This window comes from Carcharhinus amblyrhynchos, unplaced genomic scaffold, assembly GCF_965287045.1.
Source record: "Carcharhinus amblyrhynchos unplaced genomic scaffold, sCarAmb.v2.hapA scaffold_56, whole genome shotgun sequence".
In the NCBI taxonomy this organism is placed as follows: domain Eukaryota; kingdom Metazoa; phylum Chordata; class Chondrichthyes; order Carcharhiniformes; family Carcharhinidae; genus Carcharhinus; species Carcharhinus amblyrhynchos.
Genome location: NW_027649797.1, coordinates 1,422,712 through 1,479,763, shown reverse-complemented (window position 1 = coordinate 1,479,763; position 57,052 = coordinate 1,422,712). Strand labels below are relative to the sequence as shown.

Below are 57,052 nucleotides of genomic sequence, written 5' to 3'. Positions count from 1 at the left end.
AGGGGAGGGGGGAAGGGGAGGGGGGAAGGGGAGGAGGGGGAAGGGGAGGGGGGAAGGGGAGGGGGGAGGGAGCGTAAGGAGGGGAGGGGGGAGGGGGAGGGAGCGTAAGGAGGGGAGGGGGAAGGGGAGGGGGGAGGGAGCGTAAGGAGGGGAGGGGGGAAGGGGAGGAGGGGGAGGGGAGGGAGCGTAAGGAGGGGAGGGGGGAAGGGGAGGGGGGAGGGAGCGTAAGGAGGGGAGGGGGAAGGGGAGGAAGGGGAGGGGGGAGGGAGCGTAAGGAGGGGAGGGGGGAAGGGGAGGAGGGGGAAGGGGAGGAGGGAGGAGGGGGAAGGGGAGCGGGGAGGGAGCGTAAGGAGGGAAGGGGAGGGAGCGTGGGGAGGGGGGAGGGAGCGTAAGGAGGGGAGGGGGGAAGGGGAGGAGGGGGAAGGGGAGGGAGCGTGGGGAGGGGGGAGGGGGAGGGAGCGTAAGGAGCGGAGGGGGGAGGGAGCGGAGGGGGGAGGGAGCGTAGGGGGGAGGGGGGAGGGAGCGTAGGGGAGAGGGGGGCGCGGGGGGAAGGGGGAGGTGGAGGGGTGGGGAGGGGGAGGTGAAGGGGTGCGGGGGTAGTGGGGAGGGGGAGGGGGGCGGGAGGGGGAGGTGGAGGGGTGCGTGGGGAGGGGGAGGGGGAGGTGGAGGGTTGCGGGGGGGGTGGGAAGGGGGAGGGGGGGCGGGAGGTGGAGGGGTGCAGGGGGGTGGGGGTGGGGAGGGGGAGGGGTGCGGGGGGGTGGGGGTGGGGAGGGGGAGGGGGAGGGGTGCGGGGGGGTGGGGGTGGGGAGGGGGAGGGGGGCGGGAGGGGGAGGTGGAGGGGTGCGGGGGGGTGGGGGTGGGGAGGGGGGCGGGAGGGGGAGGGGTGCGGGGGGTGGGGAGGTGGAGGGGGCGGGAGGGGGAGGTGCGGGGGGATGGGGAGGGGTGCGGGGGGGGTGGGGAGGGGGGCCGGGAGGTGGAGGGGTGCGGGGGGGGGGGTGGGGAGGGGAGGGGGAGGGGTGCGGGGGGGGGTGGGGAGGGGGGCCGGGAGGTGGAGGGGTGCGGGGGTGGTGGGGAGGGGGCGCGGGAGGTGGAGGGGTGCGGGGGGGGTTGGGGAGGGGGAGGGTGGGCAGGAGGGGGAGGTGGAGGGGTGCGTGGGGAGGGGGAGGTGGAGGGTTGCGGGGGGGTGGGGAGGGGGAGGTGTGCGGGGAGGTGGGGAGGGGCCTGGGAGGTGGAGGGGTGGGGAGGGGGAGGGGAGGTGGGCGGGGCGAGTGGGGGTGAGGGGTGGGTGCGGAGGGGAGGAGTGGGGTTGGGGGTGGGGGCGGAGGGGAGGATTGGGGGTGGGGGCGACGGGAGGAGTGGGGGCGGGGGGGGCAGTTGAGAATGTGGGGCATTGGGGGCGGGGGGGAAGTTGAGAATGTGGGGCATAGGGGTCTCTTGGTGGCTGGGCACAACTTGAGGGGCTTGTTTGGCCACTTTAGAAATCAACATTGGAGTCATGTACTGTTCAGACGGGCAAGGAAGGTTTCCTTCGCTTTGAATTTTGACAATTCAATAATCTCACTTGCTGATGCCAGGATTTTTACTTCCAGATTTTTCACAACTGGGATTGTGGGATTTGGAATTGTGCTGATGTATTACTAGTCTAGTCACATAACTTGTCTTGTCATGTCACTAGTAATCCAGAGACCCAGGGTAATGCTCTGGGGACCTGGGTTTGAATCCCATTGTGATAGTTGGTGAAATTTGGATTCAATAAAAATCTGGATTGAAAAGTCTAATGATGACCACAAAACCATTGTCAATTGTTGTAAAAACCCATCTGGTTCACTAATCATCCTTTAGGGAAAGAAATCTGCTGCTCTTATCCAATCCACTTAACTTCCCTCAAAGGGCAACTAGGGATGGACAATAAATCGTGGCTCAGCATTGCCCACATCCCATGAACAAATAAAAATTCATATGCATTGCAACAATTTGAACAACCATGCAAACTTGTAAATCTATCTCAATAGCGAATTACAGTCAGCAGCAGCAGAATCTATGTTTCTTTACCTGTAAACATCTGATTATATTTATTCAAATCTATATTAATTTATCTATCTAGTCTATACAGATTTTCTCTTTATCACAAACAATACACAAAATTTCTAAAATGTAAAACCAGACACCAAATTTTGGACAAAAGGAAGGGCTGCTCTCCTCACTGTCGGTCAGAGACAGGCTGCTTTCACCTGCTATCTATAATGCTTCAATGTCTGTCTGCCATAGATTTGAAATAAGCTGGCCTATTATTTCATGTTTTTTTATTCCTGCTCTGGCAGCTACTGTGAAGATTTTTTTTTAAACAGAGGAATTGTAGCCAGGCTTCTGACAAGGAATCAGTATTGGCCTCTGACAGCTCAAAGAAAAGATGATGTTAAATGCTCTTTGAATTATTAATTGTTGTGTTTATGTGCTTGTTTCAGTGTGGTCTGCGCCTTTTCACTTCTATCCTAACCACAGTATTTGATTTCAGAGAGTGACTCTTAGCCAGAGCCTAACGGAGAGATTAGGAAATGTAAATACCAGCTTTTGTACCAGCTGCTCGTGCGTAGTTGGGGATTTCTAACATGTTTGTGACAGTTGGCTGCAAAGTTGGTCAGACTTTTCTGAGGAACCCCTTGGGTCTACTTGCCATTTAGTTAAATCATGGTTGATCTGTACCTCAAGGCCCATTTACCTGCCTTTACTTCATACCACTTACATTGAAACGTACATAGAAAATAGAAGCAGGAGTAGGCATCAGTCCTTTGAGCCTGCTCCACCATTCATTATGATCAGGGCTGATCATCAAATTTAATATCCTGATCCCACCCCCGCCCCCTCATCCCTTGATCCTTTTAGTCCCAAGAGCTATATCTAATTCCTTCTTGAAATCACATAACATTTTAGCCTCAACTACTTCCTGTGGGAGTGAATTCCACACATTCACCACCCTCTGGGTGAAGAAATGTCTCTTCACCTCAGTCATAAAAGGTTTATCCTTCATCCTCAAACTATGACCCCTAGTTCTGGATTCCCCCACCATCGATATTTTAGGTCTTTCTGAATCGGTCTATATCTGTCTTTCTGAATCCACCTTGTTTAGTCCTGTTAGAATTTAATAAGTTTCCACTCTCACTCTTCTAAACTCCAATGAATATAATCCTAACCAACTTAATCTTTTCTTATATGACGGTCCTGCCATTCCAGGAATCAGCCTGGTAAACTTTTGCTGCACTCCGTCTATAGCAAGGACATCCTTCCTTCAATAAAGACACCAGAACTGCACACAGTACTCCAGGTGTGGCCTCATCGATGCCCTATACAATTGCAGTAAAGCATTCCAGTTGCTAAGCTCAAATCCTCTTGCTACTAAGGCCAACATGCCATTTTCCTTCTTTACTGCCTGCTGTACCTGCGCACTTGCTTTCAGTGACTGATGCATGAGAACACCAAAGCCTTGCTGAGTATCCACCTCTCTCAATTTACACCCATTCAAATCATAATTTGCCTTCCTATTTTTGTTATCAAAGTGGATAATTTCACATTTATCCACATTACACTGCATCTGCCATGCATATGCCCATACATTCAGCCAGTCCAAATCATGCTGACCGCCCAAATCTCTGCATTCTGCTCACACTCGCACCCAACTTTGTATCATCTGCAAGGTTGTAGATAATACATTTTGTTCCCTCGTCCAAAACATTAATATATTATGTGAACAGTAATAGCACGGATCCCTGCAATAGCACATTACTCACTGCTTGCCAAACAGAAAAAGACCCAGTTATTTAAACACTTGCTTCCTGTCTGCTAACCATCTTTCTATCTATCTTGAGACGCCAATCCCAATCCCATGCGCTTTAGCTTTACATAATAATCTACTATGTGAGACCTTGTCGAAAGCCTTCTGAATTCTAAATAAACCACATCCACATCCATCCACCACATCCTCCCCGGTCAACTCTACTAGTTATATCCTCAAAGAATTCCAATAGATTTTTCAAGCATTATTTCCCCTTCATAAATCCATGCTGACTTTGTCTGTTAATATCACTGCTTTCCAAATGCTGTGCTATGAAATCCTTGATAACAGACTCTAGCAACTTCCCCAGTACTGATGTTAGGTTCACTGGTCTACAGTTTCCTCTTTTCTCTCTACCTCTTTTTTTAAAAGTAGTAATCATACATTAGCTCCCCTGTAAGAACCATTCCAGAGTCCAAAGAATTTTGGAAAATGTCAGTCAATGGATCTACTACTTCTGGGGCACTTCCTTAGATAATCCGGGATGAAGATTATCAGGCTCGAGATTTATCCACCTTCAATCTCATTAATTTCCCCAAAACTATTTCTTCACTTATATTGATTTCCTTCAGACCCTCACTAAAATTTTCATTTCTCAGAACTTCTGGTACATTTTTCATGTCTTCCTTTGTGAAGATAGAAGCACAGTATGAACTTAGTTCCTCAGCCATTTCTTTGTTCCCTCTTACCTGTTACCTGTTTTTGACTGTAAGGGGCCTACATTCTTTTGTGTCACTCTTTTTCTCTTTACGTACCTGTAGAAACATTTACAATCAGTTTTTATGTTCTCTGCTAGCTTATTTTCAAACTCTATTTTCCCTTCTTAATCAATACCTTGGTCTGTCTTTGCTGAATTTTAAACTGCTCCCAATTCTCAGGTCTGTTGCTTTTCCTTGCCAATTTGTATGCTTCTTCTCATCATCTAATACTACCTCCAATTTCCCTTGTAAGCCATGGTCTGGCTACAGTTCCTTTTCCACTCTTGCGCCAAATAGGAATAAATAACATTTGGAGTTCACGCATTCATTCGTTGAATGCCTGCCATTGCTTGTCCATTGCCCTTCCTTTCAATAATGTTTGCCAGTCTATCATAGTCAACTCATGCCTCATAAAGTTACCTTTATTGAGATTTGGGAACCTGGTCTCAGAATCAACTACCTCACTATCCACCTTGATAAAGAATTCTATCATATTATGGTCACTCATCCTCAAGGGTTCTCTCACAACTAGATTGCCAACTAATCCTTTCTCATTGTTCAATTTTCAGTCCGAGATGGCCTTGTTGGTTCCACGACATATTGGCCCAGTAAACCATCCCGGGGACACTCCAGAAATTCCTCCATTGTAATGTGACTAATTTGACTCACCCAATCTATATGCAGATTAAAGTCACCCATACGCATCTATCACAAGCATCTCTGATTTCCTGTCTAATGCTATCGGTCACTCTCACTCTTGAATCTTCCCATTGTCCCAGCTTTTTATGGGAGGCAGTTCTAGATTTTACTTTTTTTTGTGAAAAAGCTCTATACTTGTATCCCCTCATTTCTGATTATCCCACCAGAGGAGCTAGTTTCTCTGTTTCTACTTTGTTGGATCTGTTCAATATCTTTAAATAGCTTGATCATCTGTTGCTCCTTTGCACTCAAGAAAATGCGAGGCAAATTATGTAACCAGTCCTCGTAATTCAATCCAGCAGGCAAACTGGAGGTCACCAAAGCATTGGTTCAAACTCTGTATCACAATAAAACTTCAGTTTAAACGTGATTTTATTCTGTAAATCATTGTTATTTTTAAATTTATTCATTCACAGGATGTGGCCATTGTTGGTAAGACCAACATTTATTGTTCATCCTTTGTTCTCCTTAAGGAGCTGGTGGTGAGCTGCCTCCTTGAGTTTGTGTGGTGAAGGTGCTTCCACAGTTCTGTTAGGTAGGGAGCTCCAGAATTTTGAATAGGCAATGATGAAGGAACGTTGATACATTTCCAAGTCAGGAAGGTGTTTGACTTGGAGGAGGACTTGCATGCAGGAAATCGTACCTGTTGTCTTTATCCTAATAGATAGTGGATGTCACAGGTTTGGGAGTAGAAGAAATCTTGTTGCCTCTGACCAACTCACAGCTATGCTGAAAAGACACCCAAGCTTTTTACTTGTCTTGGCACAATTTCTCACCATAAACATTCTCTCTTCTTCTAGCCAGGGACCATTGAACGTGCTGTTTCTGATATTCGAACCATTGCTATGCCAACAGAGGATGGCAGTGTGCAAAGTGTGTGGCTGCTAACTGAGTAAGTGACCTTTTTACAAGTGATATTGTTATCCATGGTTGTTGGATAGTACTGTTAGCAGGATTGTAACATTAAATAGTTCATTCCAACTTCCACTTCTATTTCATCAGGAAATTGGCATTAGATTCAGGTGTTAAACAAGCTTTTACATGATGCATCTTGCAGTTCAAGTGATACCCAGGATCGAACAAGTGAGATGGCCCCATCTAGTGGAAAAATTACAGTACTATTTTCAAATATATACCCACAGACGGTCTCATTTGATTTATTTCTGTTGTATTGAAATCCAATGAGTATTGCATATTTACACATTCAGTTAGACCTAATGTTGTTTTGCTGGATTTCTCAAGGAGTTGCAATGCAGTGACTTAATGCCAAATGTCAGCATGTTCAGCGGAGGAAGAAACTCTTATCGAGTAAGCAAAAGCTTGTTTGTGAGCTTCACATTATTGCCATCTCTTAGCTAAGATGATAACCAAAGATCCTGGCTGTCTGTTACACTGGTTCAGCATGATATAAAATCCCTGATTTGAATAGGGGGTATCCCCCCAACCAACTTAACTTATTGCTATTTGTAGGACATTGCTGATTTTAAAAATCATTCTTAATATGTTAACAATGCTGGCAAACCCAGCATTTATTACCTTATATCTGTCAGTTGCAGTGAATTTGTGAATCAGCACATGATGATTGTCTTCGGTCTTTGCCACAAACACTGTTTCCTAGTCATCCACTCCATCCCTCTCCTTGACAACTGTCTGAAGCTGAGACGGACTGCCTGCAACCTTTCTATCTTCCGTTCCTCTTTTCAAATGCTCCTTTGACCAAGCCCTTAGTTAACTGCTCTGATAGTCTCTAATGTAGCTCAGTGTTTGATCAGACTCCCCTGAAGATCCTTGGGATGTTTTATTACATTAAAGATGCTATACAAGCACAAGCTGTTAATGTACTCTAGTTGTATTTATTAGTTGTGAACAAAGAAGAAACAATGCTGCATGCTGTGAACAGATAAAATACCACCTCCATCCTTTGGTCATGCAGTTTCTCACTAGTTCATTGTCATAAGATATTAGCCAATTGACATGGTAACTAAAGAGAGCAAATTGTGATTTCTATGGTGTGAAGAATAGTTTAGATGAATAATATTGTAAACCTGAATTTTTCCCAGAATTGACCATTGGAACAACGAAAAGGAACGTCTAGTACTGATCACTGAGCGATCCCTGCTCCTCTGTAAATATGACTTCATCAGCCTCATCTGCCGGCAGGTTATTCGAATTTCACTCAATGCAGTAGATACCATTTCAATTGGAGAGTTTCTGTTTCCTCCAAAGTCTCTGAATAAGTGAGTACTATTGTGAAATCTTTGTTTTTGCACAGGTCCCACACTACATTCAAGACTAATGTAGTGGAAGTTGTAATAAAGCTGGGGGCCATAAGTAGAAAATTGTCACTAATAAATCCAGTAAGGAATGCAGGAGAAGCATATTTTTCCAAAGAGTGGAGTGCATGTGGCACTGGCTACCATGTGGATTGGTTAAGGCAAGAATAGATGAATTTAAGGAGAAGCTAGATAACTACGTGAGGGAAAAAGGCATAGAAGGGTATGCTGATAGGCTGAGAAGAAATAGGATGGCAGGAGACTCATTGGGCAGATGGCTGTTTCTATGATGTAAATTCCATGCAAATGTTTTTACATAAACTTGCTGATTTCATAATCCTGGAGCGTCAACACAGAAAAATCTGTAATAAACACAAAAAATGCTCTGAAATACACAAGAAGTCCAAAAAATGTGTGCTGTAGTTTACTGTTGATGGAACTGGGTGAGCATTCCAGGCAGCTGCGTTCAAATTCCACAATGCCTCACTCAATAAATCTGGTTATTTGTGAATTGGCAAATAAACCATTAAAGCTACCAGGTGGTGATAAAGCCAAGTGGAGCTGCCACCCACCTGCAGTGGCCATGGCTCATTGGTGTAATTCTGAATCACAACCTTCTGGGTTCAATCCCAGTCCAGAGCTTGAGTACAAAAATCTAAGCTGCTGCTCTAATGTAGTACTGAGGAATGCTGCATTGTCAGAAGTGCCATTTGTTGGATGGGACATGAAATCATTGTTCCATCTGTTCCTTCAGGTGGATGCTAAAGGTCCACTGCCAGAATTTAAGAAGAGCAGGGGAATTATCCCTGGTGCCCTGGCCAATTTTTATTCTTCAAGCACTATAAGTAAAAACAGGTTATCTGATCATTATCAACTGCTAATTTGTGGAAACTTGCTATGTACAAATTAGCTGCTAGATTTCTAACAGCAGTGACTCAACAGCTGTAAAGCACTTTGAGATATCAGATGGTCTATATAAATATAAGTCTTCCTTTAACGTATGACTCCAGTTCCACACCATGTGGTTGACCCTTAATGGCAAGTAGATTATAAGTCATCAAGTTTCATTTCTGATATGTGCAATAAGACTTGCATTCCAATCATTATCTTGTAAATTGAGTTTGTGTCTATATATGTCCTGTTTGTGATCTCAACTTCTTACTCACCTGATGAAGGAATGAGACTCCAAAAGCTTGTGGTAACCTGGTGGACTGTAACCTGGTGTTATGAGACTTCTTAACGTGCAATAAATGCAACCTTGCCAACTGTAACTGCTTCAAGATCGAATAGTTTATTACTGCTTGTGATAAGATGTGAGGAAAGTACTGAATTTGGAATGATAACCTCTTTCCTCTTCATAGATGCCAGCTAAGTTGCTGTTTCTTTCTCACTGATTTATTTCTCTGCCTATACCCACTGGCTTGTTTAGCATTGTCCAAAACAGTGTCTCATTTTCAACAACAAACAAACGTCTATTATTTAGTATTAAGTCACAACTATTGCTCCCAAGAGACACATTGTACTAAGTTTTGGTTCATCTAGTTTGTTTTCACAGGAGAGAGGGACATGGGATTCGTGTTCAGTGGGACAAGCGGGATAGACCTTCCTTTATTAACCGCTGGAATCCATGGTCAACTGACATGCCATATGCCACCTTCACTGAACACCCCATGGCAAACGTAGATGAGAAAATTGCAACCCTATGTCAGGTAAGCAGCATTCAGCCTGGTAATAAGTAAGCCAAGTGATTTGGTGTGACGAGGCATCGTCTGACACAATAATACTTTCTATATTAGCATGTGTTATGGCCTACGGCTTGAACACTGACTGGACATAAAGGTCGATAGCTCAGCTGGCTATCACATCATTGGTGGAGCGCTTACATAGAATTTCATAGAGAAATATTACAATGGGCTTTTTGGCCCAATTGGTCCATGCCAGTAATTATGCTGCACTGAGATTCGTCCACTCCTCTCCATCTCACTCTATCAATATCTCCTTCTGATCCTTTCATCCCTTTGTGCTTATCTGACTTCCTCTTGCCATTGTTATCTGCTTCACAACCAAATGCATCCAAGTGGGATCAGTCCAAACAAAATGTTCAATTGTATATTGTTCATATGTGCACATAGTGTACCATTATGTAATCATAAGGATACTTCCTCTTTCGATGCAAGATGAAGCTTTAGTTAACAAATTTCAGTTGTTGACTTTTAGTGAGTTGCTGAATTGCTTTTAATTTTCATTGCACACTACCTCATCAGTGGCTATTTGTAAAACAAGTTGACTTTTGTTGGTTTTTCTACACTGACAGTCTTGTTATTAAATTCCAGTTGGAGAATTTTAAGACCCAATTAATCCAAGCTGTGAAGAAGGCTCACAAAGAAGCACCACTGCCTGGCCGGGCTAATGGAGTGCTGATCCTGGAGCGGCCCCTTCTCATCCAGACTTATATTGGTCTAATGTCTTTCATTAACAATGAAGCCAAACTGGGCTATTCAATGTCAAGGGGAACAATTGGATTTTAAACCAGAGATTTTAAGCTTTGTGCCCAGTCAGTAGGATCTTCCTCCACCTATATGGTATTTTACATTGCCTCTTCTGCACCTTTTCAATTTTTATTAATCCAGCCCTCAGAAGGAACTGGGCAGCTTTGAATACAAATTGTCATGGAGTTGGATGTATCAGGCAAGTTTGCATTCTATCCTAAAGCACATTTAATATATACTGCAGCATGTGGTACAGTGTCATTTTTAAAAACAAATTGCTTCAGAATTATTGCATATTATTCACAAGAAAATATAGCATTGCAATCTGGAAAATGATGAGCACTGTGTCCTGCTTGGGTCTGTTATCATTTTTGATGACCTGCTTACTGTGCTTAAGCATTTGTGCTTTTGAAAGCTAAAGGAAACAGGGCAGATCAGATGGAAGGCTACTGTGTCCATTAGGACTCTGAGGAAATGAAGTCCTGCGCTTTAATGGAGAGAAAAAGCGTATTGTAGTGAGTTGCTACACTACCTGTTCACCTTAGCCCAACAGTAGTTTCTCCCTTTGAGAAAAGGTGAATGCCATAATTCAAATGCAATCCAGATTGTGGGAATATCTTTTCTGATAGTTGTCCCATAATGAGCAAAATTTGAACAGGCATAGTGTGCAGCAGCTGTGAACCAGAGAAAGACTTCAAGGGAATGTAATTACTGAAGCTGCCCTAAGGTTTTGGCCTCGGATCAGATATGATGGCCAAATGCTCTACTACAACAGCACATTTGGGAGAGTGGGGTGATGATAATGGTATTGGACTTAAGGTCAGTAATGTTCAGAATTGCAGACAATTTTGTACTTGTTGAATGAGAATTCTCATGATGCTATAAAAGGTCAATTTAAATGCCTTGCCTAATTTGACAGGCCCAGTATTGACTCGCTTAGCTGTGCCTTTTAGTAGTTATATTAGTTATCATTTGTAAATCTCTGCTTTGATTTATTTTCAAATTGGCAGACTGTAGTACAATTCTATTAAGTCGTGTGCAAAAACTGAAAACCCTTTTAAGTATTGAATAACGGGAGTTACAGATTTCCAAAATTCTTGGATTGTGACCATTCAATCCTTTTGAGATTTGAAATATAATTCAAAGTTAAAATCACCTGCTGAACACAAGGTGTAACAGTGCTAGAGTCTGTTTTTTTTAACCAGTAATTTTAATTTATAACAGTGCCTCACTGAGGTAGAATAATCACAATGAAACATAGTTGATGTGCCAGTATCACAAGGTAAGCTAGAAATGATGTATAATTCATTATAAAGGGTGCTGGAGTTGTATGATACTTAGCACTATTAAGAGGTTGGGATTTCTCATTCATTCTAAATACTGACCAGTAGTGATTATGCTACTAGACTAGCAACTTAAGATGCCATAAGTTCCAATTCCACCGCAAGAAGTTATGAAGTTAAATTCAAAAATCTGGAAGTGGTGGAGTGGCAGAATAATAAGTGACCACAAAAGCTGTTGATTTAAAAAAAAATGGAGGTTCACTACCACCCTTCAGGGAAGGAAGCCGGACAGCCTTACCCAGTCTGGTGTCTGGTCCTGGACCAGTGCTTCCTGAATGTTTTCCTATTGTGACCCTGTTTTGAGGCTTCAAAATTGCTATAACCCCAGGGGAGGCTCATTTAAACTGGGTTTATTTTGAATAGAAGAAATCGCCAACCTTTCCACTGGCATCTTAGGATCAGTTAGGCTATGCCCACCATTGGAAAAATAAGTGCTGGGATTTAAAGAGGCCTTACAGTTGTAGGCACTCAGTCCAAGTTCCACAGTGACCTTTGCTGCCCTGGTCCCAAAATATGATGCACAGTTGGGGAAGCCATGTACAGTTGCTCTAAAGTGTCCCAGCAAGTCATGCAGTTGTAGACAATCATTATAAAGCAAACTTCCACCCCTTCAGACTAATTAGCAAAGCAACAACATTTCAAACAACAAATAAATAGCGTCTCACTATTGCTTAATATTTATCAGTCACCCATATCTGATAGCAAGATTCCAACCTCCACTGCAAATTCAATTAAGCAAGTAAATGCATCTGGCTCTCTCAAAGCTGAGTCTCTGCCTTTTGTTGTTAACCTTACCCAGAGAAACACTACTCCCTCAATAGTGACTTAAATAAGCGGCAATTTGAGGGTGGCAGATCAAGGTGCATCACTCTCCACCATAAGAATTCAACAATTTTTAGTCTTGGCACTTTTGCAAAGCACACACAGGCAGCAGCTCTGGTGTCAATAGTTGAATGCTCAGCAGTGTATGACAACTTCAGTCAATTAAAAAAAATTAGCATGCACATTAAATCCAGAAACTGGGGATGATTGAGAAAAGATGCTTTGGCTGCATTAAAGTGTAGTGATAATTATAATCCAATCTTTTGTAAGCGTTTTTCTGTATTTTATTTAATTTAAAGCCATCACGGTTGCTAATAAAACTGAATTAAATATGCAACATTTTGGTCTATGGTTATTTTCTATATTTGAAGACTTAGTGGCCTGTGAGAATCAAATTGAAGTCAGAAAACTCAGAGCTTGCTCAGTCTTATGGTCATGGTAACGCATTCCATTGACATTGGACCTTGGGTGGAAATGAAATCTATGACCTTCCGTCCTATTTGACAAATTTTGAAACTTCAAATGTTAATTGATTCCTAATTCCCCCTCATTATTTTTGGAGGGAAATTTTAGCTGACTTTATTTGAAGCTCATTAACTTTCTACTTGTATTCCTTCCTATACTTATTGTCCAGGATTATTTAATTCAACTTTATCTATACCTTTCATTGTTTTGAAGAACTATTTCATCTTTTCATAATGCAGTTTTTGAGGTACAGAACATTCTACTCCACTCTTTGAACCTTTTCTAATCCATCCACGTCTTTAAGGCTGGGTGATTAAAACCATGTCCTGAAATTGGCCATTAACCTGTATAAATGTTGGTAAAACGTGTTCAGACTTGTAATCCAACACCCAAAACAAATCCATAATAATGACATTATTCAGATTGGGTTCTTTCAATGATTTCCAACAGCCTAGGGTTTTAGGTTAGCTCTCACTGAGGACAGCAGGTGACCAAGTATACTGCAGACAATTTTTCATCTTGTTTCCAGCTATTCATTATTTATTCAATTTGATTTTCCTGTTTAATAAGTTCCAATTATAATTTTTAATCAAATATGGAAAACTAAAAGAGAGCTAATATTTGATGCAAACCTGGAGTTTACAACATTTTGTACTTCAACAGCTAACCTCAGTAGTCCAGCAGTGAGGAGAAAGCTTACCACAGAGTCTAAGAATAAAGTGAGGGCAAAAGAAAAAGATGCTGTAAGAGATAGAGATGAACTTAGCATTTTACTTGCTCACCTTTACCTTGCACTAAGGGAGAAATGAAACATAACAGGCAAACTATGGTCAAATACACTGCACAATAAATGGCAAATGTGATCTTGTAAGACAGATCACAGATTTCTCAGCATTCACGCACAGTGTTAATAACACAAGTTAACTAATTTTGTTGAAACTCTCTTGCATGAGGGATTCGAGTCTTCACCTGTAAAGACCTAGCCTCGGAATTCTCTCAAAAATCACTGAGGCAGTGAGTCAACAATGACTCACTTTGCAGGGTTTCAATCTCATCTCGCAATACTCCATTCCCTTGGATTCCCAAGTCTGCACTCCACCACTGACTTACAAAACACAACTTCAGCTCTTCAAACATGTTGAGCAGAACACTAATACTGCTCTGAAGGGTTACCTTTGCCCCATCAACCGCCAGCATGGAATCACCCACCTTCTGTTGCCTTCTCAGAACTCCAGGGCTTTGCCAGAGTCCTCACTAGTTCAAGCTGATCAACTGCAGCCTCTTGCTTTGCTCCTCTACCCAGTGATTTCTACAGGTGGCTCCTTCTGCTGTTTGCTTTCTTTGTTTGGGATTTTGCCCTGTTCTCTTTCAGGATTCTTGGAGTAGGGTGCTTCCTCCCATAAACACATGATCCAGGGTTTTCATACAATTTTCTTTTTTCACATGTGCACTGGACCCTTGTCATCAGCCTGAAGACTTCAAACACTGGGTTACACATACACAGCCTGCTCCCCTTCCATGCATGGGTGGAAACTCCAGAAGCCTGCTGGAACTTGGGAGTGCCCACCAACAAGGCAAATTTGGATCTCAACACTAATATTTACATACAGCATACAAAGAATATACAAGTAGATTTTGGTGCAAATTTTATTAGAAAAATATGATAAATTATAAATTCAATGCTACAAATACCTAAAATTTCAATGATGTCACATTTCAGTAATATACCATTTTGCCTATATAAAAGAAAATATTTTCTGCACTTAGTAGAGCAAAAGCTTTTTCATTACAAAGGTATGCAGTAAAGGCTTAATCTTAAAACTTTTTGAATCAGTTTAAAAAATCTATGATCCACACTATCCATATTTTGTGCAGTAGTGTACAGTGTGTTAATTGTGCAACTTAAATTATGGAATAAAAGATTCATAGCAAGTCAATCTTTTGCAATGCCCGGGTTCAGTGATATTTCATGAACAGAATGCTCTATCGCATCATGAAAGTTATTCATGTACAGTTATGAGCAGATACCATTTGATGGAACAGCCCAGAACTTCAAACAAGTGGTGAATCTTTGAGAAACTGTGCTTGATACATCATAAATAAATTTGCATTTTGTACAGTGCCTTTCACATCCTTGGTGTGATGTTCCAAAGTACTCTACAACCAATTAAGTACTTACTTTAAGTTATGTTCATTGACTTTTAAAGGCAGGGTTTCCAAATTTTAATTTTGCTGAGTATGTTTAGGTTGAGAAGACAACAATGGTTAATTCCAGAGACAACTGTACAACTTGCGATGATGTTTTGGTCAACAGCCTTAGATTCTGTCCCTCCAGCTTGTCAAGGATTAGTGACCAAGAATAACCTAGCAGCTCTGACTCAGATGTAGGATGTGATCAGATACAAGGATAGAAAATGCAATTCCCAAAACAATAAGAGACAGCAATAAAGATCCTGTAGAATACAAATGCCATATACATTTTTAAAAATACTTTGCTATTGAAACATTCCACACAATGATTGTAAAGGCAAATTTTTCACATTTCAAAAACAAATTTCCATTGCAAGATGAAAAGACAACCATATTCTATTATTATTTGGCAGTCAGTCTACATCTCACGTTTGTAACAGGGACATATTGCAATATGGCAGACACAACTGGAGCCAGACACTATGCTTCACTTGCACCCTCCAGCTTTGAGGTAATATGTTTAGTTTTCACCTGCACTTTCTAAATAGCACACACACATTTGATCTTTACTCAGCAGCATTATAGAATCTCCATTGGGATGCCAGTGCAATGATAAAATCTGGAAACTACCTGCAGAGAGGACATCAGAATTCAGATGTTAGAATCATAAAATAACTAGAATGCAGAAATAGAAAACAGAAAGCAAACTTGTAATATTAGTTAAGAAAATATCAGATGCAGTCCCCAGTTTCCCTCCCCTTACCTTCAGCTGGAACTTGGACTGATAGGCATCCTGCAGGAGACCAAAGGTACACCTTGTTGCTGCCAGTACAGATGGCCAGGCGGGCCCTGCATGGGTCCCACTGGAAGGATTTGACTGCAGACAATTGCTCTAAAACCACATACTGCTTCAGCTTCTGCGCATCCCATATCCACAGAGTTTTTGGCATGTTATCTGGAAAAGGAGAAACAAATGTGCCTTTTATTTACCAAGTAAGGAAGACCATTCTGTGGATCAGGATCATGGAAATACTTTCCATTCTCTGGATTGCATCAGCACAGAACCCTGTAACAAAGTACCAAAAATATCTAATGTACAATTCACTAAATGGCTGTAAACAAGAAGAAATTATTAAATGTTCAGAAATGGCAGTAGTGGCAGGGGCTTGAGTGTAAGCACCATTGGAATTGTTATTTGCATTTATTTAATTTCCCATTAAACAAAAATAGAAATAGTCTACATTTTGCAAATAGACATTCTAAAGTTTTATGACCCAAGAGAATAAATTTTACATCAGTAAGTCACTGTATTGATGCAGCTGAGATCAACATGGAAAGGAGCAGCTTTCTAGGGGAGGTTGTGGCTAGTGGTATTATCACTAAACTATTAATCCAGAAACTCAGCTGAAGTTCTTGGGATCCAGGTTTGAATCTCACCACGACAGATGATGGAATATGAATTAAATTTTAAAAATCTGGAATTAAGAATCTACTGATAACCATGAAGCCATTCTTGTTTGTCAAAAAAACCCATCTGGTTCACCAATGTCCTTTAGGGAAGGAAATCTGCTTTCCTTGTCTTTTCTAGCCTACATGTGGTTGACTCAATTACCCTCAGGTAACTAGGGGTGGGCAATAAATGCTGGCCAGCCAGCCAGCGATGCCCATGTCCCACAAATGAATTTAAAAATAGCTGAAAATTACTACATTTCGTAGAATTGAGGGTTATGAGCAATTCATAAAATGTTGAGAAATCAAATGAGAATTATATTGCAGATGAAATGCATCTCCTCTTTTGGATATGGTATAAATATAAAAAAGGAGAAACAGATATTTTGCATTAGAACGTTTAGCATGAATCTTTGTTCACAGGGAATGAGACACTTGCAGTGACCCAACTTTATAACTACAAGATGAGGACAGCAGCAGAGAAACAAGTCACTGGTCCAAAAATACACCTGACAAAAGTTGTAGACGACAAAATCTCCACACATAAAGCATTTGTTACTCTATCCAGCACAGTAACAAATAAGCACTGAAATGAGAAGGCATAGAACAGCCTGCTGATGATTCTGCTTCAGTCTGTCCCTCCTTCCATAGAGGTGGTGTCAGGTCCCCACCTGGATCCTTCACCTGATGCCGCTGAATCCACCATATTGCCATTCCGTGATATGCAAGATCAGGATTAATTCCAAACCTCATTTGCAAACGGGACCAACACATCTATTCTAACCCAATAGCCTGAACTGTGGATTAAGATCCAAAAATCACTGACCTACCAACCCACCACAGTGGTCTTATTAACATACCATTTCTAGTTGCTAAGAAACGGTTATCTGGACTGAAGGCCAACATCCCGACACCCAATTTGGGATTTGCTCGATCTGGATCGGGTTTCACCACAGGGACCTCAAATGGAGGCTTGCAAATCTCATCTGAAAAGAAGAAAATTCAATAAGATAAAGATGGAAGATTCTAACTACAGTGGTCCCAGCAAAGACTGCGCAGGAAATCCCATCTTTTGTGCTCTGATCTTTAAATGAATGTATTAGAATGGTAAAATTCCTTTAATCCTTCAGTCAACTTGATGTCCTCATAGTGAAATGTGTCAATAACCTTCGCTGTCTAAGCTTGCATGAAAAAGACAACTTTGAGGTACTGCAGGGCAGCTGGTTGCTGTGGAACAGCAGCTTTTTTGAACGTGGGGAAGGGAATCTCAGAATGACAACATAAACTACACTGTCCCAAATGTTTAATGGATAACATTGGCCTAGCTTAAAGGACAAGCCTATGAAGACCATAAACTAGTTATTACACCCCTCTTCCCCCCAATGCTTACATTTACTCTCAGAGTTGAACAAGGAACTTTTTTCAGTTGAAATTGGAGGAAATGACAGGCCATCTCCACCCAGACGTGGGCAGCTTTCAACCTCCTTATAGATAACCTGTAGGCAGAAAGGGAATGCTTAGTGGTTTGGTCACATTTGTTCATTTCTTATGATGGCTTTCTTTAATCAGTCATTGCCTGAAGTTGAATATAAGCAAGATAAAATGCAAATGCACATGGAGGCGATCCAAGCAACTGGGCATGAAAAGCAAGGGCTATTGTACCTGTTTGTTTCGGTATGTGCGGTTAAGGTGTTGAACCAGTTACTTCCCAAGATTCTAACTGATCTTTTAGACTGAGGATTTAAATGATCTTATAGCTTCTACTTCTATACCACTCTGATTCTGTTACAAACTTTGCCTCATTCACTCACCCTGGATTGCATACTAGAGAAAAAGGATCCTAGCTAGAGGACAAACCTTACTTACACAACAGAAATATAACTAACATTAGGTACAATCAGGTTTTAAAGCTTGTTTTGGACCTTAAAATATATTAAATATTCATCATAAAATTAGAACATAATTGGGCTGACATTTTATAGCATGTAATGTCAGAATATCTTGAAGTATTCCATATAAATAATTACTTGTGGTTCACTAACTTGTGTATCCAAAATGTTACCATCAACATTATGAACATCAACAAGATTAAATGTCATTACTTGGCTAGGGAATGAATCTTAAGTCAAAGTAACAGAAGACATCTCTACTCTTTAGATTGTGCCATGGAAATTTCTCAAATCAATCCCACCTATAACCATACAGGCCTTCCCACAGAACTTCATTGGAGTGTCTACCTTAGAATGTGCACTCAGGTCTTCATGCACAGTTCAAATCTGCAACTTTTGAACCCAAAAGAAGGTGCATTACCCCCTCATTTCAATGACAGCACACACAGGAATTACTCCAACTTACACTTTTAAGGTTTTTGATGGTTGGGAGATGTTCCAACTCCACAAGCTTCCTCCAGGTCACGTGGTTTATGATTCTTACCTAGTAAGTGGTTAGATTATTTCAATTAAAATCCAAAAATACTTCACCCAAAATATTCCACAATAATTAGTGCCAAAACTTCTCCAAAGAGGAGTTCACCTCTTTGGAAAAAAGGCAGACGAGGGCAGAATTTAACACAGGGCTATAGATCATTAGGAGTCACAGCAGATAACTTATTAACCAGTGTCTGACAGACCTGAGGGCTCTTTACTCTGGAGAGAACAGTTAACTTGAAGAAAGAATAGAAAAAGTTAGTGAATACCTGAAAACTTCAGTGTGAAAATTCAGCACTGCAGTTAATTTAGATACTGATCAAATCTGCTTGCATTTTAAGCATTAAAAAAGATGCATTACTTAAAAACCACCAGCTGTTCAGCAGCAGTGGCTCCCATGTGGTGCCAATTTGTTCATGCAAATACACACTTGCCTGAATCCTTGCAAGTAGTTTTACTCCACTTGTACTTCTAACTTAATAATTATGTTTGCATACTAGTGAATTTTCCCAGCCGGTCACATTGATGGCCTCTAACTTCATTCAGCCAAGGGAAAAGTGTGTGGGCAAAGTGTACCCAACTTAATTCACTTACTATAAAATTCAGACTCTTCAGCATTCAAAGAGGATTCCAAGGGACAAATTAACATAGGGGTATAGAAAAATAAACCCGTATTTATAAAACCCCTTTTATGACCACAGATGTCTTAAAGTGCTTTACAGCCAAACATGTATTGAAGTATAATAGTGAGCAGCTAATATGTATTCTGCAACACTAGTTGGGGGGAATAAATATTAGCCAGAACACTGGGGATAATTCCCCTGTTTTTCTTCGAAATAGTGCATTGGGGTCTTTTGTCCATCTCAAAGGATAGATAGTGGTTTAATATCTCATCTGAAAGATGACACCTCAGAGTGTAGCACTCTCCAAGTACTGCACTGAAGTATCAGCATGATACTCAAGAGTGGGACTTGAGCCAGCAATCTTCTCAAATTGTAACCAAGAGTACTACCAACTGAGTCAAAGGTGCCGTTGTTGAACTGGTGACAAATAACCTTAGGACGGAGGAATATTTATCCCTGACACAGATAGAGTCATGGAATAATTCAAGAGCCAACTGGATTCTGCAATGACCAAAGGGAGGACTTTAGTATCATTTGGGATTGATGGAGATGTGATATAATCAAAACAGGATCAGACTTATGCTTAGATAGTTGGAAGTCTTAGAACTATAGAATTCCTACAGTGCAGAAGTAGGCCATCCTGCCCATTGAGTCTGGACTGACTAAAAAAGCATCCCACTCAGGCCTTCCTCTCCATAACTCTGTGCATTAACCATTGCTAATTCACCCAAGTTACAAATCTTTGGACTGTGGGAGGAAGCCAGAGCAGCCCTGGCAACCCACACAGACATGGGGAGAAAGGCTGGAATTGAACCCAGGTCACTGGAGCTGTAGAGAGCAGAGCTAACCACCGTCTTACCTATAGAAAATTCTTGTAAAGAAAAATTATTTTGCAGACCTTAATTTGGGGGAAGAACATAAAATCAGGTGTCTATTTAATTGGTATAAATATGTAGAGGAATAAAACATTCAAAGGAGCAGTAATGTGAGAGATGAGGAAGTCAAACTATTAACCATTCCTGTGCATTGAAAATTGGCAATGCATGTATCTCTGGTTTGAGGCTAAAGATAATAGAAAACTACAGATTAAAACCATACTAGTTTTATACTGCAGCCTCTCTCTCATCTAGGATGATGCAATCAGGCTTCCTGTACAGGCCTGATACTTCATGCAAGTACAGACTGGCAAATACAGACTGGCCATGTAAATAAACGTGTGGGTTCAATGCACTAGCATAACACTTGATCATAATTTCACTTGGGACAAAATAAATGTTTGTTCCCATAATTATGTACTGACTGTCACAATGTAACCATATATAAATCCACAGTGGAACATGCTCAAGGAGCTAGATGGCCTTCTCCTGTTCCCATGTTACCAAAATAGTTCACTTACTGAGCCAGAAGGGCCAGTGCCAATCGGAAAGGGCCTTTAACTTCCTCAGTGGCAATAGATTGAATTACCATTCCATGCCCACTTACCATGTGGATTTTCTACTGTAACTGGCTTGTCCAACCTTCCAACTCAGGCTGGGCGAGATCTTGGCAGCACAACTGTCCTAGAAGCCCAACATATTCGGTAGGGTAAAATTAGATGCTTAGTAGGGGAATCCCCTGTTAAAATGGACAGGGAGACAGTCTGGGTCTTTACAATAATTATCCAGAAGTTATAAGTGGTTTTAATTGACTTTTTTGGGTACCTATTTGTATCACAGCCAGAACCATCCAAAGTTTGCAATTTAAACCACATTTTCCAGGGTTTCCCAACATAGGACAATTGCTCAGAGGAAGTTTGCACATCTGGACAATTGCTGTACAAACCCTTCCCCAAGAGTTCTGAGGGCTTCCTCAGCGCATCTTTGGGATACCCCTCAAACGTGACACTGGGGAGTTCAGAAATTATGCCTCAATGTCTTCTAGAGCACTGTTTCTAAAATTCCACCATGTTTATCTTTATATACTGCCTGACTGAGAACCATGTAGCTTACAAATCAATCATAGGACTTCTTAAAAACATAGAAATAATATATAGGTGCAAGTTGTTGTTTTAGAACCAATTTAGCCAGCACAATTTCAATATAAGCCAAAATCAAAGTATTGCAATTTTCAAAAATCCTGCAAGTGCCAACAATAACATGGAGTCCTTAGTCCTGAAACAGATTCTAAGTAATCTTGGTGGATAGATGATTTGAATGATTTTATGCTTCTCCACCATTGAGCCACCTCGGTCTCAAATTCAAGAATTACATCTCGAAACCTTTTTCTTTATACAGTGCTTAAAACCCACCGTTTTGACCAGGACTTTAGTTACCTCTCCTAATATCCCTTTTTTGACTCCACATCAATTTTTGTCCAATTATGCTCTTGTGGGAGCACCATGGAACATTGTGTGTAGCTTTTTCTGAAAGATTCTTAAACTTTGCTTTCATCAGTTGTAACTGATTCTTGCCTAGGTCTAGAAAATTGGCTATTAAATTCACAGACCTGTGTTTCATCTCTTACCTTTTCGTCATAACTCCCAATGGCTAGAAACTGGCTGCTTGGACTCCACGCAACAGACTTCACACCAAGGGACCATTCATATGCGCTATACGTGGACAATAGGCGTCCATCCAATGAATACAACAGGACTTTATACTGGAAATAACAAAAAGCTTACTGAAGGGAGAGAAGAGGGAAAGAACAATCCCAGAAAGTAATTTCATACTTTTATTTAAAAAAGAGCAGAAATAAGAGATTCCATGTAGAACTGGGAGCTGAGAACATCAATTCTGACTTTCTTGGAGAGACAACTCTTTTGGAATCTACACATACACTGCTAATCTTTGTCCTTCACTCTTAGTTAATGTTGAAAGAAAAATAAATCTTGCATTTACGTAGCATCATTCACAAAATTCACTTCAGGATTTCCAAAGCATTTCACAGCCAGTTAAATACATTAAAGATAGCTACTGATGCAATTTAGGAAACAAAAACAAATTTGCACAGAATCAGGTCATTGTTTTGTTGCAGCAACAGAAAAAAAATACATCTTGGTAATAAAGTGATGTTGATCTGAGGGATAAATGGTGGCCAAGAGATCCCAGTGATCAAATCTTCAAATCATGCTTTGGCATGATTTATATTCAGCGAGATGGAGCCTCTGTTCCAATGTCTCATGATGGCATTTTAGACAGGACTGCATTCTCTCAGTACTGCACTGATTTGTCAGACTAGATTACGCACTTCAATTTCTGGATTTTTTGAGTTTGAACTCTCAATCCTTTCACTGAGTGCCACTGCACGGAATGAAGGCTGACATTTGAAGAGACCCAAGTGAATTTTTGCTCATTTCTACACATCAGTTGCCCACAAACAGATTTCATTTTAACTTCTTAAAAATCTTTGTTCTAACAAAAGATCAAGAACTCACCACACAGTACTTACAGTCAAACCCTGTGTCTTTATCAATAAACACCTCGGACTCCAATTTTTTTCAATTAATATTTTAATAACAGAAAACTTTCAAGCTACAATGTACCTTCTTAAAAGCTCACCTCCAAACAAGAATCCCAGACTGCCAGCACACAGCTGTTGGGGGACCACTTAATACCAGCAAGATCCTGGGTCTCGGTCTCAAAGTGCTGCACAAATTATAAACAAGAGGATCATGAATGGCAGCTCATCAACTTAGAAACACCAAACAAATGACTGTAAACAACAATTTATTTCAGGCCACTCAAAGGAACAATATAATAGATATGACAAACATCAGCTGCATTACAGACTAAGAACTTCAGACATTGCAACCCAAAGATGCTGGGAAGTGCATTATAGGAATGCAAATAAAATGCTGCATCATACAATAGAACAGGTCAGGCCTATACCCTTTGGAGTTTAGGAGAGGTGATATTTTTGAAACATACAAGCCCCTGAGGGGACCTGTCAGGATAGAAACTGGGAGGATGTCTCCCCTCCTGGGGAGATTAGAACTGGGGGAAACACAATGAGGCAGGCTACATGTTGGTTTATAATAATCTCTTGTTTGTCTGGGACAGGTTCAAATCCAGTTCAGATGAATAGCATTAAAATCTCTATACTGGCTGCAAGCTTAGCACAGTCCCTGGAATGTACAGATCCAAAGTCCTGCTCAGATGGCTAGGGAAGGAATTACCAATTTCCCATTGATGCAAGAGGGACTTCATTAATTTGCAGCAATATATAAAGTAATTTTACTCTCCATCTAACCCATTTTGTATGTAATTGGTTGTTGGTAATGGGAGCAAAAGTTCTATTCCCTTTCACCGCAATCATTCCTGATTTACCAGCAAAGTAGCGTTTGTAATAATAGTACTACACGGTCATTGTGCACTTATTGAAGTTCCTGAAATCAAGCATGATTTCAATGCTAAGTTTCCAGAACAGCACAGTATGAGAGTCAATACTGGGTCATACCGCCCTTAGTGAGGAACTGTGTGTGTTTTTAGTTACATATAAAGTTAATTACCCGTAGCAGCTGCCACTCACTGCACACAAAGATACTGATGTGATCCTTGCAGTCCCGTCTCTCTGCCAGCGCCATGTAGTGCCCATCCTTAGTGAAATCCATCCCTAAGGTCACAAAGCAGCATTTAGTGTGGGGTATTTTATTAGACTGTCAAAGCGTACAGGATTTTAAAGAAGTCACACAGGGAAATCCATCTTCCAGACAATCATCTATAGTTGAAAAGGTTAAACCAAAGCTATTTGAGATAAATTTGTGATAAAACCTTATAAAAAAGACAAACTTTCAAATAATTCTTTGCATCTTCTTCCACCCGGCAGCACTTCCATGGACATCGACAAATCTGAAATGTCACTCAATTTTGACTCCTTGGAGTCTATAAGCCTCAACTGTGAGGAGATAATCTCAGCCTTATCCTCCCAGCAAATGATTGGCTGCTCAATTTACATCTCGCCTGATTTTATAATAAAGAATAAAACAGGTGACATACAATTCTGTTAGTTAACTGTCCAGCAGATTAGATTAAAATTACACGTAACAGCAATGATAGAGGAATGATAACCAAGCCCACTCTGTCCTCACACCTTTTAGGCAGAGATAACAAGGATCCTGCCTGACTTCCCTCTTCCCTTGTTCAGGGACACTGAAGTCAATTATGGTATGCCAACTGTAACAACCTGGCTCAAATTAGCTAACAGGACACCAGTCAGATCTGCTCAAACATGAGGATTTCAATCTTCTTTTCGAACCTGTATTCAAAATGTGTTATTTTAATTAACGTTTTAAATTCAAGTCTAAAACAAAAAAAAAGTATTGTCTCAGATACAAGTGGCAGAATCAATGGATGTTAACACTGACAGTATTAATTCTCTGAAGGTGGTGATAAAAATGCCTTGTTCAGAACCAGCACACCACTTTGCTTTCTTGAGAGCCAATCAGTTTTTCAAAGTGATCCAAGCCCAGCCTGGAACCCTGTTTGAGAACATTTGTATTCAGAATAACCAAGTTCAAAATGAGGAACTCTGCATTCTGTTGGTGCTTGATAAGGAGTCATAACCTGCATCTGGAAATCTAAGGTAGACTTAGATGAGGTGATTCATGAGTACCAGGCATTCTACAAAAATAACATTTGAGAAATTGCAATATTTTGTTTCAATGATAGCATGTTAAAAATGTTGCAGTGCTACATAAAAATAAATACACACACACACTAAACAACTGCTAATCCAGAAACTGGGTTCAAATCCCATTATAACAGTTTGAAAATGTGAATTCAGCTTCAAAAAAATCTGAAAAAAAGCTGGTTTCAGAAGAAGTGAATATTAAGCTTTCATAAACACCCATCAGGCTCACTAACTTTTCAACAAAAAAAAAAGCCTGCCATCTATTGAACCTGTGATCCCAGTCAAAAACTAATATTGTTAACTCTTCATTTGTGTGTGATGTAGACACTGAATATAATTGTTAATGACCACATTCTGCTCTTCCTGCCTTCCGTAGCCAACACTTCTTACTCACTCCCTCATCCTGCCAATACTAGTTTTGTTGCTAATCTCTAGGAGGGACACAGTGCAGGCACACGCACTCAATCTGCTCATTCTTACGGGAAAACCCTATTCTCAAAAAAGCAGCCTGGCTAACATTGGCAAAGTTGCAAGAAGAAAAAAAATGTGCATGTAGACAGAAGCACCCATTATTTTGTGACGTGGTACATTAAGATTCAGGGTGCTCTTCTGAAATGCTTCAAGTTTTCTTTTTCCACAGGCCCCGTTGCACAAAGATTTTTTTTAGCTCCCCAAACAAAAATCAGTAGAGAAACTGTTGTGCAAATGGTAGCAAAACCAAATAAAGACGGCAGAGGACTGCAGATATAATCAGAATCAATGAACAATTTACAACATGTCCTTCTCAATTCCACTTAATTCATACTTATACTTTCCTTCAAAACATGATTGCTCATCTACTTACCATGCTGACAGGATTTGGGATACTTTATATAAGACACTGATTTGGTGCACAATGACCAGACGGTGATTCTCAGCTGTTGAGAGAGATAAACGCATATTTATTTTGTCGTGGCAGCAAGCACAGAATGCCAGAAATCCGACCCAAACCTGACCTCAGAAATTAATCTATGCTAGCCCGCAGGCTACACTTCCCCACTGAACAACAAATCCCATTTCAGCAGCTGAAATTACAAGAACTGTAAGCAAGAATGTAACTTACAGCAACCAACCCATTAAACTATTAACCTTAATATTCAATTTGATCAAAAGTGCAACATATTTAAGACACCAGTCATGTCTCTCTCATTCAGGATTATTTACAATGACTATTATTTCTCTCAAATCAAGCAGTCCAACTTTTAAGTCCTTTTCTGAAGTGTGTTACAGGTCAATCATTTACAACAATTGGATTTTAAAAAGCATACAAAATAGGAGCAGTAAGCCATTTGGCCCCTTGAGCTTGCTCCACCATTCAGTAAGATCATGGTCTGTTCAAGTTCTACATTCCCCATCTATCCTGATAATCTTTGATTCCCCTACCCAACAAGAATATGATCTACCTCTGCCTTAAAAACATTCAGTGACTCTGGTTACACTGCTTTCCGAGGCAGAGCTCCAAAGTCACACTTCTGATCTCTGTCCTACCAGGGTAATACAGGATAAAGTTCCAAGTCAAACAGGTGTGTGGCTTGGAGGGGAATTTTCAGCAGTGGTGTTCTTGTGCACCTGTTGCCCTACCAAGTGGAGGTTTGGACAGAGTTGGTGAGCTGCTGCAGTGCATTGTGCTTTGGCACATACTACTCCTTATGCATTGGCGATGGAAGGAGTAAATGTTTCAGGTGGTGGATAAGTTGTCAGTCAAATGGGTTTGCTTTCCATCTCCATTTGTCCAGAGAAGTTAATTTTATAATCAGAAGAATGTCAAACAACTTCATCGTGACAAATTCCATTTTTTTAAAAAACAGTAAAGTTTTTTTATAGTTTATATTGATATTTTAGCTTCTAAATAGGAAGATTTATTTATTTCTGAAAATTTAAATTAAAATTTAAGAATGTGTTTTTAACTCCATGCTTTGCTGACTCAATACAGGTGGTTAGCTGCTGCTATGTGCCTGTATATTCTCTTGATTGGATGGCAGATTTAAATTACTGTTGGGAAAAGGGAAGTCTGTTCCACCAAGATCCTCATCTTCTGAGGTTAGTGGCCAACGCCACTGCAAAATCTCTCATTATGTTTTGGAGTAAGTTGGACTTAACTGTTTAATTTGGCAAAATGGGAAGAACTTGGATTTGCATTCTGCCTGTGCCAGAATTGATCTCGTCAGTCAACAGCATAATATGTTGTCATCATATTGACAATATGCTTACATCCCTGATTAAGCTTGATGGAGCTATACAGGGACAAGTGTCAAGGAGACATTTTGTTCTTTGCCTTTTCACTCTTTAATGAAGCATAGGCTCCAAGCCTGTTTGGGCCAAATTCTCCAGTTGTTACCATGTATAGCAGCAAGCTCTTAGCTCTTTTTTCTGTAACCCGCCTCCATGTATTTCTTGATCTACCTTGCTTGCTCTTTCCTCATGGGGGCTTGCTGTATAATGTTGTTCCGTGACTTCCTCAAAGAATGGCCCACCAATTCCACTTTCACCTTTTAATTTGGAGGACCATAGGGTCCTGTTTTGTCTCCTTTCATAGCCAAATATTATTGCCGCTACTTGACCGCTGTATCCCAAGGCTCCTTTTGAGGCACCTGTTGGTGATGGATTGAATTTTCATCAACATTGTTTTGGTGGTCCTCCATGTGTTGGAGGTATTAATTAAAGGGAATCTTTATTGTTGGGACTAGGGGATTTTTACAGTAGCTTCATTGCAGTGTTAATGTAAGCCTACTTGTGACACTAATAAATAAATTTTAAAACATTGGGACTGGTAAATTTGACAGTCAACTTAAAAGACATCTTGCTTAAATGACATTTACAGGCCACATTCATATGAAAGCCAGTTTGAGTTAAGAAGCTACTGAGACATTCTTTTAAAAAAAATGGCTGCATTGTTATTGTTGCATCTTGATGCAGGCAAAATTATTCTATCGGGTATATGAAGCAGTAGCAGCCGCAGATGGGAGACATGAACAACAAGTGCAGTGGATTTTATATGGGTTTCCCAACCTGCATCAACAGTTATAGGCCAGAAAGATCGGCATCTTTTTAACTTATGAAAAATCTTTTTTTTTAAATGGTCATTTTATTTTTAATAGAATCATTGATTTACGATGACTGAAAAAGTTCAATTCCATTCAAACAGTTAGGATTCCAGGAATTCTACTAGTGACTTTAGGATTGCATTCTCTGATTCCCTTCATTTTTCTATGAAAACAGAAAACCCTGAATTCAGGGTTTAGTTCTAACAGTCAGAGTTTGGTATCCCTCAAACTGTGCCAGTCTCATCTTATCAAATTACTCTGCTTGGAAAGTCCCAGCAACTTAGTATTCTATTTTAAAAGCAGTAAAAGTATAGTGGCAGATTTCAGGATCATTTTCTCTTGGAAAATAACAGCTGAGTTTTGCTTCTTCCCCCGCTGGAAATAAAATGTTCAGGTTTTCACATAAAAAGAAATCACAAATATCTTTGGGATCAAGGTATCTTGAAATTTTACTTTAGTTTTTATATGCTTGACATGGTTTTAAGATTCTTCCTCTCACATGAGATGGTTTGTTAGTAAACTCCATTACCACCTCAATTTTCTTTCCCTCCTTTCTCATGCAGGTCCATGGATAGAAGTCAAATAATGAACCCTTAGTTAAATTGCCATTCGTCAAAAGTGAAGATGGGCACTAAGCATGCAGGCTAGTCACGGTGTCAACTTCACCCAATACATTTCACATTTACTTGCAGCAGGAGGGTGCTGGACCAGGCATTGCATACTTAATGAATCCCCTAACACAAAATGCCAAGACTGTTTCCTGCAACTCTGGAGCTTGGCAAGCTTGACACTTAGTAATCAACTCTGAAAAAGTGGTCTATTTTGATTCACTACCATTTTAGATTGTATTTACCTGCTGGAGCGTCATGGAGGTTTACAGCTTGTAAACAGCCCTTCAGCCCAATTCGTTCATGCAACCTTTTTTTCTTTAAACCACTAAGCTAGTCCCAATTGCCCACATTTGGCCCATATCCCTCTATATCCATTTTACCCATGCAACTGTCCAAATGCGTTTTAAAAGACAAAATCGTAAATGCCTCTACTACTGCCTCTGGCAGTTCATTCCAGACACTCACCACCCTGTGTGTGAAAAGAACTGCCCCTTTTGTATCTAACCCCTCTCACCTTAAATCTCTCTCTCTCTTGCCACCGCCAAGTCTCCTACACTCCTGGGAAAAACGTCCCAATCTATCCAGCCTCTCGTTATAACTCAAACCATCTAGTCACAGTAGCATCCCAGTAAATCTCTTCTGCATTCTTTCTAGTTAAATAATATCCTTTTCATAATAGGGTGACCAGAATTGTACACAGTATTTCAAGTATGGCCTTACCAATGTCTTGTACAACTTGTACAAGACATTCCAACTCCTGTATTCAATATTCTGACCAATGAAACCAAGCATGTCAAATGCTTTCTTCACCACCCTGTCCATCTGTGACTCCACTTTCAAAGAGCTATAAGCCTGTACCCCTTGATCTCTGTTCTATAACTCTTCCTAACACCATGCCATTAACTGAACAAGTACTGCCCTGGTTCAATCTGTGGGGCACACCATTGAGATGCCTTTTTAAAATATTTTCAATTGCTGCACCTTTCATGTTGCTTGCATTGCCCTAGTACTGAAACATGCCAAATTGTTGTTGCAATCACTATATCATTATTCTGTGTATGCATATTGGACACACCTATACCTTTAATACTGCATACTACTCTCACCATCTCCCAGACATGAAAAGAAGCGGTCCTTCCAGGAAGGATGGAAAACGTGCAGGTGAAAGTGAAATAACACAATCCCAAGGCCTTCCTCTACCACCCTCCCTAGTTTACTCCTAGCAAATGCCCAATCACTGAGAAACAAGCTATACAAACTTAAAGCCAGACTCATTTTCCAAAGAGAACTGAGGGACTGCCGTGTGCACTGTTTTGCAGAGTCATGGCTCACTGTTGCTTCACCATACTGTGCCCTACAATCAGAGAGCTTCTCATCCATCAGACAGACAGCACAGCGGCCTCAGGCAAGACTAAGGGATCTGCCTTCTAATCAACAGCTCGTGATGCTAAATATAGCTACATTGGGGAGTTTCTGCTCCCCAGATCTAGAATACCTGATGCTAAAATGCCACCCCTATTACTTTCCACGGGAGTTCACCTCTTGTTAACCTGACAGCAGTTTACATCCCAACCCATACAGACGTGAAGACTGCACTGGACAAAATATACACCACCACAAATAAGTTTGAGACAAAACATCCCAAGGCCTTGTTCACCATGGCCAATTAGGCCAAGCTCAAGAACATTCTCCCAAGATACCACCAACATGTCAGTAGATGCATGGGGTCACCACCACCACCCTCAAGTTTCCCATTAAGCTGCACACCACCCTAACTTGAAACTGTATTGCAGTTTCTTAACTGCTGCTGAGTCAAAATTCTGGAACTTTCTTCTAAAAGTTAGATGTATTTATATCACATGGATTGCAACTATTCCAGACGGCAGTTCACTATCACATTCTCAAAACCAATTAGGAATGGACTATAAATGGTGACCTAGCCAGGGATACCTACAAACTGTGAAAGAATAAACACTTCTTCTGGATTTTTATGTTACCCTATGCATGTGTGGATTCCAGAAGTTGCTGTCAATTTCAATGGAGTTATGAGAGCAAATGATAATTTTGCCAAAATTACCGTTGCAAAATATGGGCTATTTCGAGTTTGTACCTTTTAAAAACTCTTTACACTGAGATCTGGTTTGATGATTAGTCATACTCCAGAGCTGGTTGGCACCAACCACTGTTGCTGAAATATTCCAACAGGTGCAATGTTGATAACCACTGTACAAAAATAATTAAAAAAAACTCTCAAAATGGCCTTCAATTTGTAAACCACACTCTGCTCAGTCAGAGGGGTTCTTCACATAGCCATGTCTGTCGGCAGGGGATTTTGCAGGATTATTCAGTACACATTCCATAGCACAAAAGTATTATAACAAAGATAAAACTGAAGTGAATGCAATTCTATTTTAATTTTGGAAGATTTCAAGAGCATGATAATCAAGCATTCTGTAATTTTGTTCAACTGCAATACTCAAAAGTAATTTTCTAATTGTGCAATATTAAACGTTAGGCTTCTCTGATGACTCAGTGGATAAAGTCAGTACATAAAGTAGGCCACTTGTTGTATGGAGATTATTGGCTGCAGGAGGAAGGCAGGTATCTTCTCCTATGCTTCACCGATCTTGGTGTTTAGAGAAGATTCCCATGATCACTGGCTGAAGGATGAAATGTTGAGCAGGTTGGGCCTATACCTATTAGAGTTTAGAAAAATGAAAGGTGACCTTAATGAAACAAGGTTCTGATGGTGTTTGACAATGTAGATGCTAAGCTGATGTGTCCCCTTGTGGGAGAGTCTAAAAATGAGAGCTCCCCCTTTTAAGACTGAAATTGAGAGGGTGTAAATCACTTCCCCAGAGAGCAAAGGAATAGGGCGGGGTGTGTGAGAGTGTGAGAGAGGGACAGACAGGGAAGTGAAGCCAAAGCCACAAATAGGCAGAGCAGGCTCAAGGGGTCAAATGGTCAAGGGGTCCTTTGCTAATTCTTTTGTTTGGAGCAAGCTTGATGAACCAGCTGGTCTTTTCTTGCCTGTCAATTTTGTTTGTTCATACAAGTTGGAAGGTTAACCTATGCCTAATTAGCAGCAGTAGAACATGAAAAGGTACATGTGCAAGACAACCTCAGGATCAGGCCTGGCTGTGCTAACCAAAGCTCATGGTCATCTTTGGACCTTAGTAGGAAAGATGAACATTAACCACTGGAGCAAAATACTAGAATGTGCTTGGCACCGCTGAAGACATACCCTCAACAGAAATAGACCTTCTGACAGGAATAGGACAAACATGTATAATATTAAACACTTGAATCTCTCACTTCTTACAGAGCACAGCCATTCAAATATGAAGAACATCCAAAAATTGTCTTTAACCTCTCTTTTACCCCTGCAAATTGGCAAAGTAGACAGCAAGAAATATATTTCCCACACCAGTGCACACCTGTAGCCAGTTCCTGGGACAGAAGAAGTCAGGTTCTCCCTCCCTCATCAAAATAAATTTATCCTTGGAAACTCTTCTGTAATCAATTCACCAATAAACTGGTGAGAGCCAAGGGTTGTAATAACTGAAATGCTGAGACATGGAAGGAGATAACCAACTGATTTTCTCCCCTTCCAAAAGGGGATAAAGGCTCACTGGTTATAATGCACTGCATCCTGGAATACATAACCCCCAGTACCAGTCTCCCTGTACATATGGAGAGTAAATCAACTTCCGAGTTAGGTGATAATCCCAAAATTTCCTACATTTTAAATTAAGAAAAAGCAGTTATGGTGCCCTTTGTCCAAACTCAACTCCACCTTCTCAGTGGTCATCGGTCCTCTTTCACCAGCATCCAGTGGGTACTTAAACCCAATGGTCTCTAGCCAATTGTTTAATGAGTTTAATAATGTTTAATAACAAATTTTGAAGATTTGATCAAATTATTGTTAATTTCTTCATACAAGAAGAAAGTACAGAGTATTTCTACATTTAAGTGCCCAGAATTAGGTAACTAGTTATTTTTCAAAGAGAATTCTTCAGCTCTCTTTGCAACAGAAGAGAGATAGTGAAGGCTAGAATAAGGCAGCTGGAGAAACTATACAGTTGATTGCAGAGAGAGGGGTCCCAGTACATTAATTCTGAATAAAACTTGAGGGGACATTACTGACCACACCAGTGAGACAAAATTGATCTCAAAAATGAAATACTTTACAAAACGTAGAAAATGTGACAGCCAAGTTGCACACAGCAAGGTCCAACCAACAAATTAAATAAACTGACTAAATCTGTTTTAGGTATTCATTGAGGAATAACATGTTGGCCAGGACAGCAGAGAACTCAACTGTTCTTCAGTGGTGCAGGATGTTTTATATCCACTCAGAATGGCTGCATTTATCATTTTACTGTTATTTCTACACAGTTCAGAGATCCTCTGTGGATGCAAAACCATCCATTTGGTGAAATATCATCAATTCAAAACAATTATGGCTTAATTGTCCAGGGTTACAATATCAGCCCATTTCAACTCCTCAGGCATGCTTCAACTTCAAACTCACAACCCCTGATACATCTGTGCTCCTTTAATTCTAGCCTCTTCAGAACCCCAATTTTAATTGCCCTATCAGTGGAGGCCACTGGGCTCTAGGCTCTGGAATTCCCCTGCTGCACCTCTACACCTCTCCTACTAGGTACTCTCCTTTAAGATATTCTTTAAAACCTACCTCTTTGACCAATCAGTTGGTCATCTGTCCTAATATCTTCTTATGTGGCTTGGTGTCATAATTTAAAATTTGTAATGTTAAGGATGTTATGTAAGTTGTTATAATGGAGTTCAATGAAATTGTCAGCATTATACCCTTCCACTCAGGAAACTGTAATTCAAATGCAAATTCAAAAGTAACTGGCAAACTCCCTGTTGAAACCTGCAGGTTTCCAACTCTCTGGCAATTTTCCCCTCTGTGAGCGGATCCGAAAGTTAAATCCAAATCCAGAGATTGCTGACAGTTTCAGAGGAGTAATAGCGGCAAACATTGTCACTTTTATCGTCAGCACAACCCCAAATTCCAGGCCAATAAGATGGGAAAACTACTGAGAGACAGACTCTTCCCGCTCAGAAAAGACAGTAGGACTAGGGGGCACAGCCTCAAGATAAAGGGGGGGGGGGCGGTTTAGAACGGAGTTGAGGAAGAACTTCTTCACTCAAAGGGTGGTGAATCTCTGGAATTCTCTGCCCGTTGAAGTGGTGGAGGCTACCTCGCTAAATATTTTTAAGACGTGGGTTGATGGGTTTTTGATAAGAGAGGGGATTAAGGGTTATGGGGAGAGGGCGGGAATGTGGAACTGAGCCACAACAGATCAGCCATGATCTTATTGAATGGCGGGGCAGGCTCGAAGGGCTAGATGGCCTACTTCTGCTCCTATTTCTTATGTTCTTAGCAAATACAGACAACCCAACACACAGCAGGGAACTCAGAACTTTTACACACATTTCTTATCGTAATGTACTGATGTAATCTTGAAAGGGGTTTGGTAAGACAATACACATTTGTCCATCAAATCATATATGACCTATAAAGCAATTCAAACAATTAGATAGTTGACTAAAATAAATCAGTGCTCTCAGACCAGTTAGCTCTACAAGACTCTTACAAAATCTTCTGTGTGATGCCTGTTTAGGATATAGTGCAGAGCAGCCTGCTTGTTTGTCACCCCATCTACAAACATTCACTCCCTCCTAAGCCAATGCACAGAAGCACCAGTGTGCATCACCTACATGCAGCACTGCAGGAACTCACCACTGCTCATTAAACAGTATCTGGCAAACCCACAGCAACCATCATCCAAAGGACAAGGATAGCAGATACATGGGAACACCACCACGTGGCATTACTCAAGATATTCACCATCCTGATTTGGAAATATATCACCATTTTTTCCACTGTTGCTGGTCAAAATCCTGGAACTGCCTCCCTTACAATGTTGTGGTGTACTTACACATATGCGGTTCAAGGCAGCAGCTTACCACCATTTTCTCAAGGGTAATAAATGCTGGCCTAGCCAGCAAAGCCCATATCCCTTGAATGAACAAAAACAACTTTCTAAATCCCTCTCTATTACAACTAAAATGCAAATTTAATAAACCCATCATTTACAATCCGAGGACCAAAGAATTAACTCAGCAATCTATGGCACAGGATATAATTCAGCCCTTTGCTGGAGCTATCCAGTCTAATCTGTTGTCTACTCTTGGTTTTTAGCTTTGGAAGTCATGGCACTACAAGGACATTTCAAAAATCTTTTCAAAAGAGACAAGGATTTCTGGCTGTATCACCTTTTCAGACAACTTTCCAGACTCTACCACCTTCTGGGTGAATTAATTCCCTTTTTATTATTTTAAATCTACATTCTCATCATTGACCTCTCTGCCAAGCGAAATTGGTTTTTCATAGCTACTCCAACTAGGGCCCTCAATTTTACGCAACTCAATTAAAACTCCCCTCACCCTGTTGCGTTACAAAGAAAATAATGTCAGCCTATTCAATCATTCCTTTCTTTTGAAAGAGGGCAAATCACTGGTTTGCCTTTGAGATTCTAACAGGATATAACAGAACTTCAGGTGCAATTCTTGAAAAGGTCAGAACAGATCAACATACAAGCTGAGCGAAAGACAGAGGTTTTCAAAGGACCAGCAAATGTATGTATGAAACCAATCCAACGGGTAGATAATACATTCCAAAGTCTTCAAGTATGCATCCAAAATTTGTGGTACATGGCAGCCAGGACGGAGGAAGCACAAAGTGTTTGCACAGCATTTGATATTCCCTCCACTTATCCCCACTATTTCTAGCTCTTTTCTCCTCAAAGCATTATCTCATTATCAATGCAAACTGAAATGGCTGTGTGTGAATAGTACAGGAATGACCAGGTAATAACTGTTACCTTTACACCATTTTAAGTGAGCACAATAGGACCAACAGCTTACTACAATTAACAGCTCCATCTCCACCACTGCCCATCCCTCCTGAGTACCAAGGTAGTTCCTAGAATCTGATAACCTAGGATAATGCAGACTATTCAATTAGTGCATTTTTTAAAGATCTGAAATGAAAGTTCCTAATTACTGTTCTTTCTCCTTGCAAAAGAAAGTGTGAAAATGAAGCAAAAATAGAACCAGATAAGCTTAGTGATCCCTTGCCCACAGAACAGGGTTTACATGAGTGAATTCAAATGGGCACATAACCATAATTTTCAGTTCAATTTATAAAGTTCAATTTATAAAGTCCAATTTAATTGCTTACTGAAATCATAGTAGTACCTGAGCACCAGGTTCAGCAAGCCACGTCAGGGTCCTTCATAAACCTACCTTTGAGCACAGGTTTGGTGGAGAGTTTCCAATAACGCAAACGGGGAAGGAGTGGATAGAAAATAAAGCTGGGGCTGTTTGAATTAACACTACTGCCCCTGTACTGTCTGTATGCCAAATGCAGTGAAAGGCTAGTAAAATAAGTCATGACAATTTTCTGACAGATGCCAATACCATTTCAGTGTGTCGAGATGCAAGATCAAGACAAGCTTGGATGGCAACAGACACAATTCCTCCAAACCCTATCAGCAGTAAGGATTTCACACCATGTCAGGATGCTGTGGCCTACATTTTCAAAAAAAGTTACACCAAAGATTTGCTAAGAGCACCTGTTTGGAGCTCAGCCTACTCCAGATCATAAGATATACAACTTCCCTGGCACCCTTCCTGAATCCATTGAAGCCTCACAGGAGAAAAAAACTCAGTGATACACACGATACACTTAAGGACTGACAGAATCAGATTCCTTTACACAGGAAGAGGAATTACACACTATAAAACATTGCTCAAAATTTGCTAGAATACACCCAAAGCTACAATGGATCATTGACAAATGAGGATAGAAAAGCTCCCTTCACACTTCATTCAAAGCACTTCAAATCAGTTCAGAACAGCAGTTGCACTCAGTTGGCAATATTGTAAACCATGATAATCTCAGTTTTAGGGCAGTTTATCAACTTAGATAAATAGAATCCTACAGTCCAGAAGGAGGCCACTGGCCCATCGAGTCTGCACTGACCATAATCCCACCCAGGCCCTATCCCCATAACCCTGTGCACTTACCCTAGCTTGTCTCCTGACACTGAGGGGCAATTTCACCTAACCCGTATCTTTGGACTGTGGAAGGAAACCAGAACACCAGAGGAAACCCACACCCTAACCTATAAATTTTTGCACACTAAGGGGCAATTTAGCATGGCTAATCCACCTAACCTGCAAATCTTTGGAGGTTGGGAGGAAACTGGAGCACCCAGAGGAAACCACAGACATGGGGAAAACATGCAAACTCCACACAGAGACCCAATCAAACCCAGATCCCTGGCGCCGTGAGACAGTGCTAACCACTGTGGCACCTATGGCCTATGAAGAGAGACTAAATAGGCTCAAAGGGCTAGATGGCCTACTCCTGCTCCTATTTCTTATGTTCTTACGTACCTTCCTTATAAGATTCTAAGCATCACATGACTGAAGTCAATCCGATTTAATGAGTAACATGCATGATGTACCTATTCAGAGGTCTGATTAAAATGTCCAATTGCAACCTAATGGAAAGAAACTCTACAAAGACATCATGAATTGGATGCCCTGTAAGCAATAGGCTAAACGCACCATTTTGAAATAATGTTTCTCCAGTAATCAATACACGTGAGGCTTGTGAGTCTGTGCCCCAAGTCTGGAGTCAGGAAACAGTAGCACACAACCAGACAAGTAAAGGTAAATTTGCAAAACAAAATACAAAATTAATGCTCTGGTTACATTTTAAGCTTATGTAACTTCTTCCACAACAGAACGGTAATACAAAAGGTAGGACACATTTCCTTTCTCCAGTTATCATATACAACTTAGCGTTCACCTTAAAGATAGCAAGACATCTACCAACTCAGCTGCCCCAAAGAAACAATTAGGGACAGGTATCTCCATTTAAAGTCTTTTCTAATAGTACATTTGTTACATTAGAACTGCTTCCAAAAAGAAGTGCCAACGTTTATATTTTAATGCGGTTACTGAGCGCGTTAAGTCTTTAAAAAAATTGCTCCTTTGCCACCTTCCTCCCAGACCCTCCTACCGTTCGCAATAGTAAAATATTACACTTTATATCCTTTTCTAAAGATTATGGCACCATTGAAAAAGTAACTTCTTTAAAAAGCCACATTTTTAAGATCCAAGCCACAGTCAGTTCAAGCTGCATTATCAGTTTATTGTGGTATCTGAACTCCCATCACCATACAGAAGCCTTTTAACTTCCTCATAATATTGTGTAACATAAGTAGAGCAAGTGGCAAACAAGGTCTAATTCCCATTTTAGCATAAAACTACAGACAGCAACAGTTGATGTTGCACTGTGGGGGTATTAACTTCACTTACGTGGAAGTCTGTAGTATTGAGAATGTGACGTCCATCTGGACTCCAGCGCGAGGCCACTAACCCAGCTGATCCCTCGTCAATCTTGCAGTGCCAATCAGGTTGCTCTAAGGACCAGACCTGTTTTTAAAAAAGCCACAATCTAAATATGAGCACAGACTACATTAACAAATAGTTATACTCTTACTTAGTTCAAGACAGACAGAGAGAGAGAGAGAGAGAAAACAACTACTCAACCAACATTGCAAACCGTTGAGGATTTTAGAAGACAACAAGCCGGATCATGAAAGATTGGTGCTGGATACCACTGCAAAGGTAATGGTGTCCTTACTTCTATTACCTTTCATCAGATCATGAGCTGCAATAGACTGTTGACGTATTAATTCTAAGTTCTGTTCACTGTGGCTGGCAGATGACAGACTTGAGTCTGCTTTTAATGGTGAATAAAGTTCATGTATAGATGATAGATCAATTGTCTAAACTTTAACATAATTAATACACATTTTACATGTGCAAGTTAGCTGCAGAATATAAAACCGACCAACATGAACAATCAATTTGTTTCTTGCCCATGGTACAGCAAAACACTTTTAGGCAGAAGTTGCAAGTCTTGTAGTGCACTAGTAATGTAATGTTAACCCACGTTACAGCAGCTGCTCCAAGAACATTAGAATAGCGGTAATAGCATTTCTATTCCAAAAGTCAAATCTAAAGATATCACACCTGTCATTTAATAAAAACATTTAAATCCTGCAACGTTTACATCTCTTACTGCATTTTACAATTTTCAACGTTAGCTAGCATAACAACCATTTCAAGAAAATGATTTTAAAAAAAGTAATTGAACTGCCAAATGTATAAATATACAATCCTAGCTAGAACTGTGACATAACTATAACGCTCCAGGTTAGGTCACTTGTCTTCACTGAGTAGTTGGATATTCTGCTAACAACCACTGGCAAGCCTCACGCATCAGTAATGTTCACTTGGGTTAGACAATAGAGGATAGTGAGTACCTGAGGAATTGTGGAGCACAGGTCACAATCTTAAAAGGCAGATTAACACTTTGGAGACAACAAATGACACCCATGAAAAGAATTTTAAAAGTTACATTCTCATTAGGTCATTCTATATTTTTCCAAGAAATTATGAACTATTTTTTGGATTTGCTTGAAGCTGCAATTTCCCCTAAACTGTATGATACAATGTACATCATATTTAAAACTTCTCACAATATTTCTGTTCTGACACATTTTCAATTCTGCACAACTGTCAAAACAGAACATTGCCAAACTGATTACATGTTTATCAAGCAGTGTGTAAACAGATCAGTCTAATACTTGTACGTTAATATATTGATTTTATTATGAGTATCCAATAATTACACCATGTTAACCCTACCTTTGGCTTTGCGGGTGTGTTACTTCTTCAGAAAGGATTTTAAGTGAAGCAACTTGATGATACATTAAAATATCATCAAGAATGGAACCTTGGATTTCAATTTGATACCACAGAACTAGATTTTCAGCTTCTTTGTAGTCAGTGAAGATTAGGTGTTATCTACCATATTATTAATATGGACGGACAGCAGGGAGACACAAAGTGGAATCTGGCCAACTCAAAAGCAGATGGTCCCTTCCTCATCTTACTGCAACGCAAACATTTTGTTAGTAAATTCCAGAGACACTGAGCACAAATTTCTTCCAGTCCATTTTTAGCACTTGAGATGCATTTAGCAGGTCTGCCTGGTCATTTCCCATCCCACTTGGTGGTTTTAAAAAATTTTGATAGCACAGTCAAGGATTTTGGAACTTGGCATAATTGGTGAAAAACATGTGGCCTACCATTCACTATCCGGATCTGAACACAAGGATTATGAATGTGTTGCTGATTTTAACCTTGATTGTGAAGCAACTCCAAACTGCTCTTCTCATCCAAAGTCATCAACTCCCAGAAGGTGTACAATTGTTAACATTTCAGTTGACTCATCTTTAAAGTAATCCAGTCAAGACTTGAAATTTTAACTCAGGTTCTCTCTCCAAAGACACTGCCAGACTTGAGTAGTTGCAGTATTTTCTGTTTCTATTTCAGATATTCAGCATCCACAGTATTTTGCTTTTAGAGAGAGACACAGGAGGTTGAAATAGGGAATTCCAGACTTTAGGGCCTCAACAGTTGAAGCCACAGCAGCAATTAAAAATGGGGCTGTTCAAGAGTCCAGAATTTGAGAAGCACAGATATCTTGAGTTGTAGTGCTAGAGAAGGTTACAAACATAGGGCAGTACAAGGCAATGGAGGAACCTGAAAACAATAGGATTTTTTAAAAGAATGGTATTGCTTAATCAGGAGCCAATAATTCAGTGAGCACAGTGGTAATGAATCAATGGAATTTGGTGCAAGTTCAGAAATGGGCAACAGAATTTTGAATGATTTTAACTTTTAGGTTTATGGATGACAGTAGATAGCAGGTCAATCAGAGTACCTTGCAATTGTCAAATCTAGGAGGTAACGAAGGGATAAGGGTACAGGCAGCAGATGAGCTGAGGGAAAAGCAAAGTAATGGAACTGATAATAGACAGTCTTTATGAGCGTATAGATTTGTGTTCATCTCAGGCTCAGAAACAACACCAAGGTTGCGAACAGTTTGGTTTAGCTCCAGCTAGTTGCTGAGAGGTGGAATTGACTCAGTGGCTTGGAAATAGAATATGCTGTAGGCACTGAAGATAATGGTTTCAGTTCTCCCAATATTTAGTTGGAGAAAATTTCAATTTAGCTGAAACTGAATGGTGAACGAGCAGTCTGATACTTGAATGTGAAGGTGGAAAGAGAGGCAGCATAGGGTGTTGACAGCTGTGTGTGAAAACTGACATTGCTTTTTTGGATGCCAGCATGGAGGCACAGGAGTTGGATGAAAAATTGGGGGAGGTCAAGGATAAATCCTTGGGGGATTCTAGAGGTTAAAAAAAAGGGAGTGAAACCATTATAGATGATTGCCTGATTACAAATGCTCAGATAAGAACAGGTGAGCACTTTCCACCCAGCTGTACAACAGTGAGAGGCATTGCATTGCATTGGTGTAACTATGTCAAAGGCAGCAGACAGCTTAAGAACAAAGTTTATCTCTACCGTAAAATGTCTGTGTGGCTGATAACAGCCACAGAGGCAGAAACCTGATAGGAAGGATCCAAACGTGGAGCTCTGGAAAAAATAAGCACAGATTTAGTAAGTGAAAGCACGTTCCTGTGCACGCCAGGAACAGAAGTTGAGTGATCATCACTTTGCTGGGAGTAAGTTTGTGTCCCTTGGATTTGACAGCAGTCAATTGCTTATTTATTCACATGTAGAAGAGCATCAGTCCATCTTGTCCATTTATCCAAGATATGCTCTTCTAACTCTGAAAATCCTTGTGTCCTACAAGGAGATAATATGCTGGCTCCAGCGTAACTGGAGCCAACAATTCTATTAAATCTAATGTACGTCACAAGTTGCACTGTACCATCTATAATGACATAGATCTAAACTCCTGAACAGCTAAACACCAAGCTCCATAGAACCTTTAATGTGCACAAGCAAATCAAAGCTTGCCAAGGCATCAACCACAAATATCCTTCAAAGCTCCAATCTACATGTGCAGACATGCAAGACAGATGGCACATGCTGACATGCACAATGGCTAGAGACATTTTAGAGAAGGCTGAAGATCCTGATTAGTCAGGTGATGCTCACCGTGCACAAAGAGTAAGTGAGTTCGATTACCAGGCGAACGTATAGTCTCATTCATAATCTCAGAATGCCCCAAAATACTTGCAACAAATGAAGTATTTTTTGAAGTGTTGTCATCATTGTAACGTAAGAAACATCACAGCCAACTGTCATACAGCAAGGTTCCACAAGATAGCAATGAGATGGCGATGAAATCAAGAGTTTTTGTGATGTTGATTGAAGGATAAATGTAGCCCGAACATCATGGAAAACTTCTCTACTCTTCTCCAATGGGATCTTTTACATCCATTCAACAGTGTATTACTCAGTTTAACATCTTATCCAAAAGATAATACATCCAACAGTGTAGTATCCACTCTGAGTCAGGACAGATTACAGGCTTAACTGTCTAGAATGGAAAGTTGAACAGCACAACCTTCCAACTCAAAGTGAGAGTGCTGCTCTTGAACAAAGACTAGAAAAACAAATGGTCAGAAATTAATTAAATGCTCCTGCCCCAGGATTTTCAATTAAATCCTAAACTTCTTTCAGATAGCAGCAGCAAGAGAAAGCTCCAACAATCCTCACTAATTTATAGCAGGTTAACCAATTGTCCTGTCTAGCCCCTTCTCAGGCTGCAAAACTGATCACAAGCAAATTAATCTAAAATGGGCAGTACCCAACAATAGTCAATTAAATCTACTGCTCAAATCCAAATGTTGGCTTAAGTTAATCCACTATGCAATGGCTAAAATATAGTCAGATTCCACTAGTCACTAAACATCACAATCAGAAAGAAATAAAAAATATTCACACTGGCTCATACACAAGAGCCAGGATAGGTTAAATGACCTTTTCGGATATCATTCTCAGTAGCAAGCCTACAATTAGTTAAATAAAAACATATACTGGCACAAACATTTCACAAAACTGTATGGTATACATGACTGTATTATCTTCCAACAGAAAAAAATAATGAAAATGAAATGCATTCCAAACAAAGAAAAATGGTCACACAGACCCACTTTACCTGTACGAGTCCACGCTTGTACATAGCACACAAGATGAAGAGAGAGTCTGTAGACCATTCAACATATTGAATCTGATCCAAACACGTGTACAGGTGCAGGACCTGCAAGGTGTGCATATCACGAATCACCAGGCGGTATTGGACACAAACAGCCTGCACAAAAATATCAAATGCGTTATCTCTCCTAAACTTTTTTGTTTTACATAAAATGTAGTTAGATTTTTATTCCTCTGCCAAAAATATTTCATGCCTTACTCAGACTGGTTATTCAATCTTATTGCCTCCAGAATGTTACCTCCACTCTTAAGACAAGGTCCTGTGGAAGTACATCATACTTTCATATCATTGATTTATACATAAATCAATGAAATGCAGGCAATGGTGCAAAACCCTGTCTTCTCCAATTTAAAAGACACTTGAATGTCTCAATTATGATCCTTCAACTAAAGTTTGCAAATCCCAAAAGTTTCAAACTTGCTAAGATGACCGTCTGAAAATATTGACGATTCCAGCCACTTGTCCTGATTTTTGAAATCAGCAAATGCAGAAATCTATGACATCTGATAGACTTCAGACATCCACATGCTTTAAACCTGGCAATCTTTCCAGATGAGCTGGGATGTCCTAGGAAAATGGTGATCTGCAATCTGTAGACAGAGTCTGCAATCATTAATTTAATTTGGAAAACAGCAAAGAACAACAAAAAGGGTATCTAACGATGGAATGTCTGATAAGTTTCCTGAGTGATACAAGACTTACGATGCAAACATATGTACTCACATGCACATCACAACACAAAGTTCCTACGAGAGCCAGCTTCCAACTTCAAATCTACGCGGTCCCTTGTCAAATGCCTTCCTAAAGTCCATATATACATCCACTGCACTATAAGCTATTAAGTCTAAGAACTTGAACAAGTTTGATAGACATAGTTTGACTCAACAAATCCAAGTTGGCTCTTAAAAATTTTTGTTCCTTATAATGGGCTTCCAATAAACTCCCCTTCACCGCTGTTAAATTGACTGGCCTGCAGTTTCCTGGTTTAACTCTTGAATAGTGACACAACATAAAATGTTGCATCATGATAGTCCCATGATGGACTAATGGGACTGAAGGTGGACAAGTCCTCAGGACTGGATGGAATGCATCCCTGGGTTCTGAAAGAAATGGCAGAGGTGATAGTGGATGCCTCAGTAATTATTTATCAAAATTCGCTGGATTCCGGGGAAGTGCCAGAAGATTGGAAAATGGCTAATGTTACGCCGCTGTTTAAAAAAGGTAGCAGGCAAAAGGCAGGGAATTATAGGCCGGTTAGTTTAACGCCTGTAGTTGGTAAAATGCTAGAATCCGTCATCAACGAAGAAATAGCGAGGCACCTAGAAAAGAATGGTTTGATCGAGCAGGCGCAGCACGGATTCATTAAAGGGAAATCACGTTTGACAAATTTATTGGATTTCTATGAGGATGTGACTAGTGCAGTAGACAGAGGGGAACCGGTGGATGTGGTGTTTTTAGATTTCCAAAAGGCGTTTGATAAGGTGCCTCATAAAAGGTTGCTACAGAAGGTTAGGGTGCACGGAGTTGGGGGTAAGGTGTTAGCATGGATAGAGGATTGGCTGTCTAATAGGAAGCAGAGAGTTGGTATCAATGGGTGCTATTCTGGTTGGCAGTTGGTGAATACTGGAGTGCCACAGGGATCAGTGCTGGGGCCTCAACTATTTACCATTTATATAGATGATCTGGAGGAGGGGTCTGTGTAGGGTGACAAAATTTGCTGATGACACGAAGATGAGTGGAAAAGCAAATTGCGTGGAGGGTGTGGAAAGTCTGCAGAGGGATCTGGATTGGCTGAGCGAGTGGACGAGGACCTGGCAGAGGGAGTATAATGTTAGCAAGTGTGAGGTTATCCACTTAGGCAGAAATAATAGTTGGAAAGATTATTATTTAAAAAGGCGCAAAGCTGCAGCATGCTATGGTGCAGAGGGACTTGGGGGTCCTTGTGCACGAGTCGCAAAAACCCAGTCTGCAGGTGCAGCAGGTGATCAAGAAGGCGAATGGAATGTTGGCCTTTATAGCAAGGGGGATAGAATATAAAAGTAGGGAGGTCTTGCTGCAACTGTACAGGGTATGGTGAGGCCACAGCTGGAGTACTGTGTGCAGTTTTGGTCACCGCACTTGCAGAAGGATATATTGGCCTTGGAGGGAGTGCAGAGGAGGTTCATTGGGCTGAGACTGGAGATGAGGGGTTTGGACTATGAAGAGAGACTAAATAGACTGGGTCTGTACTCGTTGGAGTTTAGAAGGCTGAGGGGGGATCTTATAGAGACATATAAGATAATGAAGGGGATGGATAGGGTAGAGGTAGAGAAATTCTTCCTGCTTAGAAAGGATAGCAGGACTAGAGGGCACAGCCTCAAGATTGGGGGGGAGGGGTGTGTGTGTGTGTGTGCAGTTCAGATCAGAGTTGAGGAGGAACTTCTTCACTCAGAGAGTGGTGAATCTCTGGAATTCTCTGCCCATTGAAGTGGTGGAGGCTACCTCGCTAAATATATTTAAGTCACGGGTAGATAGGTTTTTGATAGACAAGGGAATTAAGGGTTATGGGGAGAAAGCGGGAAAGTGGAACTGATCCACTTCAGATCAGCCATGATCTTACTGAATGGCAGAACAGGCTCAAAGGGCTAGATGGCCTACTCCTGCTCCTATTCCTTATATTCTTATTAAAAACCCTTCACAGCCAAATGTCTTTCATAGAAATTTACATTCAGCCCACCTTGATCTTGCTAGCCAACAAATCCAGCCTAATCCCACTTTCCAGTTTACAGTTCATAGCCTTGCAGATGGCAGTTCAAATGCATATTTAAGTATTTCTTAATGTTATGAGAGTTTCTGCCTCTACAAACTTTCAGGCAGTAAGTTTCAGACCCTTACCAACCTCTTGTGGAAACCACCTCCCCCCGCCCCCACACTAAATTTATGCCCCCAGATTATGAACCCCTAAACCAAATGATTTAGGGCCATCCTATTTTCCTAGGCCCATGAAATTTCTACATTTCAAATCAGGTCTCCCTCCAGCCTTCACTGTTTCTAAGGAAAACAAACCTCAGCCTTTCCAATTATAGCATGGTAACCAGAACTGCACACAATACTCAATCATGCTGTTCCCTAACTAGTGTTTTATACAGTTCCAGCATAATCTCACTGCTCTGAAATTCTACACCTTGGCTGATTAAGGCAATCCTGTATACCTTCCTGACCAAGAACGAGGGCTGTGAGGTTGATGAGCAAACTGCACACGGTACAGTGATGCAGACACAGGGCACAGACCAAGAGAAGGTAAAAAGGAATGTAGTGGTAATTGGGGATAGTGTGGTTAAGGGTATTGACACTGTCTTTTGTCACAATGATAAAGAGCACAGAAGGGTGTGTTGTCTGCCTGGTGCTCGGGTCTAGGATGTTGCATCTGGACTGCAGAGGAACCTGGAGTGGGAGGGCGAGAATCCTGTCGCTGTGGTACATCTGGGTGCCAACGACATAGGCAAAATGCGAACTGAGGATCTGGAGAGGGAGTATGAAAAGCTGGGAATGAAATTAAAAAGCAGAACCGACAAGGTGGTTATCTCTGGATTACTACCTGAACTGCATGCAGATGGGCATAGGGTAGATAGGATTAAAGAGGTGAATGGGTGGCTCAGGGATTGGTGTGGGAGGAATGGGTTTGAATTTATGGGGCATTGGCACCAGTATTGGGGTAGGTGGGACCTGTTCAGGTGGGATGGTGTTGGTCTGAACTGTGCTGGGACCAGAGTCCTGGCAAATCGTATAAATTGGACTGTGGATAGGGCTTTAAACTAATTGGAGGAGGAGGAGGAAATTACAGGGTGTAAAGGAGAGGGTACAGGAAGAGGCCAAGGATGTCCCAATAATAAAGGGAGTAGGGGGCATGAGTAAGGTTGGTAGCATTCCTTCAAATAGGGTCCGGGTGAAGGCTGGGATGAAGACTTTATCTGAACACACAAAGCATTCGGAACAAAGTGACGCAGATCAGCACAAATGGATACGATCTGGTGGCCATTACGGAGACGTGGTTGCAAGGTGACAGGGACTGGGAGCTGAATGTCCAGGGGTATCATGTGTTTAGGAAGGATAGCCGGGGGGGGGGAAGAAGGAGAAGAAAGGAAGGAAGGAAGGATAGTATCAGGGTGGTAGTAAGGGAAGATATAGGCACCAAAGAGCAGAATGTGGAATCGTTGTGGGTGGAGATTAGGAACAGCAAGGGGATGAAGACGCTAGTGGATGTCGTCTATAGGCCACCAAATAATGACCTGGAGGTGGAGCGGGCTATAAACGTGCAAATAAATGCTGTGTGCAGGAATGGAACGGCGATGATTATGGGGGATTTCAATCTACATATTGATTGGTCGACCCATGTTGGACGCGGTGGGCTTGAGGAAGAGTTCTTGGAATGCTGCCAGGATAGTTTCCTTGAACAGTGTGTGTTGGAGCCGACGAGGGAACGAGCTATCTTAGATCTGGTGTTATGTAATGAGGCAGGTAGAATTAGGGACCTTGTGGTGAAGGATTCTCTTGGGAAGAGTGATCATTTTATGGTGGAGTTTCTGATGCAGATGGAGGAGGAGAAAGAAGGATCCCGGACCTGTGTCCTTTGTTTGAACAGAGGGGAGTACGATAAGATGAGAGAGGAATTGGCGAATGTTGATTGGGGGAGCAGATTGGGAGGTAGGTCTGCTGAAGAACAGTGGAGGATCTTTAAGGAGATCTTTCTTGGTACTCAACAGAAATTTATTCCGATGGTAAAAAAGGATCGTAGGAGGAGAGATAATCAGCCATGGATAACAAAGGAGGTAAAGGAGAGTACTAAATTAAAAGCTGATGCGTTTAGAGTGGCTAAGAGTAGTGGGCAAGAAGAGGATTGGGAGAGGTTTAAATATCAACAAAGAATGACAAAGAAGTTGATAAAGAAAGGAAGGATAAACTACGAAGCCAGGCTACCGCTAAATACAAAAAAGGATAGTAAGAGTTTTTATAAATATATAAAAAGGAGAAGGATGGCTAGGGTGAATGTTGGACCCTTAGAGGATGAGAGGGGGGGATTTAGTGGTGGGGGATGAGGAAATGGCTGAGGCCTTGAATAACTTTTTTGCTTCAGTCTTCACGGAGGAGGACGCGAATAGTTTGCCGGGTGTTAACGATGGAAAGATGGTAGGAGTGGAGGGCCTGAATGAGATCATTGTTACTAGAGAGGCAGTGCTCGACAGACTAGAGGGACTGATGGTGGACAAGTCCCCAGGACCGGATGGAATGCATCCAAGAGTTCTGAAGGAAATGGCGGAGGTGATAGTGGATGCCTTGGTGATTATTTTCCAAACCTCGCTGGATTCCGGGGAAGTGCCAGAAGATTGGAAAACGGTTAATGTTACGCCGCTGTTTAAAAAGGCAGGCAAAAGGCAGGGAATTATAGGCCGGTTAGTTTAACGTCTGTTGTAGGAAAAATGCTTGAATCCGTGATCAAGGAGAAAATAGCGATGCATCTTGAGAAGAATTGTCTGACAAAGCAGACACAGCACGGTTTCGTTAAGGGGAAGTCGTGTCTGACGAATTTATTGGAATTCTATGAGGATGTGTCTAGTGCAGTGGATAGAGGGGAACCGGTGGATGTGGTGTTTCTCGATTTTCAGAAGGCATTTGATAAGGTGCCGCACAAAAGGTTGTTACAGAAGGTTAGGGGGCATGGAGTTGGGGGTAGGGTGTTAGCGTGGATAGGGGATTGGCTGTCAAATAGGCGGCAGAGGGTGGGTGTCAATGGGTGCTATTCGGATTGGCGGTTGGTGACTAGTGGAGTGCCCCAGGGATCGGTGCTGGGGCCTCAGCTATTTACCATTTATATAGATGATCTGGAGAAGGGAACCGAGTGTAAGGTGTCGAAATTTGCTGATGACACAAAGATAAGTGGAACGGCAAATTGTGTGGAGGGTGTGGAAAGTCTGCAGAGGGATCTAGATAGGCTGAGCGAGTGGGCGAGGACCTGGCAGATGGAATACAATGTTGGCAAGTGTGAGGTTATCCACTTTGGTAGGAATAATGGTAGAAAGGACTAGTACTTACAGGGCAAAAAGCTGCAGCATGCTACAGTGCAGAGGGACCTGGGAGTCCTTGTGCATGAGTCGCAAAAACCCAGCCTACAGGTGCAGCAGATGGTCAGGAAGGCAAATGGGATGCTGGCCTTCATAGCGAGGGGGATTGAATATAAAAGTAGGGAGGTCTTGCTGCAACTGTACAGGGCACTGGTGAGGCCGCAGCTGGAGTACTGTTTGCAGTTTTGGTCACCGCACCTGCGCAAGGATATTTTGGCCTTGGGGGGAGTGCAGAGGAAGTTCACTAGGCTGATACCAGAGTTGAGCTATGAGGAGAGGCTGAATAGACTGGGCTTGTACTCATTAGAGTTTAGAAGGATGAGGGGAGATCTCATTGAGACGTATAAGATGATGAAAGAGATGGATAGGATAGAGGTGGAGAGGTTCTTCCCGCTCAGAAAGGACAGCAGGACTAGAGGGCACAGCCTCAAAATAAAGCGGGGGGGGGGGGGGGGGGTTGCAGTTTAGACGGAGTTGAGGATGAACTTCTTCACTCAAAGGGTGGTGAATCTCTGGAATTCTCTGCCCGTTGAAGTGGTTGAGGCTACCTCATTAAATATATTTAAGACGCAGGTAGATAGGTTTTTGGTACGCAAGGGGATTAAGGGTTATGGGGAGAAAGTAGGAACGTGGAACTGAGTCACTTCAGATCAGCCATGATCTTGTTGAATGGCGGGGCAGGCTCGAAGGGCTAGATGGCCTACTCCTGCTCCTATTTCTTATGTTCACTTACACTCCAAGATTCCTCTATGCTTCTCAGTACATTCAACTCGAAGGTGCCATCACCGCAAGGTTTCACAAACTGTGAGGTCAATAAACAGTGTGTCCGTTTTTTTGGAAGGTGTAAAAAATTTCTGCAATTATATGGTTTGCGGTGGAAACTGAGAATTTTACACACGGACTATTTCCTGAAACATCAGCCACATTACTGAACATATCCGCCTCCGAATCTGGGAGGCGAGTTTATTACTGCCATTTAAAAGGGCAAATTCAAACTGTCCACAGTCAGACCCTGACCAAACACTTACCGAATATCTCCCGTCTGGTGATAGTCTGCACAGCTGATTCGACTGTTTGAAAAGTTCGGAGAAATTCATCGCAGCCCCCCACCCCACGGCCTGTCCGCACCGGGCCCCCTGGCCTTTCCCCACGGCCTGTCCGCACCGGGCCCCCTAGCCTTTCCCCTGGTCTGTCCGCACCTAGTCCCCCAGACTTTCTCGGGTTTGCCTGCACAGGGCCCCTCGCCCTGTCCCCGGATTTGCCTGTACCGGACTTCCCGGTCTTCCCTGGGTTTGCCTGTACCGGGCCCGTCGCCCTGTCCCCAGGTTTGCCTGCTCCGGGCTGGCCCTTAGCCCTGACCGCACTCTCTAACTCTCACGATTTGGGAAAACCGTTGGAACGGCAGTTTGAACACCGGAAGCACCCGGCCATCTGCTCTGATTGACAGGTATCTCCACCAATGGGATCGGGGATACAGCGGGAGCAGCCCCCCTGCACTCTGGGAATTGTAGTTGCCGGGTGTGAGGAAGCTGCGATTTTCTGAGAGAGATTCGAAATGGAATTCCTCAGGCAAAGTATGAAGGCAAACTATCCAAGCAAACTGATCAAACAGAATAGCATCGTATAATATCTTAGTTCTTTTCCTGGTGACTACCCAAACGCTAGTTAATGTGGTCAGATTTCAATTAATGTTATGGCTTCATGTCGCTTTGCAACAAACTAACCTCAATATTTGCACAACCGTGTCCTTAATATTTATTAAGTCTGATTTTTTAAAATCGTGATTCATGCAAACTATAATAATATTACCGTACAATATGTAGATGTATCTTATTTAAAGAAAAGTTTAAATCCCCAGAGTACGAAATATAGTATACACTCAGGCACAATATAATGAAGAAAGGATATTATTTAAACATTTGTTTGACGCTGTAAATTGTGTCGACAGAATGCACTTATTTCGACAGTTCCATGAGTTTTCAAACAAGACAAGAACAATAATATTATAGAATCATCATCCCTCTCGTTTCCTTTCAAATCTAGAGAATTTCCACAATAACTTCATTGTAGTGTTAATATAAAGCTACTTGTGACACTAATAAATAAACAAAATCAATAAAAATCAATCGCCATCCTAACTTGGGTTAATATCTCTATTCCTTTATCATTGCTAGATCAAAATCTGGAAAGCCCCAGGCTAACATTATTATGGGAATTCCATAATTCCATTACAAGAAGAATTGCTGTAGTTCAAAGAGAAGGCCCACCACTATTTTCTCAGGACAACTCTGATTGAGCAATAAACGAAGCGTTCGTTACCTTTACAACAAAAGAAAGTATACAGGCCTTTTTTTTAAACAGGAGATGTCTCTTGGGTGAGCATTGTAGAACTGGGAATAAAGGGCGGCTACGTGTGCTGAGATAGGAGTCCCAATAAAAAATCGTTGCCAAAAAGCATAGCAATTTGAAAACAAAATTGTGACAGGTAGATAAACTAGTTGCATTATAAAGACAGTTATCGCATATTTTTATCCAATCTAAACGCTGACAAATATGCACTTTGAGCGTCCTGATTTTTATTTTACAATTTTTTTCTACATTCGGCAATTTTGTGTCACTGTCTTAGTACTTAAGTATTCCTTGGCCTGGTTATTATTGCTTTACTCTGTTGCTATTGAAGATTTGTCTATAAGCAAGGCCAATTGTTGCAATACAGGGGAGTGCTGAACTGTCGAGGTCCCAATCCTTTAAAAAAAAACATTATTACACTGAGATCCTGTTCTCATGTTTCGATGGAAATTAAAGATCTATTTACAATATTGGTAGAAAAGGTAGGATCGCCCTGGCCAGCATTCGTTCCCTCAACCATCAGCATTGAAATTAAGTGGATTAATTGATCATTTATCTGATTTCCGCTTTCAGTGTTGCTGACACATTATAGTTGCCTGCCCCCGCCCCATTTGTCTGTATTAGAACACTCACTGACCGTACTTGAAAAGAAACCCATTTTGTGAAACACGTACAGACATTTTAGATTATGCAATAAGATGCTTCATGAATGCAAATATTTCTTGTTTCTTTCTATCTTGTAAACTTCCCCTGAGACTTTCAAAGATCAGCTAGAGTTCCGAAGGATTAATGTTTCACATTATAAAATGCCACCCAATCTGGTTCTGCAAATTCTTTTCTGAATCTGATTTGATTCTTTTCCACATGATTTTATCTTTGGATTTAATCTTTTTTTCAGAATCATTATTGTCTTTTGTCGTTCCTTTGTTCGTTACTCAGCCGTTTCCCTCTCCCCGTTGATTGTATTTTCTTCCCGCCTGTATAAGCCCGAGTGGCGGCTGTGCCTTTGGCAGACGGGAGTCTCCCACTCTCTCTCCTGTCTCTGAATGAATCAGCCTTTATATACAGTATATACAAAAACAGCCAAAGACTCTCCCTCTGGCCCTCAGCCAGGCGGAGCTGTCAGTCTCTACTCTCTCTTTCTCCAGCCCAGGTAACACTAACCCATCTCAAATGCACTCTCCGGTTGCTGAAGCGACGGAGACGCCTGCCCTGAGTTCCCTGAAACGTTTGCGGTCGGACAATGTTAGTGTATTGAACTCCGGGCAACACGCACTCTGCCTGTGACCAGCAGGGAGTCAGACGTTGTCTTGAACCTGCACTCACAAGGCGACCGCAGCAACTCATCTAACTCCAGGTGAGGAAAGGGGATTTTGGCACCCGGTTTCTACACTAGATATCGGTAGATCCGGGTGAAAGAATCCACTTTGTCTTTTACTGGTTTTCGTACGCAACATTGAAACAGCCTTATGGTATTTTTAAGACTTTGAAAGTTGGATCGATCTCTATTAAATTGTTACTAATATTGTATTTTCCCTTGTGATTCTCTATAACTGTTCAGGCTACTTCAGAGTTGCTATTTATATTTAAATTATTTCCTCCACTATGGAGTGGGTTTGTGTTTGTGTTTATATGTGTAGATGTTTGATGGCGACAGAAAAAAGTGTTTTATTTCCCTGTCGGCTTCGTGTTGTGCTCAGTTTCAAACCATTCAAGAGTTTATGCATCATTTTAGTAATTTTATCTTTTATTCGATTGCAGAATTGTCTTTCGCTCAGTTACCATTTTAAATAAGCTGTAATATCGAAGTACAAATTTCAGTTGATGACTAATACGTGTAATCTTTTGCTTACAAACGATAGTTTAAAATCTTCAGTGCATTGAACACTAACTTCCCCCAATAATTTCTTTTTAATTAAAGACGTGTCCTGCGAATTTAAAAATATAATCTTTCATATCCAATCAGCTATACAAATGTCATCATGACAGGAATACTGCAAAATCTATCATATCTGCAAAAATGAATTAAATAAAACAAGATACTGCAGAAAAAAATCATCCTTTTTAAAATTAGGAGTAGATGAATCCTGTTAGAACGTATGTCGTATATTAAAATGTTAGGTGCAAGAAATCTCGAGTTTCGTTACTGTACATGGCAGAATATTAATTTTCCTGTTCCTCTTCCTTAAAAATTGGGTTCCTTATCTTACATGATGAGGACTAGCGGATAATTAATACACAGTATGAGAGCCCTGAATGTGTCAGTGGTAGCGTGAAATGTACATTATTGTTAATGTATGAAAATGGAATCTGAATAGTAATGACTCTTCCTTCCAGCCAATGAATAACTACTTCCAGTTTTTTTAAAGATGCACTGTTTTCAGCAAAAAGTATCTGAGAAGCCCTTTTTCAAAATTTGTTTGCAAACACACGACATAAATTGTGTCAAAACACCACCTCACTTCAGCATGACATCAACATAGAAAATATGGCACAATGGCAGGCTTTGCCTCAGCTTCCGCAACGATGGAAAATGTGTTTGTAAATGCGTTTTTTCCCCCGATGAAAATGGTTTCCTTTTCAAGGTGAAGTCACTAAATGGGCTGTCTGCAAGATGCCTCAACTGTCACAGGCAATATCCATTTTACTTTCTTTCTACTAATGCTGCTATAAACTTCTTTTTCAACTGCACTTGTAAGATTGCCAAACCTAGGATTTCTTTTCTGTTTCAGGCAGTTGTTTGTGCTTGAGAAGAAGGTGAATTTGTGAGCAGGAAAGTTTAAGGAAAAAATGAATTCGCTTACAATATAGTATCTTTCACTGCTACTTTGGAACCTCCTCTAGCACTTTAAACCAAGAAAGTGCTGCTACTGTTATAATATGGAAGGAGGCAGCAGCCAAATTTTCCACAGCAATGCCCATAAAAAGCAATCAATGACCAAATCTGCTTTGATTATGCTGATTAAGGGATAAATACTGGCAAGGACTCTGGGTACTCCCCTTTTCAAATAGAATCATGTGATATTTTATGCCCACCTGAGAGGGTAGCAGACAGAGCATCAATTTAATGTCTCAATCCAAAATACAGTACAATACAATCTCAGTACTACACTGTCAGCTTGGATCATTTACTCAAAGTCTCTGGAGAGGTATTTGAACCCACAATCTCCTAACACAGAGGTAAACATGCTACCAAGTGAGTCAAGGCAGGCACCTTAAAGCTTTATCAATAGATGAAATGCACTCAGGTCATTTACAAGATGATAATTGATGATGAAGACCTTTTGGCCTATTCAATTTTGTTCTTTCTACAAAGATTTGATAAACCTTCCTTCCACTGTAAATCCAATTGTCTTTAAATTATTCCATTATATTTGTTGTTCACACTTTGAGATGAAGAGCATCCTAATATCAATCCTAAATTTGCATTTTTTTTATTTGAATCTGTGGTCTCTTGTCCTACTATACATTTAATTCTTATGTCAAAAGCAAAATACTGTGGATGCTGAAGATATGATGTAAAAATGTTGGAAATATTTAGCGGGTTAGAGAACATGTGTGGTGAGAAAAAGTGTTAACATTCAGGTCAGTGACCTTTTGTCCGAAGTGGAAAAAGTTAGAGATGTAACAGGCCTTAAGCAAGTATGAGGACAGAAAAGGGGAGAGGGGAAGAAAGCAGGGGGAGGTTGATAGGGTGGAAGGCAGGAAATGTTAAATGACTAAGGGGATGATGGTTCAAGGCAAAAGGAAATGATGGGACTGGCAAAGCAACAAAAGATGAGTTATAAATGGGAAAAGTAGAATTGTCACTAAGAGTTGCTGAAAAAAAAAGTGGAGGCAGAAGTTAATTGTTGAGTCTGGGAAGCTATAAAGTGCCCAATTAAAAAATCAGGCCTTGTTCTTCGGGCTCATATTGAGCTTCATTGAATAGTGTAAGAAGTCAAAGACAGAGGTTGGAGTAGAAGTGGAAAGGAAAACTAAAATGACAGACAACTGGAAGCTAGGTGTCATGTTGTGGATTAATGGATGCATTCCACAAAATGATCACCTGTTCTGTATTTATCCGTCCCAATGTCGAGGAGTCTACATCATGTGCAGTGGACTAAATTAGAGCACAAGTAAGTCACTGTTTCACCACCAATGGAATGCATGGGACCTTGGACCATGGTAAAGGAGGAGGTAAAAGGGTAGATACTGCATTTCCTGTACTTTTATCGGCATGAGATGGGTGATTAAGGAGAAATGGGCTACAGAAAATCTGCCTGCATTGCAACAGATCTTTAAAATGGACACTGGCAGTCTGTACAAACTAATCAAAGTATCCCAAAGTATTTCAAGAATTCCTAGGGAAGGTTAAAGGTATTGGAGTCAAGATCTATGTGGATCCAGAGGCCCGAATTAAATACTTCAAGACTCAACTGGTCCCCTGTGCCCTATATGCCAAATTGGAATATCTAAGGGAACTTGGCATTATACGCCTAGTACAATTTGCTGAATGGTCCGTGCCAGTGGGCCCAGTTTTAAAACCTGACAATTTGGTCTGTCTCTGTAGGGATTATAAGTTGACAGTCAACAGAGCTTCCCACTTGGGCAGATACTCTATGTCATGCATAGGTTTGTATGCAAAGCTGGCTGGGGGTGACATATTTTCCAAATTGGACAGGAGTCATGCCTCCCTCCAACTGGAGCTTGAGATATCATCCAGGAAGTATGTCACATATTCTCAAAAGACTGTATTAGTATACTTGCTTGCCCTTTGGGATGTCTTCGGCCTATGCCATTTTTCAAACAGTGATTGAGAACATCCTTCAAGGGGGTACCAAGTGACCGCCTACCTAGATAATGTTTTAATCTCAGGAGCTCTGCAAAGGAACATTGAGAGTTTGGAGGAGGTCTTACAGCATTCTTCTGATGCTGGTGTTCGATTGAGATGGGAAAATATGCGTTCCAGGTAAACAAAGTGACATTCTTGGGTTTATAGTTAAAAAGGATGGATTACACCCCATTGAAGAGAAGGTGAAGACCATAAACAAAGAACAAAAACAGCCCGGGAAACAGGCCCTTTGGCCCAACAAGCCCGCGCCGCCATTTTAACACTACCAGTCCCCCCTCCACCCATGACACTTATCTATTGTTTTATGGCCATCCACATGGAGGAAAACTAATTTAGGGACAATTTATTACCGCCAATCAGCCTAATAGCACATCTTTGGGGTGTGGGAGGAAACTGGAGCACCCGGTGAAAACCCACGCAAGCACGGGGAGAATGCACAAACTCCCACAGACACTGGCCCAAATCCATATGTCTGCACAGCAAACAGTGATAATCACTGAGCTGTCATCTTGCCCAGTATCTGGTCCAGTTTAAGCACACGCTAACGACATGAAGCACTAAGCCAATCAAGAGCAGCCCAAGTACGACCCATTGCGTGTATGCCCCTCATTGGACCACAAGGCGGACCGACTTAAAACCTGTGAATGAGAAGAAAAAAAAACATTATTATCATGCCATATCCATTTACCTTACTAGGGACGCCCCAATGCTAATGAACCTTATTTAAAACAATCTCCTATATCCACCCATCTCCAACCCACTCATGTGCTTGTCTAAGTTACTCTTAAACAACTCTAGTGTGCTTGCCTCCACCACCTTACTTGGCAGAGCATTCCATACCCCCACTTCCCTCTGTGTGAAAAACCTCCCTCTAATATCTGTGTTATACCTCTACCCCCTCACCTTAAGCCCATGGCCCCTCGTACTGTGTGTCTCTAACGTAGAAAATAGC

The 57,052-nt window shown here is 41.2% G+C and overlaps 2 protein-coding genes across 2 annotated transcripts; one reads left to right on the top strand and one right to left on the bottom strand.

Annotated features, from left to right (window-relative positions):
* Window positions 1–6,003: 6,003 nt before the first annotated feature.
* On the top strand, window positions 6,004–12,492 carry tprg1l (tumor protein p63 regulated 1-like). The gene is made up of 4 exons (XM_080182485.1): window positions 6,004–6,118; window positions 7,287–7,463; window positions 9,055–9,208; window positions 9,833–12,492. The coding sequence occupies exons 1-4, from the start codon at window positions 6,072–6,074 to the stop codon at window positions 10,025–10,027; spliced, it is 573 nt and encodes a 190-aa protein (XP_080038611.1). The 5' UTR covers window positions 6,004–6,071; the 3' UTR covers window positions 10,028–12,492.
* Window positions 12,493–13,437: 945 nt separating this feature from the next.
* On the bottom strand, window positions 13,438–50,334 carry wrap73 (WD repeat containing, antisense to TP73). The gene is made up of 12 exons (XM_080182484.1): window positions 49,946–50,334; window positions 42,763–42,915; window positions 38,034–38,150; window positions 25,758–25,830; window positions 23,793–23,896; window positions 22,843–22,929; window positions 21,809–21,943; window positions 18,613–18,690; window positions 17,648–17,753; window positions 17,118–17,243; window positions 15,572–15,763; window positions 13,438–15,438 (listed from the first exon to the last, which is right to left on the bottom strand). Exons 1-12 carry the CDS (start codon window positions 50,012–50,014, stop codon window positions 15,329–15,331), a joined length of 1,350 nt encoding a protein of 449 aa, XP_080038610.1. The 5' UTR covers window positions 50,015–50,334; the 3' UTR covers window positions 13,438–15,328.
* Window positions 50,335–57,052: the final 6,718 nt, after the last annotated feature.

Excerpts from the sequence above, each read along its gene's own strand:
- tprg1l (XM_080182485.1), top strand. The coding sequence starts at position 6,072 with ATGCCAACAGAGGATGGCAGTGTGCAAAGTGTGTGGCTGCTAACTGA. Across the intron at positions 6,119-7,286 it reads AGTGTGTGGCTGCTAACTGA|AATTGACCATTGGAACAACG; the intron begins GTAAGTGACCTT and ends AATTTTTCCCAG. Across the intron at positions 7,464-9,054 it reads CCTCCAAAGTCTCTGAATAA|GAGAGAGGGACATGGGATTC; the intron begins GTGAGTACTATT and ends TTGTTTTCACAG.
- wrap73 (XM_080182484.1), bottom strand. The coding sequence starts at position 50,014 with ATGAATTTCTCCGAACTTTTCAAACAGTCGAATCAGCTGTGCAGACTA. Across the intron at positions 42,916-49,945 it reads CACCAGACGGGAGATATTCG|GCTGTTTGTGTCCAATACCG; the intron begins GTAAGTGTTTGG and ends ATTTTTGTGCAG. Across the intron at positions 38,151-42,762 it reads ACAAGCGTGGACTCGTACAG|GTCTGGTCCTTAGAGCAACC; the intron begins GTAAAGTGGGTC and ends TTTTAAAAACAG.